General features: G+C 33.2%; 3 protein-coding genes and 1 pseudogene across 23 annotated transcripts; 2 read left to right on the top strand and 2 right to left on the bottom strand.

Annotated features, from left to right (window-relative positions):
- Nucleotides 1–32,564: 32,564 nt before the first annotated feature.
- Nucleotides 32,565–42,173, top strand: LOC129288182 (disease resistance protein RUN1-like). 20 transcript variants are annotated; one of them, XM_054924617.1, is made up of 12 exons: nt 32,565–33,974; nt 34,628–36,130; nt 36,719–37,823; nt 38,004–38,279; nt 38,397–39,110; nt 39,804–40,193; nt 40,315–40,399; nt 40,682–40,886; nt 40,977–41,050; nt 41,165–41,217; nt 41,313–41,542; nt 41,802–42,173. In XM_054924617.1, the coding sequence occupies exons 2-7, from the start codon at nt 35,130–35,132 to the stop codon at nt 40,342–40,344; spliced, it is 3,516 nt and encodes a 1,171-aa protein (XP_054780592.1). In that variant the 5' UTR covers nt 32,565–33,974; nt 34,628–35,129; the 3' UTR covers nt 40,345–40,399; nt 40,682–40,886; nt 40,977–41,050; nt 41,165–41,217; nt 41,313–41,542; nt 41,802–42,173. The 20 variants fall into 20 exon arrangements, with proteins under 20 accessions (XP_054780592.1, XP_054780594.1, XP_054780596.1 ...); XM_054924619.1 differs by lacking the exon at nt 41,802–42,173 and having other exon boundaries at nt 40,682–40,777; nt 40,847–40,886; nt 41,313–41,764; XM_054924621.1 differs by lacking the exon at nt 41,802–42,173 and having other exon boundaries at nt 40,682–40,777; nt 40,847–40,886; nt 41,158–41,217; nt 41,313–41,764.
- On the top strand, nt 33,577–34,832 carry LOC129289029 (disease resistance protein RUN1-like). The gene is made up of 2 exons (XM_054925857.1): nt 33,577–33,974; nt 34,628–34,832. The coding sequence occupies exons 1-2, from the start codon at nt 33,577–33,579 to the stop codon at nt 34,830–34,832; spliced, it is 603 nt and encodes a 200-aa protein (XP_054781832.1).
- Nucleotides 42,174–65,259: 23,086 nt separating the features above from the next.
- LOC129288838 (disease resistance protein RUN1-like) lies at nt 65,260–67,973 on the bottom strand. Of its 2 annotated transcripts, XM_054925628.1 has the most exons (4): nt 67,842–67,973; nt 66,819–67,535; nt 65,728–66,171; nt 65,268–65,632 (listed from the first exon to the last, which is right to left on the bottom strand). In XM_054925628.1, the coding sequence occupies exons 1-3, from the start codon at nt 67,923–67,925 to the stop codon at nt 65,770–65,772; spliced, it is 1,203 nt and encodes a 400-aa protein (XP_054781603.1). In that variant the 5' UTR covers nt 67,926–67,973; the 3' UTR covers nt 65,268–65,632; nt 65,728–65,769. The 2 variants fall into 2 exon arrangements, with proteins under 2 accessions (XP_054781604.1, XP_054781603.1); XM_054925629.1 differs by lacking the exon at nt 65,728–66,171 and having other exon boundaries at nt 65,260–65,632.
- A 17-nt stretch (nt 67,974–67,990) lies between these two features.
- On the bottom strand, nt 67,991–69,494 carry LOC129288839 (disease resistance protein RUN1-like; annotated as a pseudogene).
- Nucleotides 69,495–72,089: the final 2,595 nt, after the last annotated feature.

The following is a 72,089-nucleotide window of genomic DNA, read 5'->3' as shown; positions in this document are numbered from 1 at the left end:
GAACATGAATTTTATAATTTAAATATTGATAAAGTTATTATTAAATTTTTTATCTATTTAACAAACAATATATATATATATATATTACAGTAATGCATTTAATTTTTATATCATTATTTAACGTATTTATGTACTGACTATATATAAAAATTTAAGTTATATTATAATATTAATAATGCAATTTAAATTTAAATAAATTACTATTGCTAATATGATTACAATTTCGTGTGCAAGATGTTTTTTGGTATACATAATATGAGGTATAGATAATTGAAAAACAGACCCTTAAACTAATATTAACATTTAAAAAGATAAATGTTTCTTTAATTTTTAAAATTTATAGACATTTTTGAAAAATGATATACTATATTTGCTTAAGGATGTCTATAATATATCTAAAAATACTTTTAGAAAAAGAGTGCATTTTAACCGGAAAAAAAATGTTGAGATTTCTTGGCGTTGTGGGTGGCGCATGTAATATCGTATATACTATACAGTAAGATAAGAATTTTTATTTTACAAAAAAAAAATTTTAATTATTATTATTATTATTATTTCTATTTCTATTTCTATTTTTGGTAGGACCATATAAAGCCAAGCTTTATTTTGTATTCTCTATATCTTAACTTATAACATAATTTTATATAAAATAATATATATCAATAAAACTTATTAAATATATTTTATAAATTTTTTTAAAAAATTATTTATTTATTAATTTATTAATAAAAAATATTAAAGGGAGAGTATATAAAAAAGGTATTGAAAAATAATTATTAATAAAATTTTTATTTTTATTAAAATATTTTATATTTTAAGATGTGAAAATTTTTTTAAAATGTCTTATATAGCGAGTATTTTATACATTACGTATCATATCATGGATCACCCATCCTCTTGATATTTGAGCCTTCTAACTTAAATGTGGTGATAGTGGTCAGTGAACCATGCTATCCATGAAGGTCATTAATGCAAGTGAATCCTATGCTCATCTTTTCATGGAGGAACTCAACTCAACGGATTATTTTCTGAATCATTCTTCAGCTAATTAACATCATTAAAAAAGATGACAGATTTAATTGTCCCTAATACTCTACTTTTGATCATGGTTTTAGAAAAACGAATACATGCACATGGATATTGTTTTACTTATCAGATTCATGGCATGGACCTTAATTAAGATTGTAGGATCTTTTTTTCTTATTTTCACACCTCTTCATGTGAGTGTAAAGATATTTTGATATCTAATAACTAAAATTATTATGAGTGGTAGAGACTTTTATTACTTAAATAAGTAGTTGAAAGTTCAAACCTCAACTCTTGTATTTGTAATAATTTAGTTGTTGGAAGATATTTATCCATTGTTTTCAATATTTATCTCAAGGAAGATATTTTTTACTCTCAGTACAGGCACAAAGCCTACTATTCTTTATACCTTTTTTATAAAAAAAAGATATTTTGATTTTTGGCATGCCCATCTTTTCTTTTGCATGGTGATTACCATGGCCTTGTCATGAGAAAAAAATACAGTTTTCTTAAGTTGTCTGAAGTGCTCAATAATTAATTAAAAACAAGTAGAATAAGTAGCATGAAAAGTCTACTATCATCGTAAGCACTTTTCAAACCTTAAAATTGACTTTCTACACTAACTATAAAATCAGTGTTAGAAATGTTTACTTTTTATGCCAATTATTTTACTAAATATAAAATTGGTGTAGAAAATGAACTAAATAAATATAAAAAAATTAATTTAATCTTTTTTAAAAAATTCAAACGCATTTTGCCCACCAATTCTTTACACAATTGATGTGGAAAGTCGCTCAGTATTTCAAAAAAAAAAAATATCTAAGCACTTTTCACATAGGGGGTAAAGGCATCCTATTTAAAATGGTTTTTTCACACTGGTTTCTTTTGTCATCCACGTGTTAATAGTCAATTAAATTTTCTAATATTTATCAAAATGCCACCCCATCTTCTTTTCATATGGATTTCTTTTTAACCGGTGTAAATTATAGAGGTAAAAACATGTATTTATTAAGAGTGTAGAAGCATGAAAGTGAGAGGCCAATTAAAGTGATGACAGCTTGCACCCAGCGAGTGAAAAGTGAAACTTGAAAAGGTAAAAGAGTTCGCATTTCAACAAATTGCGTATGCCACAAGAATGGAGGGCTTGAAATTGAAAGCCAAATAAATGAATCGTGTTTAGAGGAAAGCTACATTTTGCTATATATTTATTTGTATGGCATGGAATTTAATATAAATCTGAGGGATTATGTGTACTAGTGTTTGAGTTTTTTTTTTCTCTTTGCTAAAATTTGAGTTTGGATCTCAAGTTTTATCTCTTCACTTATGCTAATTTTGAATTTTCTATACTTCTTTTCATATTCTTACTATTAAATCAAGTGTAGATGGTTAATATTTAGTAATTGAAAGAATTGTTATTAAAATAAAAAATTATATATATATATATATAGAGAGAGAGAGAGAGAGAGAGTATTCATATTTATTTGAAACAACCAAAATTGAAAAGAGATGAAAAATGTTAGAGAAAACTAAAAAAAAATAACCAAGTTGCATGTATAGTTTCACTCTCAACTCAATACTCTTTTTTTTTTTATTCATCCAAAGTTTAGATGAGTTAGGCTTTGGTAGCTTACAAGGATATGCCTCCAAATTTGAAGAAAACTTACACAGATCGTTTACCAAAAATCTTTATATTGACAATGAGATTTGAACTCAACCTTTAGATTATAAACTAAATCTTAACTAGCTAACATTCTTTTTAGTTCAACATTGAGAATGTTGACAAGAAATTTTGTATTTATGAAATAAAAAAATTAAAAAGAATAATGTCATGAAACAAAGTATACCCCTCCCCTTCATTTACTCTCCTATCCCCCCCTCTATCATCTCTCTCTCGTCTCTACCCTCTTTAGCCCACTCTCTTCTCTCTCTACTATCTCCCCCCTCTCTCCACTAGAGTGGTTTCTTTCCTTTACTATTTTTTGGAAAAATATCACCCAAGAACCACAGTATAATATTTATATCCCACAAGGGCCAAATAATTTTATAATATCACTGCAACCTTCTGGTCCTTCTGACATCTGACTTTCACATGCGAAAAGATCAAAATGTCCCTCAGTTAAAAAAAACAAAGAAACCCCTATCATCGTCGGTGCCGACCATCGGACCACCACTAACGGTGAGGTCGTTGGAGCCCTTGCTGCTGGCGAGGTAGTCGATGGCTAATCATCAGAGTTCCGGTGCCGATGACATTTCATTTTAGAACTGAAATTTTTAGATGACCAAGGGTAGGTTTGATCCTATGACCCTTGACCACTTAAAAAGCTTAGTGGCCACTAAGCCACCAAGCCCTTCAATATATATATGACAAAAAAAAAATTATAAATAGTAAACCAAACACAAAATCACTTTCATATAATAACTTAATGTGTGTTGTTAATTTTTGAATGGAACTTGTTATTTTATGAATGTCACTTGTCAATTTGACATGGATAATTACAAATTGAGGGTTTCAAAACTTTAATCATTTTAGTTGTTAAACGTCTCAATGTCTTGTTGTCAATTACGAGTAGGTTGTTGTCAAAATCAAATGGATACTTGTCAACGGATGACTAAACCCTTCCTATCATTTTTTCTAACTTGTTAAAACCATAATAGATTCTTGTTAATTTCAAATGAATTGTTGTTATTTTATGAATGTTGCTTGTTAATCTGAAGTAGACAATTACAAATTGGGGGCTTTAAAATTTCACTCATTTTACTTCTTAAATATCTCAATGTCTTATTGTCAATCACGAATAGGTTCTTTTCAAAATTGAATGGATACTTATCAATGAATGACTAAACCCTTCCTATCATTTTTTCTAACTTATTAAAACTATAATATATTCATGTTAATTTTAAATGAATTGTTGTTATTTTACGAATGTCATTTGTTAACCTGACATGGACGACCACAAATTGAGGGTTTTAAAACTTCATTAATTTTACATGGTGTACTATTTTGACAAGCAAACATATAAAAGATGACAAGATAGACAAAACTAAGTACAAACAGTGAAAAATAACATGTGCAATATATTATCAAGATGACGGTGGTAAATGACGAATGAGAGTATTATTTTTATAAGTATGTACATGAAAATGACAAATAACTATACCATTTTAACAAACATGAATGTGAAAAATAACAAGCATAATGTTCTAATAAGAATGATCTTAGAGAATGGCAAGTGAGATATTATTTTGATAAGTATGTATATGAAAAATAGCAAGTAACAATAGTAGCGTAGCAAGCACCAGTGTGAAAATAATGAGCATAATAGTAGATATTTTTCCTTTTTTTTTTCCCTCCGCTACATCTTCACTACAAATTTGAATTGTTCAAATTAAATTTGTATTTTTAAAAATTATCAAATCTAAATTTTTAAATTCAATTTAATAGATCTGTACTAATCTCTTTTTTACTCTCCTTTGCAGAGAAAAAAATCTAACTCCCTCTCCACTCCCCCCCTCCTTTTTTTCTCTAGCCTTTCTCTCCCTTGAGAAGTTGATAAAGGTGTTTGTGGAAAACAATGAATTCCCACAAAAGGGAAACCCATTGGTTACATTTTTAAGGGTGTTTCTTTTCTTTTTTTTTATTTAGATACTTATTTAGTATATTTGGATTAGATCTTTGAATATGATTAAGTATAATTGATGGTATAAATCTCTCAAAAATATTCTTTGCATTTTCACATACTTAAATATATGAAATATTATATTTAAGTGGTCATAATCTTTTTTATTAGTACCTTTGGTTTTTAAGGATATTTCTTTAAAATGTGGATGATATGAGATGGAAGACAACTGAAAACGAACCCATCATGCATCATGCATGTATGAGAGTAAAGAGCTAATTCCTATCACATGAATTTTAAGAAAGGAAAAATTGCATTCAAGGACCTCTAAATACCTTTAATTATAAAAAAGGACCAAAACATCCTATAAAAAAGGACCAAAACATTTTGAAAATATTCTCCTAAAATCCTTGAAGTGATGAAATCTGACAAAAAAGAGAAAATGAAAAAAAAGATAAAAATAACCCTTCTAAATTGCATCTGGTAGAAATGTTGTTCTAACAAGCATGCATATAAAAATAACAAGTTACAATAACAATTTAACAAGAACGAATTTGAGAAATATCAAGTGTAATGTTTTAATAAGTATGGTAGTAAAAAATAATAATAAGTAAGTGTATTATTTTGACGAGCAGACTAAAAATGACAAAATAAATAGAATTAAGTACAAACAGTGAAAAATAACACGTGTAATATATTTTCAAGATGGTGGTGGTAAATGATGAATGAGAGTATTATTTTTATAAGTATGTACATGAAAATGTCAAATAACTATACCATTTTAACAAACATAAATATGAAAAATAATAAGCATAATGTTCTAACAAGAATGATCTTAGAGAATGGCAAGTGAGATATTATTTTGATAAGTATGTATATGAAAAATAGCAAGTAACAATAGTAGCTTAGCAAGCGCTGGTATGAAAATAATGATTACAATAGTAGAAAATTACAAACAAGGTTATTATCATCTTTTCCTATCCAATCTTTTTGTCAAATGAGTGATTTCATAATGTTTTGGTCCTTTTAGGTAATTAAACATCATCAAAGGTCCTTGAATATAATTTTTCCTTCAATAAATTGAGCCAAAATTAATCCCAAACTCTTCTTTTTACTGTCCAAATGGGGCCTAAAACTTCATAGATTCTAGATTTTTGAATTTCTACAACGAGATTTAATGTAGTCTCTCCACATCTTTTCACTATCAACATTTTTCAAAAATTTAAGAAAACAAAAAGTTTGACATATTAATAATGACCCTAACTAGTGTAAGAAAGAGTGGAAAACATGTAAAAAAAAAATCACAAACATTCGAAATCCAAAAATTAATGCACTTTCTTTCATCTTATTTATAAATTATTTTTAATATTTTTCATTAAAATTAAGGAAAAATGTAAAAACTTGTTGACTCTCTCTTCTACTTTAATAACTTTTCAACTTCAATCATATATTCGAAAGAATGTGTGACAAGTATGAGAATATATAATAATATAGACCAACTTTTTATAAGAGATAAAAGATAAAACTTGTGATGAAAAATTAATCACACATCTTATAGGAAAAAAAATCAATCTCCCCTCGTATTGCAAATGTGATTGGGAGAAGTAGCTTCCACTAAACCTTTTCTCCCACGATTTTCTTGTTGAGTGGGCAGGTGTTTAATTAGGTTTTCCAAACATGAAGGTTGACTTATTTTTTCCCTTCAGAAAACTTAAATTTTAGAACATTGTTTTGCACAGCACATTTACCATATGGCAGAAAATTGAAAGAAAGAATGACAGATAGATCTAAAAAGGATTAATTAATTTAAATTAGGTCCACAAATGTCAAAATTTAAGAATTTATAAATTTATCTTTTAATTTTATAATTTTATTATAATGAATTTACAATTTATTTTTTAAATTTTAATATAATTAAATAATAAATAAATTTGTATCTTTTATTAAAATTTAAAATATAAGTCGTAAATTCATCATAATAAATTTATAAAATTATCTTAAAATTTAATACTTAAAATTTAAATTAAATTAATTAATATTTTTAGAACCTATTTGTTATTCTCTAAAATGAAAAATCAAACTTTCCGCCGACGGAAAAGAAAGTAATAATTTCAAATCATGCATGGAATTTTGTGTACAATTATTTTGACATTTAAGACTTGATTTCTATCTTTGAGTGTAAAAGCAGCAAAGCCACAGTGCCAGCGAATTCAAAGTCGTAGCTTGGGCTTATTGAATTATTGCCTATTCAAACTTTTTATATACCATTATCTCTAATTTTTTTTAATTAAACTTTATTGGAGATTCACACTTGTAATTTTGAGGTCCATCATTGAGTTGTTACTCCTTTTAATAGTCAAAATCACATGTCTTTAACAAATATAATATATTTATTGAAAACAACAAATATTTAAAATATTAAATGCATCATGCAAAACCAAAACCATGAGCTGGAATGCAAAACCGCAAAGTTCAATATCTGTCCAATTTTGAAGTAAGTTGTAAATTTTTTGAGTAAATTACTTATATTTCTCATTATTTTTTTTGAAATAATATAATATATATGGGTCTTATATGTGCTATGAAATGTGAATAAAGAGTTGCATTATTTATGATTAATATATTGGTGATAATGTAACTTGCTAAATTTTTTATATTCTATGTAAAGTCAATGTTAATAATATCGGTTCCATATAATAAGAGTTCAAATTGGTCTAGATGAAATGTAGTAATACCCCCAAATTTCTCTGGCTATTGAGCATAAATTTTGTCATTTGAAGCTAATTTATTAGGTGGCAAAGATAAGATGCAGGTAGAGATTAATGCAATAAAAAATTATTTAATTTTTATTAAAATTTTGCAAACATCTATTCCGTTTTAAAAAATGCACAATTTCTTCTAACGAAGAATAAATTGTATAAATATCTATTTTGTTTGATCTAAATTACATAAAATAATTCCCTTATATTTTCAAAATACACACATACTTTTTTCTCAAAATAAAAGAAAAGTGATCTTCTAGAACTTAGCACATGAAATATTTAATCCATTATTTATAATTTTAGTGAAGATTTGTATAAATGTTGATAGTAGAAAAGGAGATTTATGTAATTTTAGAAAAAATAATGAGAAGTATATATATCTATTTTTTGGTGACCTATATTTTTTAACGTTAATCTAATTATGTTTTGGAAATAAGAAAAAGGAAGTCAATATAATATCCAAAAATATATATGAAATTCTGTGGAATTGATTATAAAAATCAAATTTGAATATTTCAAATTTAGAAAATATTCGTATTTTTATACAAATGAACCAAATTAAATTGATAATAACTTTTTTAAAATGAATTAACTAGAATTGCCTCGTTCAAGCTGAAATGGCCAAGGGATATTTTTTATTTTTTATTTTACAAAATAAATTATAACTGAAAAAACTATAGTAATATATAACTCTCCATATATATATATATATATATATATTAAGGTGGACCACATTTTCAGAGTCCCGGATGAGATAGTGTTCCCACAGCTTGTGGACTTTTTTATATTTTATATTGTATATTGATGATGATGATTGTATGTTTGAAGCTGGGCTAGTTCTCTTATCTAAATAGTTAACAATTTAGAAGATAAAGGAATTTCAAAAAGAATTTGGTACTGAGAACTTTCACTATTGAAAGAGTTAAACTTTTGAAGAAAAGGAAGGCACCCAAAAGAATCCCATGTGGATCAGAAAAATGGGCACTTTTGACTCTTCCAAAAGCAAAATAGCCTCTGAAATAAGTCATGCATGCATGCATTCACACTATATTGAACATAACAATTTCAAAAGTTCATTTCCTCAGTTTCATTATTTATGAGGTCATCATTAATGCATTGCAGCGATGAGCCTTAAAGTGAGCTTCTTATTGTAATGAGATTTTTGGAAATGAATTTTCTGAAATTGAGAATATATATTATTTTATGAAGTTTTTTTTAATGAGATTTATGGAAATGAATTTTCTGCAATTGAGGATATATATTATTTTATGAAGTTTTTTTTAAGGAAGAAAGAAAAGATATTATATTTTATAAACAACCAGTAACAAAATAAGCCAAAATAACAAAAAAGAAGTTTCACATAAATTTAGGAATCACAATTACAGAATAAATTAATCTAATAATTTGAATAGTTTAATTTAAAAGTTGTTAATTTATAATTTTTATATAATAAGATTTTAAAATGGCAAGAGAAAAAGTATCCATATTTTAAATAGATTTGGATTTACTGAATTAAAAATATTGAAAATAAAAAATAAAAAATTTGAATATCAATTGACTAAATTTAATTTAGACAATTGAGGACTTAAAGAGTTACAGCATATCCACCTTCACATAAAATTTTGATTGATATATGATGCATTAAAAATGAATTCTTCAATGAATTGGTAGAAATTATTGACAACAAATCAATAAAAGTTGGTTTAATCGATAATAACTTAGCCCATGACCAACAAAATTATGGGAACAAATCCCACTGTCAATGTAAAAACATTGTTGATGGGTGAAAACAGCATGCCCTAGCTTTTTAGGGCTCACCTTATCTAAACTTTTATTTATAAAAAAATTACTGATAACAAGATCCAACACCTTTATCATAGTTCAACTTATTGTAACAATATCAATAAAACAACATCAATATATTTCATAATTTAATATAAAATTTAAATGAATAATATAATTTGTGAAAAAAATTAAACTAAAAATAAATAACTAACAATCGATTACCATATGATATTCATTGATATTAAATTTATTGGATAAGAACCATTGGTATTTATATCTGAAAAACCTCTACCATAGTCAAATTAAATCCATTAAGCGTATAAATTTTTTTTTTGATCGTGAATCCATTAAGTGAATAATTGAATAGCTTATAATATATGTAAAATTATCTCTTAATCAATACTTTATAAAATTAAGGTTAAATTATAAAAAAGTTTTCTAAACTTTTGAGTCTTTGAGTCGCGTGCATAAATGAATTCTTTGACTTCTTATAATTTGACAAAGTTTCTCATAAACTGGGTGCGCGCGCGCTTGTGTGTATTGATTTTTTTTTTCAGTATATATGATATATGACTTGATTAGGTTAACAATCTTTCGGATGAGATCACCATCAACGTGTTAATTCGTGATCTGTTACAGAGTGACGTGTGTTAAATTAGAGTTGATTGCTTGCAAGTATTGCCAACCAAACTAATGATGAAATATGATTATTAATATTAATAGTAAAATTGATTGAGATTAGTGAGAGATGGCAATAATGGAGGCATAACCTAAGCAAAGGCAGCCGATTACTGAGCATGACGAGTAACATGTTAAGAGACTAATAATATTTAAATCTAACCTAATCAGATCTATCAAAAAAAAAAAAAGAAAGTAAGCCAATGTAATCACACAGTTCCAAATCAACCCCACAAGTATTATTGTCTTTGATTAGGGTAATTTTGTTGGTTATTTTATGTAATTTTTTTTTGTCATTGTTTGTAATTTTATTAGTCTTTTTTTAAAATAAATTTTGATGTTATTTTCTGTAATTTTATGGTCAACTACTAATTAACAACGAAAGTTAAGTTTTATTAATGATAGAGACGATATTACATCATGTTTAAAGGTTGAAGAAGAGCATTGTATAAAAAATAAATTTATTTTCACAAAAGCTCCTACATTTATAGTTTATGGGCTAATTTGTCAGTTAACTCTATCTTAATACACACACCTTCACTAGTACAAAATATAAAACTTATAGGGTACTTTTCACATCGGTTGAAAGGCAAACAGTGTAAAAAATTAAGGCAGTGATATTTTTGTAATTATGTTAAAGTATTTGACACTTTTTACACTGGGTGGAGGTCCACCCAGTGTAAAAAATCAACTTTTTATATCAGGTGGACTCACCCGATGTAAAAAGTCCACTTTTTATATTGGGCGGAAGTCCACCCAGTGTAAAAAACTCACTTGGGGTCAACCATCCATCACAAGCAAATTCAAAATGATCAAGTGAGAGTGGTGGTTGCAGATCTAAAAGTACCAGATGCTTTGGTTCCATTCTCTACTGATGAGGTGAAGACTGTGGTTAAAGCTGTTGGCAATTTTATCCTATGGCCCAAGAGACTTGTGAATCCGGTTCAAGCTGTGGTACAAAATTTCATGAATATAGCAACTTCCTAATGTATTTTTTTTATTAGCTATTTCTTGCATTTTTATTATATAGAAGCTTTCCTCACCAAATCTCCTGAAACTTCTACAACCCTCGTTGACTCCGCATCAACGAATGATTTTAATGGCATATGATTCATCATTCAAATTCAAGAGTTTAGAAATGAATTTAGAGGTTGTGGGTAAGAAAGACATGATAGTGACAATTAAACGAAAAGATTTGGTTCGACTTCTGTCGAATAATCAGCTTACCACACCACATATTGAACTATTTATGATGTAAGTATGTTTTTTTAATATAATTGCATTGTTGTAAGTAAATTTAATCATCAAGTTTAGTAAACTAATATAATTGCATTGTTGTAGGTACCTTCATCATTTGTGCATCACATCGGGCAAAGGTGATAAGTTTGGATTCATTTGCCCTCATCACATGACAGAGAAAGGTAATACTCCAGAGTTAACAGTTAAGTATCTCCAACAGAAAATATGTGAAATCAAAAAGGACGTTTTTATGGCTCCATATGTGCACTCGTAAGGATCAATTTATAATTAATAGTTTTTTAATATGGATTTATTTTAACTTGTATCATATTTAGCAGGGACCATTGACAGTTATTTGTTCTTTCAATGAAGAGCAACACTATCATCTTTTTATGCTCCCTCCATTACAAACTTGGGAAAGAAATGAAGAAGATGATAAACTTGTAAAAATATTTTTACTAAACTATTTAAATTAATTTTTTTTGACTATATTATTTACTAACTTGGTGATCTTGATCATAGGGCAATGAGAACATATCAAAATGTAGTCTTACAAAAGTATGGACATGAACTCAAGGATTCCACATGGATTGAGCCAAAGGTGATGCTATACTTTATTAATATGTTCAATTATTAAAATTTCTTACTAATTTCTTATGATTTGTTCTTACATAGAGTCATAGACAACCGATGAGGACAAACTTGTGTGGTCTATATGTCATGAGACAGATGCTCAATATCATCACATTGGGCATGACCGAATTTACAAAAGAGGTAAATATATTTTTAAAAGTTTTATTTTATTATGTTATTTGAGATTGATTAATACGCCTATTTTGTGAATTAAATTTTAGATGTTCGACAATTCGAATGCATTTCCTGAAGCTGAAATTGAAGACATCCGCATACGTTGGACAATCTATTTTGTGAATAACTTGTGAGGTTTTTTGTTAGTTTTAGACAAGTTTTAATTTTAATAGTTGATACAATTTAGACAATTGTTAGTTTTTTTAATAGTTAAATAGTTTTGTATAGTTGATAAATACTTGATAAACAATTATAAATGAATTGAACTGTATAATTTGGCAATTTTTATGCACAGGAATGGCAATTTTGATAATTTAAACAATTGTTAGTTTTTTTAATAGTTAAATAGTTTTATATAGTTGATAAATACTTAATAAACAATTGTAAATGAATTGAGCCATCTGATTTGGCTATTTTTATGCACAGAAATGGGTAAAATTGATAAAATAAATACAGTATAAAAAATTAAATACTTTTTACACTGGTTATTACCATAACCGTTGTAGAATATAATATTTTTTACATCGGTTATAGCAATAACTAGTGTTAAAAGTTCAGTTTTAATATCGGTTGGTAGTCCAATAGATGTTAAAAGTTAAAGTATTTTTTTTTATTTTCTTGTATATAATTTTCAACATCAACTTTATAACCAATGTAAAAATTTTAGTTTTTACATCGAGTTTATAACTGATGTAGAAAGATGAACTTTCTACACCCTTTGGAACAATATCGCCTCTTTAACCGCTATAAAAAATTATTTTTAACCGCTGTAAAAAATTATTTTTATACTAATGCTTCCCATCCTCAATTATAAGACAAATTTAACTAACTTTGTGCTTATTAATAAATGATAGTTATATTCTTAAAGCCCTTCATAATTAATAATCATAATAAATTGTTGTCTAGAAATATAAATGATAATAAATATACAAGGGGGTAAAATTAGAAAACATTAATTAATCTAAAATTGTTTTAATTTTAGCAAACTTTAAATCAAGGAGTGTTAAGGATCAAATTAAAATATCATTTAAAGTTTGCTTTATATTAAGGACCGTAGATATGGTCAATAATAAATATACCCCTTGATTTGCATTTTTATCGCAAGTAATTAATACATGTAGAATTTAAGTATGTTAGGAACTTATCCAAATTAAGGCAAGCCTAAAAAGTTTTGAAAAGTGTTTATAAATTGCCCCATGAGTGTTTATAACCTATAACAACTAATTATTATGATATCCAAATAAATTCCCAAAAAAAAAATCTATTTATAGAAAGCATTCTTTATTAGGCACTCGAAATACCCATGACAACATATTTGCTAAATATTGCTATATATGATTATCAAGTTCGTGACACCTGAAAGCCACTTGTAGCTGCAACTTGGCAATGATAAAAGGAGAATTTCATCCCTCTCTCTTTCTCTCTCTCTCTCTATATATATATATATATATATTTCTAATATGAAAGGAAGAATGATGGAGAGGTCTTCAATTAATTTAAATAAAGTCTCAATTGTTAAATTTTAGAAATTTGTAAGTTAAACTTTATCAAGGGACAACCAGGATTTTCTTTTTTAATCACATTCAACGGTTAAACTATGATAAACAAAACTGCATAATTTTAATAAGTGAACTAATCTACACCATCCCTTATATTCCCAATTTTCAAATTTAAGAATTTCTTTATTTGTCTCGCGGATTCCGCATGTTGCATGCACAATTGTCTTTATCTATATATAAAACCATGATGTTTAATATTTATCAATACCATTGATATAGCAACTTTACCTGATAATTTCACCAAACTGATTGAGTATCAGAAGTTTAAATGAATAGTTTTGTCAGCTAAAATTAGATTTCAAATTATGTATATGGATTTAATAAGATCATAAATATTAATTTGCATATGGATTTGAGTAATAGATTATAATATTTATTATTATCATTATTATTAATTTCTTATTTCTCATGTATAATGTTTTAATGTATAAAAAATGCTTTTTGATGGAATATAAAACTGAAATACTACATTAATTTAATTATAATACATTCAATCAATAGTCAAATTATCAATAAATCTCATACTCATACTTCTTTGAGCAAATAACTACTAATTTTTTTTATTAAAATATGATAATCAAATCTGATCAAAATATATAAATGATAAACAAATACTGCTAAATGAAAAAAGTTATTTTAAAATCTTTAAAGACTGATTTAACATTTTTTGCAAAAGTATTTTTTTGATCCTCAGCAAAATAATAAAAATCGTACTTGCTAAAGCATAAACTGAAATTAATATCGAAAGTAAAGTTATTAATATAAAAAGCATAATTGTTAGTGAGTTTTATAATAGTAAGTATGTTTTTTATATTAACAACTTCAACTTTGAGATTAATAATTTCAGTTTAAATAGTAACAACAGAACTTATCAGAAATTCAGTTTAGTCATGTAATAATAACTACACTTTCTATTATTTTGTAGAGGGTTAGAAACATAATTTTGCAAAAAATATTACTCACCCTGTTAAAAACTGTAAGCATTTTTTGAAGAGTTAAATATTAAAAAATTAAAAATATTTTTAATTTTTTAAAATACAATCATTGTGTTTTTTAAAAGTGCTTCTATTAAATAAATCACTTTATATTTATTTTAGGTTGAAATATCTTATAAAATAGGGATAAATATCGAAGGATATGATTAATTTGAAAACAAGTAACTATTTTATTGGGGAATGAAATTTAATTAAAAATATTTTATATTTTAAAACTTAAGAGTACGACAGATAAGTATTTAAAAACTTCACAATCATTGTCTCATTTTGTGATAATATTTGTTATTTGTTTATTTTTTAAAAGATTTATTTGTCTTTTTCTTTTTTCTTTTTCCTTCCAACTAAAAAGTTATGAGCGAGCCACGAAAACAGAGAAAGATGGATCTATTATTTATTTAAAAAACTCCAATAATTGTACCCCAAAAAAAAATAACAATAACTCCAATAATGGAGAGATAAAGGGCTTAAAGTTTATGTATATTTAATTTGACTATTCCGTACAATATCACCGTCAAGGATTTTTTTTTTGTTTTTTTATGTTTTGGATTTCTCTATATTGAGATCAGTGCAATGTTGGATTCAATCGGAGACAATTATTTCAAAAGCATTTTTTTAGATTCATGTAAATTCAAATCCAAGATTTCATGCACAAGTGATAATAACTCCTTTCCCGACCTCTTACAAGGACAAATGTCTATTTGCAAGATTTTTTTTTTTTTGCAATCATATTACAAAGTGATATGTACTGTTAAAAAATATAAAATATTTTTAATCACATCTTATTTTTTAATAAAATAGTTAATCGTCTCCCAACTAACACATCTTTTTATATTTACCTATATTTAATATAGTGTTTTACTTTAAAATAAATATAAAATAATTTATTTATTTATTATGGATACTTTAAAAAAATATATCAATTATATATTAAAATATTAAAAATGTTTTATATTTTTTAATAAAAAAATAATAATTTTTGATGCTTCCAACGGTCACCAAATTGAAATTAAGAAATGGTCCACAACTTGACCCCAATATATATTTAAATTCTCATTCCTGGATTTCATGAAGTTTGATTGCATCCAACAGCCACAAGTTGCTTCAACTTGCCAACAACCAATTTTACTAAAGGCCATTGATATTTATTTAGTATAGTCCACATCAAAATATCACTTTGACCCACAAAAGTCATTCTCATTCTACACACACACAAACACACACAGTTTTTTTTTTTTCCTCTTTTTTTTTTAAAAAAATTCTCCACTACTATGGGAGTGAAATAAGTATCAGGTTCTGTGACCTGTGAGGAATGGTATCATAAGTGAATGTGCTTACAGATTTGTGGATTTTATGCTGTCACTGTACATTCCTTTAATGGAAAATACACCCAAAAAAACAAAAATCAATGAGACCGAAATCATTTTGGTCAGCCTTAATATTCTTTGTTTGATGCTCACCATCTTTCAACTTGCCTTTATTGCCTCGTGAAATTCCTCATATTTTTGCATATTTGCAATATGGTACTCCTATAAACTTTATCAATTTTATCACTGTCTTTAAGGTAGAATGCTTACATGGTAATGTTACATTTGGGGATTGAGTGTCAAAGGTTCTAAAAAAAAAAAAATCAACTATAAACCATATTTTATGTGATCATCATAATTTTTAACTTTAAAAAATTTTGTTTCTATCATACCATAGCCTATTTGGTATCCAATAATTTGAGTTATGCTTGAGCATTTTTAGGTTTAATTAAAAGTAGATCTTGATATATTTTTTTTCCCAGCCACAAATATTTTTTTAACTAAAATTATTTTCAAGAACTAAAATCAAAAGTTATCTATTTCTAAGGATTTCAAATTTACCACTCTCAACGTAAATTTACTATTTTAAATAACGGGTATCTATTACTAAAATAGTAAAAATTTAAAAGTTGAATATTATCACTATTTACCACTCCCGCAATAAAAATTTACTATTGAAGCTATGAGTATTCCCATTAAGGTTACTTAAGAATAAAACTATTATGACTTTGATCTTCAGATTAATTTTTTCAATATTTTATTATATGTTGATAAAAAAATTTTAAACCTCTTCCAAACATGAGAGGTATCAAAATTATTATATTATATTTATTTATTTAAGGGTGACAATTTGGGAGGATACACGGCTTTCTAGTAAGAATTTTTGTCATTTTCTTTTTCATTTTGTCCTATTTTATAATATTGTCAAAAGGGGAAAAAAATTCTTTAGCATACTCAATTTTATGGTGAGACTAAGATCATTGATTTATAGATCAACAGATGAAAGAAAATAAAATCTGATGTGACCCCAAAAGCGAGTCTCGGAGATTTAGCAAGACTATTTGGCAATATGTAAGCAATATGCAAGTGGAGATTAGTAGATTACCCACTAACATTAAAGGCGAGCAATAATCAAAGAGAATTCTTGCTACTTATTGCTTTTAATTATTCAACAAAAATGGTCCAACTGTCTTTTTTATTTTTTGAGCTAAAACAAGTCAATTTTGTTAATCACAAAAAAAAAAAACAATTACATACACTAATAGCTGAAGCAAAAAAAAAAAACACTCAAAAAAACCTGAAAAATTTTCTCTGCTTCCAAAAGCTTCTAGTATTATACTCCCCAATGCCCAAAAATTTAAATAATTATTTTTGTCATTAAAAAAAGAAAAAAAAGGTAAGATTAGAGAAATGATTTATTCACTAGTAAGTGTTTTTCCTTCAACTGTTTCGACAGAAGTGGTGGTTATCTGACTTCTTCATGACAAAATGTCATGTGGGTTTGTAAAAAAAAAAAAAAAAAGTAACGTGGGTTGGAATATATGTATATATATATTAGGCCTCGGTCCAAATTCACAAAAAATGAATCCAATACTGCATTCCAAGCCCACAATTGGAACGTTTTGTTTTTATAATGGACGCTTCTAAGGACCAAGATGCTTGGTGCAATTTATATCTGATTTTAATTTTAATAAAGGAAAATACTTAAAGGATTCGGTATTATATATTTAAAGTGTATGTTTCCAATCAAATTAAATTACATAATTTTTTTTATATATTATTCATTCAATAAAAAAATCTTGTTATTCATATCATTAATAATTTAAAATTTATTTATTCTAATTTAATTTAACAGAAACATATTAAATGTATAGCACTAATAAATATACGAGTCTTTCCCTTCAATAAACACACGTCAAATGTTATTTTTTTTTAAAGGCTACTTGAATTTAAGTGAGAGTTCTGAAAAGGTTGGAAATGTTATATTATCGCTATACCACACATCAATATATTGGGTACTCTTAACCTAACCTATCTTTATTCTTTAAGGTGACACTAGATTTCTTCCTATCTGAATCCATGCAAAACAAACTTAACACCAATCTAGAAATAGAAAATTAAATCCAAAATGCATACATATGCTTGCTACCATAGTTAACCAAAACATCAAAGTAAACATTTTTCCAATAAAATTAATAAGCCTATAAAATCTCATATACAGGAACAACCTATACTAACTTATAAACTCATTGACCGTGAGTGTTTTTTTTTTGGCTAACTAACTTATAAAAAATTTATTTTTTAATAATAAAAATTACACTTGATAAGTTGTGATTTCTTGTTCAACTCTTATGATTCACAAAATAAAAAGTTATTATTCCTTAAACAAAAGTTATGATTGGGGCTTGTTTTTCGATAACAAAAATTACACTTGTGCTCAATTCTTGCAATTCATAGAACAAAAATTGTGATTGAGGATTGTTAATTTCAATAAGAGTAAAATAGTGTTTTCATTTCAAAATTTATTAACATAGAAGTCTTTAGTCTACTCATCAGGCCTCTGTGACTAGTGACGATACACATCTCCCATACCACCTACCTCAAGAACATTGGTATAACCTTAAGCAATTTCGTTCATGATGAGGTTTGAAATCCTTAATTGATTTTCGTCGTTGCTGCAAAGAAGCGAACATTTTAACTTGCTTGGTCTAAACAATATTTTCTCACATGGTATTCATGCGATTACTGATCAACCTCTATAAAATTTCATTTTTTGTCCACATTAGCAAAAAAATGATCAATTTCTGCTTAGGTGTCAACTAAATAATCAACATTTGAGGAATTTGACGTATTAATCACTTTCGCACTAACTTTGGCAGCATTATGGGTATTTTTATCTTTTTTTCACTTTAAGCTATTGAATGCTTTTGGCTGACGACCTTGTGGACATTTTGGCATTTTTTTAGTCCACATCAACAAAGACTGACACGTGGCAAACACAGTCAGCATTTAACATCGAAAACTAATGGCATTTGAGCAAGTTAATATTTTGGTCACTTTTGCATCAACTTTGGTAGCATTATGGGTATTTTTATCCTTTTTCTCACTTTAGATTGTTGGATGTTCTTGGCCGACTATTTGATGAGTATTTTTGCACCTTAACCTAAAAAACTATGCAAAACATGACAAATAATAAAATTCACCATTCACTACACTCAATCATTCTGGTCCTATCATCTAGTATAAAAGTAACATAAGCAATCTTTCTAGCTTTGTTGCAATTCAAGAAACTCACATTATTAACATCCATGCCATCAACAATCATATTAGAGTTATCACCGCTTGACTAAAATGCATCATTTATTTGCTTGACTATCAGAGGAAGCAATGACTGAGCATCATGATTCTGCAAAAGCCAAGTATCAAGTTGGTTAAAGTTTGACCAATAACAAAGATAAATCAACCCAACACGCAGCAAAAATATGTGATTGTTGATTGCTTAGAGAAAATTTAAAAAAATAAAAATAAATAGATAAGGTAGGATCAACCGTGGCAATTCAGTGGCTGGCAAACCAAAGCCCTAATTGCACTTGCCCAAAGCTATGTGTGTAATAACCGAAGCTTTAAAATCACTTCCATATTATAACATAATGATATATTGTTAATTCCAGATGATACTAATTATTTTAGGGTTAAAGTACATATTTATCCTTGAAATTTCCACACAAGCGTATCTAGTATCCTCAAGTTTTTTTTGCACAATTTCACCCCCAACATTTTTCAAAATGATACAATGCACCTTGGTCTAATAGTTTGATCGCGTTGTCTGTTAATTAATGACATTTAACCGTTATGTGCACTGCTAGCAGCCATATGGCATATTTTAAAAATAAAAAAATCTAGAAAAATCCACGCACTTTTTCTTCTTCATGCTTATTCAATAATCTTCTTTGACCAAAATCGATCTTTTTCCTAAAAAAAAAATCCTAAAACCTAACAAAATTGTGAACCCAATTTGAAATCTTCTCTACCAACTAACAAATCTAGCTATAAAATCATGAAGCTAGCCATAAAATCTTCATTCCATCCCCCATCTCCAGATTAGAATGAGCTTGTGAATTTGGAAATAATGGAGAAACACATATCAAAAACCCAAGGAAAGGGTTGCTTAATGCTTATTATAAATTCCTTACCACGATGAAGACATAGATCTAGCCAAGCAAGTTCAAAAACTCCATAAAAAAAGCACGTTAAAAGATAAAAGCAATTGAACTTGGCGAGAGAGTGAAGAGGAGAGACAGTAAAATTAATAAATCCCAAAACAAAAAGGCTGAAACTAGAAATATGGGTCTAGAATGATGAACAAATCAATGAACAAAATCATGGCAATCATACACACAATGATTGGACGCTTGAGCAAATCATTGAACAAATTGAAGCCCAGATCACAGACCTAAACCCAAATCAATAGACTATTGTGCTCAAGCAAATTGTCGAGCAAATCACTAATATCATACCTATAATGTCCGCCTTAACATTACTAGAACAATACTCTGAAGAAGTTACCACAACTCAAGGGTTTAAAGATAATTAGTTTAAAATATTATATCCCAAGAAAACCCTTTTTTAAAATATTGTTTGAGCTCAAACCATGGTTAAAAATCAATTAAGAGCAAATACAGAAGCATAGAAATCAAATCATTTCAAAATAGGTTGAAACAAGCCATTTTACCCTTATCTGGGTTCGTTCGCCATGGCGGATGGCACAGAGGGATGAGTCCCTCAAAGGCCCCATGTGTCGCAGTGCAACAACCATACACTGTGGTGAGCACCTGCTGTCATGACAGCAAGTTGCTGTCATCACAGCCCTCCGAACTTCTGAAGCGTGCCATTTCACCATCCGACATTCGATTTGAGCAGTTCAAGTGTCCACATGAAGCTCTTTGAGCTCTCTATCTAATGGCACTGATTTCACACTCAAGTAATCATCCATTTAAAAGGTGGACACCCGAACTCAAAATGATTTGTTTTTACTTCAAAACACACACAAAGATGTCCAACTCACAATACCAAATACCATTAGCTCCAAAGACACTTTGATCACCTCTAATAGATGACACACAACATGGCAATTCAATTATAACACACAATTATGCATTCACATTCAAAATAACCATTAAAACCCCAATTCATAACAACATACAGGGGTTGATAAATTCTAACACACATGTCACTTGATCATTTTGGCACATAAATCTTTTCAAATTCTTCACTTGTAATAGTAACTTGGCCAAGCACACACATTTAATCCACAACATCATTCTTGGACCAAGATATACACACTTATCACAAATTCATATAAGTGATATCCAAAATAATGTCGTGTTCCTAAGTTGGCAATATATAATGGCAATATTCGTTACAAATCCAAAAGAAAAAGGGGAAGAGCTATACTACAACGCTCTTTACTTTTCAATTGCCCCTTTCTTCCCCTTGCTACTACCAGAGCCCTCACCTGTAAAATATAACCATGGGGTGAGATAAACATCTTAGTAATAGAATAATTCACTACTATTAATTAACATGCACAACCATAAGAGAGTAAAACTATGAAACTTCAAAATATATATTTAACATATCACCATATATTCTTTTCATCAGTAAAAATTTTTTATCACTAGCATGATCATTCTACTATCTGAGTCTCTATATCACCCCAACCGAAACCATAGGCTTTTAGACCAAGTGCATATTCACAATTATCTAAGCTCACCTTTAGTGGTAGGATCAGCCAGCCAAAGATTTTGTAACATCCTGAGTTTTAATTCCCTAATTAATTAAACCTAATTAGGGTAATTAAGTAAATTGAAGTGGTGTGTGGCCAGAGAGGTCTAATAATCATGTTTGATGCTATTTCAGCCTTAGTTATGGGTCCGGTATTGAGGCGAACCACCCGTGCATTGAAAGGAGAAGAAAAGGAAGAGTTGAAGATACTGTGCCACACGCCGTGGCGCGAAGATCGTTTGCCACGGCGCATAGCCATCTCTGACAAAGGGAAGACCTTTTTGTGCCATATGCCGCAGCATGTTGTGCATCTGCCATGATGCATGACCATTTTTTGCACTTTGTCAGACGCGAAATGAGACAGAAAGAGAAAGAAGAGAAAAAGAGAGAAAGAAGAGGCGCGCTAAAGCTCTGTTAGGGTTTGCTTGGGGACTACTTTGAGAGTATTTTAAAGGTTACAAACACTTAAGGTAAGTATCATACTCATTAATTTCCCCTTTTCTTCCACATTTATGAGTTTATGATTAGGGTTTGATAGTGGAAGTGAGATTTCAATCCATATAAGTTATGGGTCTAGATTTATTAACTCAAATGGAGTTAATGGGGGTAGATTAAAGTATTTAAACCTAGGTATATTGAGTTTTGGTGTCTTGGGTTGTTGAGCACCATAAATACCGAAAAATCTCATTTATTATGGGCGGTTGGAAGTTTGTGATGCCATTAATGGGGATTTAATGGCTGATTAATGCTATTGGGGGTTAAAGGTAACTATTAAACCTAATGTTTAGGCTCCCCCTCTTGTTAAGTGAAGGATTGGGCAATTTAAAAGTAGAGATTGAGGGTTCAAATGTTTGATTTTGTTATGCTGATGGAATTCAACTTGGTTGATTGTAGTTTTGGCTCTTGGTCACCTATTGGAGTGGAAGTTCAAACTTGAAAGCTAATTGATTGAGGGGTAAACCTTTGACCTCTCAAAGGTTTGAGGTAACCAGGGAAAAACTCTACTTTGGATAGTTGTATGTTAATTAATGATTGATTAGTTGTTGAATGTGAGATTATGAATTTTACATGTATGGAATTGATTGTTAAAGTAAAAAACTATATGTTAGTTTCATTGAATGCATGAAAAAGCATTTCTTGGCTTAAAAATGCTTATACTTTTAAATGATGAATGTGATGATGTGTAGGGGTATTTGTGTGTCAATGATGAAATGTATTTAAGAAATGATAAGAATACACACTTGGGTAGTACAAGGTCATGTGATTGTTGTAATAGTGAGTAAATGAAGGCGAAAAAGTAAACTCAAGTGAGTAATGATTATGGCATGATTAGTAGAGGGAGTTTGCCTAGGGATTTGGGAGTAAAGAAAAATCCATATGGTAATCAGGCTACCCTCTGGTGCACGAGGGCTATAGCCTTGTCTCATAGTTTGTTAAGGGACTGACCCATAGTTTGTCGAGGGACTAGAACCTAGTTATCTCTACCGGTTCAATAAGGAGAATAGCTTAGGATATGAGACACCCCAGGGATTCGAAAATGGGGGAAGCTGTAGTCCAAGAGTGAGTCTTGTGATCTTTGGCTAGGTCACACCTCACGATTGATGAGTTTGGGTAGTTTAGTCACACGAACGGAGCCCTAATCAGTGTTATAGCCTACGGTTTCAGTTTGAGAAAATAAGGAGGATATAAGGTTGATTGATCATTGCCTAAGTAAATATATGATGTGTCATACGTGCTTAGTGATGGCAAGTCGTAAGAGTATGGGTCTTGTCACATATCTGAGAATATGGAGAGAATGCACCTAGTTATATAAGTAAAGAAGCTATAGAGTAAGGGTGCACATGGGCAGGGCTGGACAAGAATCTGCCCAATGCCCTGCCCAGCCCGTAAAATGCCCTATTAGTTTGGGTTGGGTAGGGCTGGTTGGGCAGCTTTACCCAGCCCATCAAATAACCGCCCTACCCATCAAATCACAACTCTTCTATCATTTTGAAATAAAACTTGCACAAATCAACAATAGTCCTATGCATCAACTCAAAATAGCATCCATAAAGTCCAAAACCATAAATCCACAATAACAATAACAGCACAATATCTAATTATCCATAATTCAACACCCTGCTTGAAATATAAAACTACTACAAGTCTTGCCACAATATCAAATTATCCATAATTCAATCCAAAATAACAACTATGATCATTGAAAACAATAAATTTCACAAAAGCTTGAAGCATCATATGAGAAACAGCAATTTGAAAGAGTAGACTTCAATTCACAAAAAACTTCTTCTCAACTCCCAACCTGCATAAATGGAAGAGGAAAAATATGTCATAACCAAACAAAAAAATTGTTATTTAAGAATTTTTGTAGTGTTAATTGAAAATTTGCTAAAGTTCACAAATCTCAAAGTAATCAATAAAAGATAATATATCTTAAGAAAGGATCATGATCTATCATTGAGATTTTAATAATCTAGGATATGTAATTATTATGAACATTCTTATGGGTTCCTAATTGTTATTTTTAAATTACTGTATCAATCATGTAGATTAAAATCCTTATTCAAGGCAAACTCATAGTGAATCTTGAATGGAGTAAAAGAAAACTTACATGCAAGCCAATATTTGCTCTGGAATGCATCATATCTGCTCTCCTCTAGATAAAAGCGGCCAAAAGAAATGGAATCTGTAGTAGCCGAAGCATAACTCTGGTAAATAGCAAAGCAGAATAAAGGGGGCCAGCAGGGGGCATACATGCATAAGGGACCTATCACTAGTGTCCACTTCATCTAACTTAACTAAATTTACACACTTGTTATTTAATTTTTTAGAGAGTTAATAAAGGGTCAAGATATACTTGTAAAGAAACACTTCAATCAGCACTAGCAGCTGCATTCTCCCCTCCAAGTGTTGCATCTGAAAACAAAAAAAAAATTACATTAATATAAAAACTAAAGTAAAGGGTATGTGTGTGTGCATGTGTAAACTTTAGAAAAAAAAATGTTACTTGTAAACTAAATAATATTTTCTGTCTCATTAAAGTTATCAAATTCATGAAGCTTATCAACTAACTCAGAGAGAGAATGCCCACTTTGCAACCAATTTTGCCCACAAATTAGTGCTTCTGTCATTTTAGGAGATAGAGAGTTCCTATATTGATTAACTACATGTCCACCAGTACTAAATGCAGACTCAGAAGCTACTGTAGAAACTGGCATAGCCAATACATCTCGTGCCATGTGGGAGAGAATTTTATATTTTTCAGAATTTGCTTTCCACCATAAAAGTATGTCAAACTTAGAATTAGATGATGAAATTTCAACTCTAGAATCAGTTGCAAGGTATCTATCTAGCTCACTTTGTAGATCCATTGAAGTTCTTTACTTTAAAGACTCTAACCACATTGCCCCTGGATCCTTAATGTCATCATCATCATCATCATCATCAAGAGAGGGCAATGAACTTATAGATGCATTATTTGTATGGGTAGGCCTTGATTCAGTAGAAACCCCAACAGAATACTCGTCAAACAATCGATACAAACAAGTTTTTACCTTATCCATCATCAATGCACATTCTTTAGGGTTACTGAAAAGGAGTTCAAACATGTGATTTACATAAACTAATTTGTACTGAGGATCTAAAATGACAGCCATAATCAACAATGGATTCATATTATCTACCTGACCTTAATACTTATCAAACTTCAAATGCATCTTAGAGCTCATATCTCCTAAAAAAGTATTACCATTGTTTCCAATATGCTTCTGCAACATCTGCTGAACATGAGCAATTTGGTGGAAACAATCATTTGATGTTACAACAAGGGAGCTTGAAAATTTCAAAGTTATGTCATAAAAGACCTTCAAGAATTTGATGAAGACTTTAGCATTTTTCCAATCATCAAGAATAGGGCTAGAGAAAACACCTCCCTCTTACCTAGAGCTAAAGAATGCAATATAGTCATCATCTTCATCACACATCCACTCGAACACCTTTTAAAATTTCATTGCAGCTTCCAACATCAAATATGTTGAATTACATCAAGTGCTAATATCAAGGTAGACAAGGCTCTTAGTTTCTATTTTTTCAGATTCAACCTAATTTTTAAACTTTAGAAACCATGAAGGAGAAGACTGAACATATCTCACAGCACTTCGAATGGCTTCAAAACTATCTTTCATGTGTTTAATGCCTTTATTGACCCCCAAATTAAGAACATGTGCACAACATCTTAATTGTAGATAGTCTCCTCCACAAATTAAGCCCTTCCAACTTCTCAACCTCCTTTTAAGATATCCCAAAGCCGTGTCATTAGATGAAGCATTATCCATAGCTATGCTAAACACCTTATCAATACCCCAATCCAATAAGCATTGCTCAATGGTCTTCCCTATAGTCTCACCTTTATGATTTTCAATCATAACAAAACTTAGGATCCTCTTGTGAAGCTTCCATTCATTGTCAATAAAATGTGCCGTCAAACACAAATAATTAAAATTTTGGTTTGACGTCTAGCAATCTGTCATGAGACGAACACGCTTAGAACATTACTTTAAGATCTTCTTTAGTACTTTTACTTCAACAAGATATAGCTGCCACACATCCCTCGCAATTGTTGTTCTTGAAAGGATTGGAAAGCGAGGTTCAAACTCATTCAAAAACTTCTTAAATGCAGGCTTCTCAATAATTTTGAATGACTATTCATCACAAATAATAAATTCAGCAAGAGCTCTTCTACACCTCTTCTCATCATATAAGTGAGTGACTAAAGATTTTCCTTGCCCACTTATCCCACCAAATAACAGATTTATCATTGCTTGTTTCTTATCTTTAGTAGCCTTATGAGGGTTCTTTGGACACTTTGGGATGTGCCTCAATAAAGAATGTGTCCCATGGCATGATGGATCAAAAACATAAGTCGTGTGGTAATATTTGCATGCTGCTCTATGCTCCCTATTAGTTTCTTCTATAGGCAAACTAACAAAGTAATCCCACACCTCTGATGTATGTTTGGGTTCCTTTTCTTTCCTTTTTCGACCCCTTCTCTCAGTATCTGTCACTTGTGTGATATGTTCTGTGGGTGTTTGGGTGGGAGGAGCATGGGGGGAAAGAGAAGGAGGTGCAAAGGGAGGGACAGATTGACGGGGAGGGGCTGCTGTTTGTGTAGGAAGAGTATGAGTTGGGGTTTGTGTAGGTCCGATAGGGTTGGTGAATAGGAAGGTCCAGTAGGGGTTGGTGTTTGAGATGTCCCAGAAGGTGATGCAACTGAAGCTTGATCCTCCATGCTAGCATAACAAAATTACAGAACCACAAATTTCATAAAAAGAAAAAAATCAAGCTTGTTATCTAATGACCAATGATATAACAATCACAAAGAAATACATATAACAGAGATGTAGAATAGTCATTTTGGGATAAAATTCATTTATCAAATCATATAGCAATCAGATAAATAACCCCTTCATTTTGCAATAGCCAATCGGATAAAGTGTGTGCAATGTATTATATATGTAACATTAATACATTATAACATATTCTATAACAATAAATTCAGAACTCAGAATTGTCCTCACAATCTCGTATCAGAATTTTCATCAACAGAGCATTTTTTCCAGACAGAAACAAATCAAATCAAATAGACTAATATGGAAATGTACTAAAAGAATGAAGAAGAACAAATTGAAAAACCTAGGCAGACGCGAACTGGACAATACTTAAGAATGGAGACAGAGATGAGTGAACAGCAGAACAGTAAACAGTAAACACGAACAGCACGAACAGAGTTGAAGAACACATAATCAACTAACACGCACAGCTGGAGTCAATGAACGCCAAACGGATGAAGAGTGTCAGCGGAGATTGATAGCGAATGGGCGAAGAGAATGACTGTGAGAAATACTTAAATAAGGAGATGGGAGAGAGGAGAATGACGGTGACCATGAAGATTGTGTGAGAGGAGAATGATGGCAAGCAATGGCTAACGGTGATCAGTGGAACTGCTACTGGAGACTGGAGAGCAAAGTGAAGACGAGAAAGTGAGAGGCGCTTGACACGATGATGACGAGAGATAAGAGTAGAGAATGGAGATTGGAGATTGAGATGTGTGGCAGAGGCAGTGTTGGTCTATACTTGTGGCTTGTGGGATGCTGAGTTGCTCTCGTTGATGCTGAGACTGAGACGCTGATGGTGACGGGACTCTAGAAAGTGGAGACTGCTAGGGTTAGAGAGTAAGAGGTGTGGTCGTGTGGGGCTGCCGGCTGGGCTCTCTTTAGTCTTTCAGTCCTCCTTAACCCTTGGCTCCTTGCTTGCTGGGCAGATTTGCAGATCTGTACCTTCAAAGTTCAAAAAAAAAATATAAACATATGTTTCAGGCTGGGCTAAACGGGCAGGGCAGTATACCTTGCCCATTGCCCAACCTTGCCCAAAAATGCCTAAATTATATTGGGCTATTTTTTTCAGGCTGGGCAGGGCAAAATTTCACCTAGTTTGGGTGGGCGTGTCGGGCAACCGGGTTCCATAAACACCCTTACTATAGAGTGAAAAATCATAAAATGTGATATATGGGGACATGCTTTATAAATTTGATCTCCTTGCGCATGTATTGTTTTATAATTGATATATAATTGTATAGGATAGGGTTAACCTTGGTTATTGAGTGGCTAGACTCACCCATCTTATTTAATACTTTTCATGCTCTAGCTCTGGTGTTGAGAGGGAGAAAACTAAAGAGGTAGGGAATTAGCATATTCCTACTGTATGCCTTTAGTGTAGCTTTAATTGTGTAATAGTATATAGCTTGCCAATTCTAGGATGCATATTACCTCACTTGCACTATTTTGGTTGTTGAAAATGTTAGAATTGCATTTTGGGCCCTTAGCCTTTGTGTAAGTTGACATATATATGTTTATAGGGCTAAAATACTAGTGCAAGTGTAGAAATGAAGTTTTGAGCATGTTTTGAATGATTCAAGTTAAATGTAATGCTAATTTACCTCCCCCTTTGTTTTTATTAAATTGGGGTTGAGGAGTGAATTATAGTTACAATGATGTTTTGGTGCTTGTGACGTATTGTACTGGTAGTCTTAGGTCTATTAGACATGGTCTAGATTTAGGAAAAGTTTTTGGCACTTGTTGAGGGTTTTGGACACCCATTTTATGTTAAAGTGTTGAAAAGTGGTTAAAATATGTTTGGGCATCCAATTTTCTCGTGTGACTTGTTTTGGAAGTAAAACCCATGCCATTAGTTAGTATAGGAAAAGAGCTTTTCATAGACACCTAGATCATGTTATTCAGATGTCGGATGGAGAATCAGGGCGAGTTGGAAGTTTCCCTGATTCTATTATCAGATGACAGTGAAACTAGTGAAATTTCGTGCAACAAGCCACGACGTATGGTGCCTGAGCCGCGGCGTGTGGCACAGAAAGCAACAATCCACGGTGCAGAGTGTGTCTGCCATGGCGCATTGCTCTGTATTTCAGTGCATAATTTGTTTTCAATCATTTTCGACTCCTTTCACTCCTCTGAGGCATCCCATACTTCCAAAACTTATTTTTACTCTGATATGAAAGGTTTTGATTGATTTTTTTTAACTCGTTTCTATTTGAAAAATTTGGGATCCTTTCCTTTTGGATTAAATCTTGGTAATCACTCTTCAGGGTTAATCCCTCAATTACCATGAGCTTTATTTGTTAAGTGTGTTTAATGGAGTGAGAACGCATCATATTTCCTATCCCACTTCCAGACTACGGTTTCCCCCTATCATGCACGAATCGGGGTGTCGTTACTCCAATACCGCATCATTGATACTGAGGAGCGTTACTCTCCAACACAGTATCCCGCGTGGATACTAAGGAGAAAAATTCCAACACCGTGCCTCACTAGGCATTAAAGAGATACATACCATATGGACTTCCATTACTCCTTCTTACGGGCGAACTCTCACGCCTAACATGATCATGCCCACATTCAATATATATATATATATATTACATAAACATTTTAAATTTCTCAACTCATTTATATATAGCTTTCATCATTTGTAAAAAATAGATTTTCATGCACAAAACCACATTTCACAATATGCAAGGTTATCAAATCTCAAGTTTAAATCCACATATTTACTCATAAACAGTTAAGCAATATAATTAATCAGTGTAAATTATTCCGTTACCTCAACCCTTTGTTACACACAAAAGGGTTACCGTAGTTCAACATTAGCTCCACACGTTCTATACGCATGATATAGCTCGAGCAATGCTCAATCTACACAATCAAGTGACAATCATCAACTATTACTTCAGATAACTTTGAATTCTCTAGGTTCTAAGTGTCTAAAATACCCAAATTCCTTTTCTAACAATATTAATGATTCCTAAACACTCTAACCATCCTATTAAACATCCCAACACACTAAATTCACTAACTAATGTCCCATATTGTCTCAAAACCCTTAAATTATATTTAGGGTTCGTCCAAACCCTTAACAAAAATTCTTAATCACCACAAAACTTATAAACTTAGGGTTAGAAGCTTAATTTAACTTTCCAAGACCTTAAATAAACTAATGGGTTCGGTCTAAACCCAAGGGAATTGAAATCAAAGCCTCCATTCCCCCACTAATCTAGATTTTCGCATAAAAGAGGGAGAGGGAGAAGAAAGGAAGGCTTACCCAATGTATATGAAGCTTGAAAGACTTCCAAAATCACGCTAGAAGCAAGCCCTAACAGTCACAAGTCTTTCTTCATCACTGCTCTCGAGTTCCTACTTTTTCTCTTCTATTTTTTGAGTATAATTCGCGATCTGATAAGTGTAGATTTGGCACGTGAACTGCGGCGCGTTGACACGCCCACCGTGGCGCATAGCACAAAAAATCTCACAAAATTTTAAAATTTCTTTTGTGCCATAGCCTGCTTGAACATTGACCTAGTCCTCTTCTAAGGCTGTTTGAGGATTCAAAAACCATTTTAGTCTCCCATAAACCTTGCTAAATCAACAATTTATCTAAATTAACTAAATTATCCTTGAAAACACTGATAATTACTAATGGAGAAACTTAAAATGTTACAATACCTAGGTCATAGACCTAGATCGAGATCAACAAACCATTATGCTTGAGCCAAAGGGGTGAACCTTCAAACCAGATTGTAGATCGATGAATTTATCATGCTCGAGCCAAGGGGGACAACCCTCAACCTAGATTGTAGATCGATGAAACCATTAGGCTTGAGCCAACTCAAGCCTTTGATAGCTTCTCTACCATCATATAATATCCCCACCCTAAAACATTCCTCTTCCTTCAACCAAGCTATTGAAAAATAGAAGTGAGTGATGGAGCTCTTTAATGGCCTTGGGGAACAACTAATCTAAAGTGAAGATGGTGATGAAGCTCAGGAGGGAGAGAGAAGAGAGAGACAAAGGAAGATGGATGGTAAAGAGGATGAAGATTTTGATGAGGTGAATGGGGTAAAAGAGAGAGTAGATGATTAAGCGAAATTAAATTATGGACCCATTTGACAAGTGGTATGCCACCTCAATACTTTGACAGTTAAACTAATTGTCAATATCTAGATTCATTAATAGAGGGTGACATTGTATCATTTTAAAAACCGAGGGGGTGAAATTGCCCCAAAACAAACTTGAGGATATTAGATGTACCTATATGGAAACTTCGAGGATAGATTTATACTTTAGCACACTATTTTATTAATATTACTTATTAATATGACATGTTTAATTATAAATTGAAAGCTTTAAAACTTCATACATTTTACTTATTAAAGTTCGAATGTATTGTCATTAATCAAGAATGAGTTATTGTCAAAACTCAAATAGATACTTGTTAATGAATGACTAACACTTATATAATTAAGTTCATCCTATCAATTTTTTAACTTGTTAAAACTTGAATTGATTGTTGTTAAAATTCAAATAGATACTTATTGATGAAAGACCAACATTTGTACAATTATACCTATCATATAAGTTTTTCTAACTTATTAAAACCTAAATGGATTATTATTAATTTTGAATATGTTATTATTAAAACATGAATGGATCTTGCTGATGAAGGGCTAACACTTATACAATTAAGTTTATCCCATTTATTTTTTTAACTTGTTAAAATTTAAATAAATTGTTATTAATTTCGATCGTGTTATTATGAAAACTCTATTAAAAAGGACACTTCCCTAGCGAGCTTGAAATTGTATATTTCTTTAATCCTCTTTATAAATCATTTCTACTAACTCTATCCATATTAATGCAAAAAAAAAAGAAAAAATAAAAGTGTGTAGAATTTCATATATGTTTCTATATAACAAATTTAACAAACTTATTGATGAAAGACTAACATTTGTACAATTATACCTATCATATAAGTTTTTTTAACTTATTAAAACCTGAATGGATTATTATTAATTTTGAATCTGTTATTATTAAAACATGAATGGATCTTGCTGATGAAGGGCTAACACTTATACAATTAAGTTTATCCCATTTATTTTTTTAACTTGTTAAAATTTAAATAAATTGTTATTAATTTTGATTGTGTTATTATGAAAACTCTATTAAAAAGGACACTTCCCTAGCGAGCTTGAAATTGTATATTTCTTTGATCCTCTTTATAAATCATTTCTACTAACTTTATCAATATTAATGCAAAAAAAATAAAAAAAATAAAAGTGTGTAGAATTTCATATATATTTTTATATAATAAATTTAAAAAATAATTTCATATTACTTTCTTTTTTTTATAAAGAGTAATTTTAAAAATATATTTTAATTATTATTTAAAAAATTATACTGTAATTTATAAATATAACTGGAGAAAGTATAAAGGTAAAAGATTGAAAAGTATATTTTAGCCATTAAAAAAAAAAAAAAAGACGAATCCCGTCGTCCATGAGCGTGCAATCCAAGCCGTTGATCTATTTTCTGCAAAACCTCTAGTCGCCTTCTTCCTCCGGCTTCAGAGTCTGAGAGTCAGAGACCTCTTCATGACAGCTTTTGCTGTTGCTTTTTGGCTTGCAATCTTGGCGTACAATAACAACGATTATCAATTTGAATATTATAATATGTTTCCAAATAGTGAAAGGGGGAGGCCTTTCTGCTTTGATCGGATGCTTCAGCTGAAACCCATAGGTCTGAAGGTTGAATCTGATTCCTTTTTGTTTCTTGGGCATTGGATTTTATTCGACGGACTTAGAGATCGTGGATTATTTCTTGGTGGGTGTGTGCATGCCTTCCACAATAATGTTCTTGGTATCGGCTGTGTATCTCATTTCTGGTAAGGAATTATTACTATTTTCCTTCTCCGCCTCGGGTTATTTCTGTCTGATTGATGTGAAAAGAGAACAAAATGAGAAGATCTACACCAAGTTCTTCATGGATACCAACTCTCGCCCCTTGCTGATTGCTACCAAATTCAATACCAAAACATCTATGGTATAAGGGAGAGAATATAGGAATGCCTAACAGGGAATCTATTGGGAATGAATAGTTCAGGTGAAGGAAGAAGACGAGCTGAGGTGTTTGGGGAAACTGATGAACGGATAGGATTGCATGCTTGCGGACGACCTAGATGAGTTTAATGTGCAGGCCACTCTTCATATAAGAAATACAACGAATTCGAACGTTAGGCGGCTTGCGTAAAGGTTGACTGTGACTTTTTTGTCTTGCTTCCAAGTCCAGGCGCTAGCGGTAGAAGCTAGTCGCCAGAATGGAACTTCCGGGCCGACCACTTGATTATTAAACTAGGTGCAGTCTTCAGTTTGTTGGAGCTAGTACCTTCAATAATTGCAATCGCGTAGACTTTCATGGAATTGAGAAACAATAAAAAAAAAAAAGATCTTGTCTGCTTTCATGAAAACAGTGGGGGACTACTCAAATTAATATCTAAATGAGTGAATCATTTCAACTGTGCCTCAGAAGCAACTCACTTCAATAGCAGCACAACCAAATTCTTCATTCACGCCTTCATCTAAAATCAATCCCAAGTCCGTGTCCTAACGAGAACAAATGATGTACGACGTGTTCTTGATTCTCCGAACTAGATACCAATCAATAACCTCTCTTCAATTCTCTCTAAGAGTTTCAGCGGTCAAAACATTCATCGACGAGAATGAAGAGATCACCCCTACCCTGTTAGAAGCCATCGATCGGTCAAAGATTGTGATCGTTGTTTTCACTAGATACTTCTGTGATTCCCCAGATTTTCTGTGCAAACTGCAAAAAATAAAGGAGTGTCATATGAATAAAGGCAAAACGGTGTTGGGTGTATACTGTGGTTTGAGTCCGTTGGAAGCGCGTGCACAGAGTGGCAGATTTGCATACGGTTTTCCAACCCACAAAGCACTGGCTAGCACGGGAGGTTTTCATTGGGGGGCACCGTTGTTTGGCTGGAAGGTCTCAACTTCCGGGTAAGCACCTAATGCCTTGCATTTTTCATTGCCTCATGGTAAAAGAAGAGAGAGTATTTTTCATTGAAGTATTTTTGGAAAGATTATTGTTTTTATTGCTCCAAATAATGGATTCATTTCCCCCTCCCATGATATGGTTTAAACTGTTGTGACAAATTGAGGCCAATAAAAAAAACTGACACATTAAATTCGACATTAGAAAAGTGTTGCTGCTGCAGGAATTATATCATATTTTAATTTAATTTCATATCTTTACAATTTTTTTTTCTTTAATCATCATCATCCATGGACAACAACAATCAATTCAATATTTTTTGGGGCTAATTAAAAACAGACGAATTTTTAAAGATCAAATAGAAATTATCTTCCAGGCACTAAATCAATAATCAATAATTTATTTAAAGTTTATACTTTTGTTATATTGGATCATATTAAAAAGAATATAATCGATGAATAATTCAAGAATCTTGACTGAACTGACACTTTTTCTTCTCCCAACACCCCCACTCTCAAGGCTTACAACTGTTTTACTTCCTCTAGGACCAAAGAAAACAATTATCAATAGGATTATAATTTGCACATGTATTTGCTGTAATGTTCATATAATTTAAGCTACTTTTCTTTCCTGATAGTAAAATTATTTTGTTGAGCAGTGACATCAACATGATAAGAAAAATCACTCAATACGTTAAGAAGGAATTAGACAAGACTTACTTAGATATCCCACAATGTCTCCCGGGGATACAACTTCGTATTAATGAAGTGCTTCATTTGGCCAAATACTATTCAAAAGATATCATTCCTTTAGAAGAGAAGATGATCATAGTAGGCGTATGGGGAATTGGAGGAATTGATTAAACAACTCTTGCTAGAGCTATTTATGATACAATTGGTGGAAGTTTTGAGAGTCGGAGTTTCCTTGAAAGCACACAAAATGTATCAGGGAAAGCTAACGGTCTTGTTTGTTTGCAAGAACAACTTCTTTCAGACGTTTCTCTTACGAAACATGACAGGATAGTTGACACTGAAAGGGGAGTTAGTCAAATAAAGACAGTACTACATGATAAAAGGACACTTATAGTACTTGATGACATAAGCCAAACAGACCAATTCACAGCATTATGTGGGAGGGGTGAATGTTTCGGTTATGGGAGTATGGTACTCATTGCAACAAGACATAAGCATATACTTCATGACCTTAATGTCAAATATGTCTATGAAATGAAAAGAATTGACAACAGTGAATCTCTTGAGCTTTTCAGCTGGAATGCTTTTAAGCATTCTAGTCCAAGAGATGGTTTTGTTAATCTTGCAAAAAGTATAGTTACATATTGTGAAGGATTGCCACTGGTTCTTGAAGTGCTTGGCTCTCTTTTGTCCTGTAAGACAAAGCCAGAGTGGAAAAGTGTATTGTTGAAATTGAAAGGCATTCCCACAGGTCAAATACAAGAGAAGCTCAAAATAAGCTGTGAGTATTTGGATGCTTCAGTGAAAGATTTATTCTTTAACATCGCTTGCTTTTATGTGGGTGAGGAAAAACAGGATGTCATGCAAAAATTAGACAGCTTCAAAATTCCTATAGAAACTGGAATAAGTGTGCTCATTGAGCGAAGCCTTGTAAAAATTGACATAAACAACAAATTTGATATGCATGATTTGCTGCAAGAGATTGGAAAAGAAATCAATCCTAAGAAGCCAAAATCCAAATATGCCTATGATGTGTTCTTGAGTTTTAGGGGTGAAGATACACGCAAATCTTTTACAACTCATCTTCATGTTGCATTAAAAAATGCAGGCATTGAAGCTTTCATGGATAATGGGATTAGAAGGGGAGAAAACATCCCATCCACATTAACACAGGCAATTGAAAATTCCAGGATGTCAATCATTGTATTTTCAATTGATTATACTGGCTCTAGATGGTGCTTGCAAGAATTAGAGAAAATCATTCAGTGTCACAGAACTACTGGTCATGAGGTCTTGCCTATATTCTATGGTGTCCAACCATCAGATGTACGTAAGCAAATCGGCTCTTTTGGAAAAGCATTGGAAGGCCTTGTAAGGAGAACTTCAGCCAGCGAAGACAAGAAATTCAATTGGATGAGAGCACTTCATGAAGCTGCCAATTTATCTGGTTGGTACTCAGGTCATTATAGGTAAATACAATATTCCTATACTCTTGCACTCCTCAAAAGCTTTTTTTTTTTGGTTTTGTTATACTTGCCTAGATAATGAAAAAAGTGATATCGTTTTATTTTGATTTATTTTGATAAAGGGAACATGGTATTAAAAAAAAAAAAATTAGACTTATTTACTCAGTGGGTATTCAAACTTAGAATTCAAGTTGGTATATCTTGTTGAAAAGTTCAAATTTCTATACAATTTGGCTCTCTACAAGAAACCCTTGTCAGTTCATCTTGTAACACTGGACATGCATAATTATGTTGACTGTGAACCATTTGTTTTAGCAGTTCAATGTGCCATCTAATTTTTAAAATGTAATATAGAGTCTGCCATAAGCTAATTTCTTTTCCAAAAGTAACATATAAAGTGAAATGAACTAACACAATTATTTCAAGATAAACATTATTTAATTTTCTTCCATTGTTTAACTTATCAATATGGTTGGAGAACATTTAAAATTAAATTATGACTGAGACAGAGATCATAAATCAATCATTTATATATATTGCTCCATTCTAAGTTTATCTTCTATTTACTTAATTTCTTATTCTTGTGGCTAGAACTGATGCTGAGTTGATTGATCATGTTATTGAAACTGTCACCCTGAAGTTGAATGACCACATGTATTTATTCGTTGCTCATCATCCTGTGGGAATAAACTCTCGCATGCAAGAAATCACCCACTTGTTAAGTGGTAAATCAGATGATGTTATGATAGTAGGGATTTTTGGCATGGGGGGGATTGGTAAAACAACCATTTCCAAAGCTATTTATAATGAAATTGGTGAAAGCTTTGAGGCAAAAAGTTTCCTCACAAACATTAGAAAAGCTTGGGATGAAGAAAATGGCCAGGTTCTTTTGCAAGAACAACTTCTTTCAGACATTTTACAAACAAAAAAGATCACACTACATAGTGTTGAATTGGGAAAAGCTATAATAAAGGGAAGGCTTCGTCATAAAAGGGCACTTATTGTACTAGATGATGTAAATGATGTGGTCCAACTTGATGTTTTGTGTGGAAGCAGTGAATGGTTTGGTCCAGGCAGCAGAATAATCATCACTACTAGAGATGAGCATTTACTTAAGATCATTCAAGCTGATCATGTATATAGTATGAAAGAAATGGATGACAATGAATCTCTTGAGCTTTTTAGTTGGCATGCATTTAAGCAAGTAAACCCGATAGAAGATTTCCTCGAACTCTCAACAAAGGTTATTGCTTACTCCGAAGGACTACCACTAGCTCTTGAAATCCTTGGCTCTTATTTGTTTGATAGGCCAGTACAAGCTTGGGAAAGTGTTTTAGACAGACTTAAAGGGCTTCCAAATGATCAAATACACAAGAAGCTAAAAATAAGCTATGATGGTTTGAGTAATGATGCGGAGAAAGAAATATTCTTGGATATATGTTGTTTTTTTATTGGAAGGGATAGAAATTATACCACACAAATATTAGATGGCTGTGGACTACATGCAGAAATTGGAATCACTCGACTCATAGAGTTGAGCCTTGTAAAAGTTGACAAAAATAACAAGCTTGACATGCATGGTTTGTTACGTGACATGGGAAGAGAGATCATTCGTGAAATGTCACCAGACGAGCCTGAGAAGCGTACCAGATTGTGGTTTCATAAAGACGTGGTTGAAGTGTTAACACATCATATGGTAAGAACTTTCTAAACAATTTATTTTTGTGTGTTAAAACACTAAAGTTTGTTTGGTCAATACACATTATACATTCGTTATGGTTGCCAATTATTGATTTCAAACCATTATCATATTGCTCAAATGCAATAATCCTATGGCAATATTCTCTTTCATTCTTTTCCTGTTCTTGTTTCATAGGGGACAAGGTGTATTAGGGGACTGGCTCTGAATTTGTCAAAAACCAAAACACTATCCTTTGATACAATTGCATTTAAGATGATGACGAGACTTAGATTGCTTCAACTTGGCCACGTAAAACTTGAGGGGAACTATGAATATCTATCAAAAGAGTTGCGGTGGCTTTGCTGGCATGGATTTCCTTTAAGTTGCATGCCAGATAATTTTCATCTAGAAAATTTAATTGCTATGGACTTGAAATACAGTCATCTCACCCACGTATGGGAGAAGTGCCAGGTATTTTTGAATTATTTTCTGGAATTTGAAGTTATTGATAATAATTGTTTTTGTTGCAATTTATTTAATATTTCCTGTTATATTTAAATTTTATCTAAGAATGTTTCTTTCTTCCAGTTGTTGGAGGGGTTGAAAATTCTCAATTTAAGTCATTCTTATTCCTTGAGGCAAACACCTGACTTTTCAAATTTGCCAAATCTTAAAAGGCTGATACTCAAAGATTGTCCACGTTTGTCTTCCATTCATCAATCCATTGGAGATCTAAAGTACCTTATTTTGTTGAATTTGAAGAATTGTAAAGATCTCACCAATTTGCCAAGTAGTTTATGTAATGTAAAATCATTGAAAACTCTCAATCTCTTTGGTTGTTCAAAGATTGACAAATTAGAAGGAGGTTTTGAGAAAATGGAATCTTTGACAACTCTATTGGCAAATGAAACTGCTATAACAGAAGTGCCTCGTTCTTTAGTAAGATCAAGAAGCATCAAATATATCTCATTATGTGGCTATGAAGGATTACCGGATGGTTTATTTTCACCTCTCATTTGGTCTTGGACATCCCCAACAAGTAGTCGAAGATTTCTTCATCAAGCATTTGCAAGCATGCCATTTTTATTGCATAATCTTTTTCATAACTTATCTAAACAAAGTAGTGGAAATTCGGAGACAGGACAAAGTGCATTCAAAATCTCATGCCCAAAAAGTGCAGCATTAATCGGTTTTTATGACCAAGTTCACAATGCAAGGGCTGAAAATTTCACGAGTTCCCTTACCATCCAAGTGGGAGGATTCAACAAAGTCGTTGATACACTTTTGAAGAGTATCTCAGAGGTTTTCTTCTTATCTCTATTCTTACTATGCATTGCTGCTGCTGCTACTGCGTGATCAATATTTATAATTAAGAGAACACAGTTCTCATGTAAATTTCAAGACAAATACTGTAGTGCATATTAAGGAATTAAGTATTGCACTTAAAATTTATTAATTTTCTTTTCATGTTAGCAACATTTTCTAAAATATCCAGGTGATGATGCTTAAAGTACTAATCATTACTCATTGTTATCTATAATACTTTAATAGCCAGTTAACAATAATGGTTATTTAGAGTGCTAGTACTTACAGATTTTTACTCTTAATAGTATATGCTACCATTATTGTAATAAATGACTAAATTATACTGTCAAATACACTGTATTCCTACAGTTATAAAGTGAAATAACAGATGTTTTCAAAATTTTAGATGTGAAATAATAAGCATTGTATTTTGAATGATACACATATTCTTCTGATTTTTCAATCCTCACTATACATTCCATCTAGTTTCTCTTTCATTATCACTACAAGTCGTGGATGCGTGGTGCATTTGCTGCATGCTTGCCAAGTGTTGGAAAAAATGTGTTTAAACATTGATATTTATAATTAGCATGTGCATGGTGTAGAGGTGCAGAGACAACAGAAGTGACTATTACATTTCTTTTGTTCTCGAGTAAATGGAGTGCTTTTTTTCTTGTGATCATGGAATAGGGGCGGACTAATGGAGGGCTTGACTATTCTCTTCCTGGAGACAATTATCCTCATTGGCTGGTTTTTGAAAATGAAGGACCCTCAGTTTCATTTACAGTTCCTCAAGTTTTTGGTCGTTGCTTAAATGGAATACTCCTGTACATTATTTATTCATCTCTTCAAGATTGCACGTCATCTTTAAATCCTATTGGTGTCATGATAAAGAATTTTACAAAGGCTACCATGGAGTTCTACAAGCGAGATGCTGCAATTTCTACTGGTGAAAAATGGCAGAATATAATATCTAATTTGGAGCCTGGAAATGAGGTGGATTTTATCGTAGATTTTTTACACAAATATATTGTGAAGAAGACTGCAATCTATCTCGTATATGGTGGAGAAACAAATAAGGTATCTGGGCAGAACATCACTGAATAATGTATAAGACGGTTTGTAATTTTTGTTAATAAGGGTTATCATAATATAGAATTTACTTTTACTTAATCAAGGTATATTGTGATGTTTCTTTCAGTGGAGAATAGTGTCACAAGGCTTCACTTAATAAGTGATGACAGATTGAAAGCAAGAAAAATGACACATCCTCGATTTCTGTTGAGGTATTGTCATCCACTTCCAGCTCTTGTATCATAGCACTCCTTCTCACTTGTTCTCTTAGTAAATGAAATAATCAATCTGTGTTATACAGTTTATGATAATTATATTGGTGCCTGCTTGTCTAGAAATAGTTATTGAGGTCATTGGACCTTTGTTTTAAGTGACCACACCCTTGACCATTGATCCAAATCCATGACCCATGAACTCAAATCCTTGTCCACTCACTTAAACTGGCTTGTCTAATTTTTTACTCATATTCACTGTGCAATTGATTCACTTTTCAGAATGCTACATGGAAGAGAGAGATGGCCATTATTGAACTTGAATCTCTACTTTGAATAGGACTTTTGCACTTTTGGTCTTGGCAAGTGAAGAACAAGGTGCTATACTTGCAAACTTCCATTTGAACCAGAAAAAAATATTGATTTGGTGATGTTTGACAATTTTAGGGTTGAAAAATCTTTATAGTTGGAGCGGGTGTATGCAAGAGTAAGTAAAATTTACTATTTTTCATGTTGTTTTTTCTGCATTTCTGTGACTTTGAATCTAATGAGCATTTTGGTTTTTGACCCAATATAGGTGAATAGTACTAGAGAAGTGCAGTCTTGGTTTCTAAGAGGGGTGATTTTGTAGAAAGAAGGAACAAGACTTCGGTAAGCTTCTATTCTTACTATTTTCTTAGTCTTGAATGAATTCTTATATCATGAGTAGACAGTATTATCAGAGTTTGATTTATTATGTGATGAAACTGGGAATCGAGATTCTAGATTGTGACGTTGGAACATTTGTGGTGACAGAGACCAGCTATTTGTGATAGTAGGTAAGTTGTAGTAAAATGATACTTCTCGATAGTGATTATTGTGTTAATTAAGCTCAAATGTAATCATGTATGTTTGGCATGTGTACTTGCATCAGTGTCAGGGAGCAACAAATAACTCAAGATCTCTTCTTCAAGAATTTACAAGGAAGCCTTGTTGTCGGAAATTCTTTTCCATAATTTATCAAACAAGGCAGCGGAAAATTTTTAAACCAGACCAAGTGCATTCCACATCTCACGTGCAAAAACTTCAGCATTAATTGGTTTTCATGACCATGTTTGCACTGCAGGGGCTGAAAATTTCATGAGTTCCCTTACCGTTCAAGTGGTAGGATTCATCAACCTCATTGATACCGCTTTTGATGTGTATCTCATAGCACCATAGGCCTTCTAATCTCTCAGTCTTGAACATTTCTGCTCCCATGTCATAATTCATATTTAATTATTTATATTCCATGAACACTTCTCTCATATATATTGCAAGTAGAATTACATTCTACTATGCATATTAAGAAATTAAGTGCTGTAGTGCAAATTTGTCACTCTTTAATGTTCTAGTAATAGTTTCTGAAATTTTCATGTAACAGTGCCTCGTGTGCTGGTAACTACCTGTTGTTATCATTAATGGCTGGTCACCAATGATGGCTACTCAGGGTGCTAGTAACATCTGGGAGAAGGGTCTTCCCATTTTTTTTTTTTCTTATCATCATTTTCCCTCCACTTCTTAATCATGATCATTGATATCACTGCATTAAATTATTTGTTTTAGTAATGGATTTGATTAACAGTTATGATTAGGAAAGTGAAGGGAAAAGGAGGATAAAAACAATGGAGAGACCCCTCTTTTGTAACGGCTACTAGTAACTGAATGTTGATACTATTAGTAACGAAGTACCTAGATTAACGGGATGTTGCAAGCTTATTTGAAGATCTGAAACAAGCATCATTAGATGGAGTCACTGAATCTCACTAGTACACTGATTTCCTTAATGTGCATATGATAATTCAGTAATTCACCATATATCGCTATTAAGTGACTTAATAGACGTTTTGGAATTTTAGTTGTGAAATAGCTAACATATATTATATTTTGAATGACTCTAACATCTTGCCTAGTTTATTGTTCCTTCGTCTTACTACAAATTTTGTGTGTATGCGTTCTCTTAAGAAGATGCGTGCTAAATGCTGCAAAAGAGTAATTAGAAAGTATCACTTATCATTTGTTGTGCTTAGGGAAAAGGGACAGAGAGGGCTATTGTTAGTCAATCTAGCTTCTCTCCTCTTCATACTCTAGACTGTAAGATCAGAATTGTACAATATTGATTTATTTTAAAAATTCTAACATCTAAATAATACTTTTATAAAATGTTAAATTCAAATCATCCAAAGTAATTTCAGAGTAAAGATTGAACAGAAGTGAGGAAGTGAAGAGGGCCGGTGAAGGGATAGAGGACAAAAACAAAAAAATTTCTCAAGCATACTATTTTTTTGGTAGAAAGGGAGCCCACTAGAGGCTAATTTAGAACTTGTTTGGTTTCTGTTCTCTTTTTTTTTTATTTTTAAAAACTGTTTTATAATACAGTTTTTAAAAATTATTTTTAAAACAAAATAAAATAAAAATTCATTTGGTTATATTAATTAAAAAGAAGTTTTAGAAGTAAAAAATAAACTGATAGTGATAGTTATAGACAGTTAATGGTGATAATTAATGATAGAAATTGGTCAAGATAATTATAATTTTTAATAATTAAATGTAATTTGTTTTAAAAATAAAAAATAAAACAAAAATAGCTTGAAGTTGTTTCTATTTTTTTGTTTTTAAAAACAAAAAATGGAAATAGTTTTAGAAATAACTAAATAAAAAACACTTATTCAAACAAATTTTTAAATTTTTCTAATTTCAAAAACAAAAAACAAATAGGCGCTTGTATTGCTACCAGCATAAATAGACTGCATATCAGATACAAGAGAGTTAACCCAATTCTCAAGGGTTAATAAAAAAAAAATACACAAGGGAAACACATCTATAAGATTGGTAAATCACGGAAGAAGTAATATGTTTGACAAGTTTTTTTATAAATTAATAAATTCCACTCACAAATTCTTTTGTAATGGTTTAAAATTATAATATGAGTAGCAAATTTCTAGACTAATTTATTAAAAAATATTTAGTGCTTATATTTCCAAATTTCTTTATCTTTATTTGAGTTTAATTTAATCTCTTAGTGCTTTATTAATGTCCTTCTCCCTTTTTATTACAATGTTACTATTTTATTCTGGTTGTATTTTTCTTAAGACTTTTGTAATGTAAATATATATAATCCCTCATTTTAAAGAAAATTATATACAAGTAATATATAGGTATTTTGTATTGTATTCTCATATTCTAAGATCAAGTTGAATATCATGTCTCCAATTAGTGAAAGGAGGAGGCCTTTCTGCTTTGATCAGAGGCTTCAGCCGAAACACCTACGTCTGAAGGTTGAATCCGATTTTGCTTTGTTTTCAGGCATTGGATTTCATTCAACGGACTTAGTATCATGGATTGTTTCTGGATGGGTTTGTGGCTTTGTGCATTCCTTTCGCAATAATCTTCTTGATATCAACTGTGTATCTCATTTCTGGTAAGGAATTATGACTATTTTTTAGGTTAAAGTGTAACTTTTCACCCAGTTCTTTCCTTTGAAGGGTCGCTGACAATGATTTCAAAATTGAACCAAATCGGATGGTCCAATTGTTTGGATAGCCAACCAATCCTTGTTTCGGCTTGGTTTGAATTACAAAATCATTTTAGCTTTTGAACCGGATTGAGCCGCTCTAAATTTAATTTGTGCATTTTGTTCCTATTTTTAACCCTATATTCAAATAATACTTTCGTTTTCATTTTTTTAACACCATTTTTAATACTCATTCTGTTTAAGACATTTTTTTGAGTAGTTGAATATTAAAAAATGTAAGGCATTTTTAGTCTTTCAAGTTGTAATCATTACCTCTTTTTTTTAAAGTGCCCCTATTGATGAATGATTTTATATTTATTGTAGGGTATTTAATAGAGGTAAATATGGAAAGATAGGGTCAGTTTGAAAGTAGGTAACTATTTTATTAGGGAATGAGATTCAATTAAAAATGCCTTACATTTTTTAACGAAGGGAGTAAATCATTTTCATTCTTGTTTTTTTTTACATCTTAATTTGCATAAATATTCAAGTAAAAAAAATCTAAATTACTATAGGGATATTTGTTGTGAGCATTGATATTGAATCATTGGATGTTATATTGTGTCATGAGGCTTATTAACTCATAATTAACTTAGAATATTTAGCTTTATTTTCAAGTTATGTAGCAATTTTATATTTATTTATTATATATATATATTATTATATATATAATATATTTTTAATTTAATTATTATGTCATCCATTCAACCATGGGTCCAACCGATTGGACCATGCGAACCGTGAATCGTTACCATATTCGGTTCAACATCCGATCTTGTTTTGAAAATATTGATCATTAGTTATCCTGTACTAATAAGTAAAACATTTTTTTCATAAACTATATTTTAGAGGAGCAAAAATTTTCCCTTCATTTATCTAGAAAATAGTTTAAAGAAAAAAAAATACCCCACTTATTAGTACAGGTGCCCAATGCTCATTGAAGGAAAGAAATTTTAGGTTGCCCAATATTTATAAAAAAAGAGTTCAAGAATATATTAACACCAAAAGGCATATCAAATCAGCAAAAAAAAAAAAAAAACCCAATAAAGTTAATTGATCACTAAAGGAAAGAAAATTTTGCTTCTTTAAAAAATGATTTAAGAATAAAAATATCCTATTTATTAGTATAGATGCTTAACGTTCTTTAAAGAAAAGTACAAAGAGAAACATACACTTTAATGTTTGTTTTCCCCACTTCTGGTTATTTTTGCTTGATGCGAAAATAGAACAAAATGAGAGGATGTACGCCTAATTTTTTATGAATGCCAACTCTCACCCCTCGCCAATTGCTTCCAAGTTCAATACCAAAGAACTATAATTTTGTGCACCTCGATATATACATTATTTTCTAGAAAAAACCAAAAAATATATCCATATCACTATTTTATAAAAGAAAACTAGCATATCACTTTAGACTAACAAAATGGGCAATATTTCAAATAATTTTTATTTCCACGCAATAATGTAAATGCTGGAGTTGTCAAATGTCAATATAAGCCATGCCTCTTGAGTTATTTTTTGGCTCTCTATTTTCTAGAGCCGAACTTGAAAAAATGAAAAATTTTGGTATATAAAAACTTTTATATCCGACTTTTTTTTTTTTTGGAATAAGGAGGCCATAGAAAACTAAGCAAGAGATAGCATTCAGGTCATGTAAAAGCTTTAAAGATCATAAAGTGAAGAGGTGAACCAACAAGAATTATAAAATCTAAATTTTCATTCAAAGCCTGACAAGCAAGCGAATCCACACAATTATTTACTTCTCTAAATGTATGATTGAGAGTTATCATACAATCTCTCATGGTAAAGTTCTTGATCTTGTTGATAGATTTTGAGAGGGGATGGTTTTGGGTGAAGTGGTATTGGATAAGTGAGAGGGCTTCAAGGGAGTCTAAGTAAATATTAACTTTGGTGAATTTACTATCCCAACAAAGAATAAGGCCTTTAAGGATGGCCAAAAGTTATACCACTATGCTTGGGTAGTAACCAAGATATTTAAAGAAAGCTCTAATACAATTATTTTGATCACCATGAATGAGTCCTTTACAAGTGACAGCATCATTGAAGCCAATAGAGCCATCCACATCTAGTCTAACCCAATCAAGATTTGGAGAGACATCATTTTACTTGGGATCTATTGTAATTGCAAGACAAGCAAATAAGTCTTGATTGAATAAATTCATGTCATTGATTATGTCCTAGGTACAAGAAAAGATGATGTCTCTAATATGATAATCTTCTTCAGAATAGATTGCTTTGCATCTTTCCTTCTTGATATTTCAACATAAGTGAGAGAAAAGATTCTGTCAAGGAATTCTTCTCGTGTGTTCGGTCCTCATGCATCAATTGTTTGCATTTCAAATAATCTAATCTTACAAGGGAAGAGAAAAGAAGGCATTAAGTTTATAACTATTTGGGCTAAATATAAAACGTCACTCAAATAGGTCACAAGGCTAGTTAAGCTGAATAATTGAAGCGTCAGACCCAATAAAAACAAAAAGGGCCAGCCTCGAAGCTCAATAAAGGCCACAACAAGTAAACATGCTGAAATCCCATCAGCTGCAAATATTAGACCGTTGGCACGAAGACACGATCCTAAGTAATATTGAAATCTACGCCCAAGTAGTTCAATGAAACGGGCTGGTTATCAAAATAGAGAGACCATGCTATGAGTTTTGTGAGATTCCTTATTTTTTGGCAGAACATACTAAGTTTCAAGGAAAAGGCTTCCGCTATTTTGACACTATAAATAGAAAGAAAAAATATAGAAGAAATTAGTCAACACTCCATCAAGACTTGCACATTTTACATTCATTAGCCCTTTTTCAGTTTTTAGTTTTTAGTCTGTAATCTTTTTACACTTCAATAAAATCATACATTTGTTCTATCAAAGCCTTATATCTTTTTACATTCGAGCGAACTGTGGTAAGAGAACTCAAAACCCTTTTTGTTATCTATTGAGACTCAGCATCTTTGGCACGTCTGGTATTTATTATTCAACCATGAACAATTTTTGGCACGCCCGGTGGGACCTGTGTAACAAAGATGGCAAGGATGAGAAAAGATAAAAGAACTAATGGAATAGGTGCTGGTTCTCATAAACCAGAAGAAATCTCTGTGCACGCAGGATCAGAACACTTATCGCCTGATGTTAAAGCAGCTGAACATTATAAGCACATAGTATTGGTGACAACAGGTAGCAGCAGCTCGAGCCCTAGATCAAAGTCAAGAAGTGGACAACCCAACCCATTGATCATATCCAAAGGACTTGTGGTAGAAGTGCTACGGGGAATTCAAGACCGGCTGGATAAGCAACTGGAAGAAAACCAAAGGTTATTGGCATTATCCTTAGAAACATCAGAACATAAGGAGAAAGAACGACAGCAGATCATGATGCAGGCTCTACATGAAGGCATGAAGAACATAGTCGCATCATTGAGAGGCACTCCTTTGGAAATAGGCTCAATTGTAAGGTTGCTTGAAGGGCAACAAGCAGGAATCAATATAGGTACTGGCCAGTGACCATCGGGGCCGCGCACTTGTAAGAGATATCCCTAACTCCTAAATATTTGCTCACACTCATCCTTTAGCTAATCCTTTGTATTATCTACAGGAACTTGGCACGAGTGGCTTAGGGGGCATGGCGGTGATCCTAAAACGTCAGATCGAACTAACTGGTAAACATGGAGGCCTTGAGGGATGCTGTCCAAGATATATATGGACCAGGGCTGAGGCCAATTAGCTGCCCCACATTCTTAAAACTTTATCCAGAGTATATAGACAGGGATAACCCATACCCTCGGGGATATAGGATCTTTGACTTCATATTGTTCTCAGGAGACGGAATGCAGTCAATACTGGAGCATATTGGGAGGTTCACAATCCAATGTGGCGAGATTGCTAATTATGAAAACTTTGCTAACTTGAAGCTGAGATTGTTCTCAAATACTCTCATGGGCTCGACGTTCACATGGTATACGTTACTACCCCATAACTCAATCATCAGCTAGATGGAAATGGAACAGAAGTTCCACATCTAATTCTATAAAGCAAAGCCAGAGGTTAACATAGCAGAACTCTGCAAGCTTACACAACGGGCTGGAGAGATGGCAGACCAATACTTAGTGAGGTTCAAATGTCTAAAGAGCAGGTGCCACATACCGCTTCCAGAAACTGAATTCATCAAGCTAGCATAGGCAGGACTAGATATAGAACTTTGAAAGAAATTTCAGGGGATGGAATTTTGAGATTTCTATGAGCTTGTGGCCAAGGTATGGGGTTATGAGAAACTACTCAAGGAAGAGGACTATCGCCGACGGACTACAGCAGGGACCTATTTTGAAGACCTAGACAAGGAAGTAGCAGAACTAAAGAATGCTGGTAACTACACATGCCTAGCTCTGGTAAGGAAGGCTGAAGAACTTTCTAAAAGGCCGAACGCAGTTTAGTATATCTTTGATATTACTAAAATAGAGAAAATTTTTGATTTTCTCCTCAAAGAAAACTTCACCTCCCTGCCCATAGATCATAAAATCCCTTCAAAGGAAGAACAAAGAGGGAAGGAGTACGATAAGTACCATTACTTGTAGAGTCACAGCACCAAAGCATGTTTGGGATTTAAGAACATCGTCCAAGACTGGATCAATAAGGGAGTTCTGAAATTCCCTAAGGAAGAATCTATAGTTGTAGACTAGGATCTGTTCCCACCATTTGCTATAGTCAATATGGCGGAGATAAACTCTGGCAAACAACGGCCCGGGAAAAGTGATGGTAGGCAGAAGGATGGGAGACCCTGGAACGTCTGGAACAAGGATAAAGTGACTCAAGGAAATGCTAAGACAGTATGGGATCGCCCAAGGAAACCTACGAGTCAGTCCAGTAAGAATAAGTCTTCTAAATGGGACGTAGGCCCAGAAAGGCAGAACATGAAAAGCTCGGATGGCTCCAAGGTAGTTTGGGACCACTTTAGGAAAACCCAAATGAAGATAGTCAGCAGAAAGTGAAGAAAAATGGAAAACAACCCTCAGGATGGGTTATTGGCCCGGGGGCATTGATAATGACAAAGCCAGATGGATTTAAGGTGGTCTGGGATTGCCGAGGGAAACTGTCTGGTAGATTCAACTTCTTCACAAAATACTCAACGCCCCCTGGAGCAGGTGAACCATTCAGGGGGACGCCAACGAGCTGGGATATAGGCCCTGATGGCCTACTGTTATCGCCATTAACAATATCAGAAAGTAACACAGAGCTTCCTTTAAAACCAAAAGTCGCTAAGGGCTCGAGCAAGTTTGTTACTCTGCTTGGCAACGTGCCGCTTTGAAATAGAGAGTCGTGAGGCACAAGAAGTTCCCAGCTAACTTAATGAGAACCCAAAATCAATGTCTTCAATGAAAGTGGTCTACATAGAGATACCTCAAACAGTAAAAAATCAAGGTATAGGATAGCCTCGACATTCAACAAGAGGCTAGCAAGTTCAGAAGGAAGTCCACTGAGGATCAGAATGAAGGAAGCGAGGCCGAAAATCAAAAAATGGGACCATTCACATTGGAGAAATATCGCTCAACCTCTGCTGCATGGTCTCGTTAATACTACTTTCTCAATTCTAGTCCACCATTGGTGGTACCCAGGGCCAGCAGAAACAGAACTTCTTGGGCCGATATAGACGGGCTCGTATCAATATTGCCCAATGGAGCTAAGAGAAGAAGAAGGGTATGAACCTATAAGCACGCAGGCATAGAAAGAAGAGATTGCAAAGCCCGTCTACTAAATCACTTTGCAAGCAATAGAAGAAAAACCAAAGTGGGCCATCCTGGAGAAACCTAGCATGAAGATGACTCAGCACCTGAAGCCTTTATACATCACGGCACATTTCAATGGGAGGCCAATGACTAGGGTCCTTGTGGACAATGGCTTGGCAATAAACATTCTGCCAACGCGCATGATGATCAAGATGGGATAAGAGGAGCATGATCTGATATCGACTGAGGTATCAGTTGTAGGGTTCACTGGGACCGCATTTAAGGTCTTCAGCGTACTACTATTACAGGTTGATGTCGAGACCAAGTCATCACTAACGGCCTTTTTTGTGATCAGCATCATATTACAATACTAGCCCTTCTTAGGTCGGGATTGGATCCATGCCAATGAGTGAGTACCTTCTTCACTGCACCACATGCTGCTTATGTGGAAAGGAGAGGAGGTAGAAGTGGTCTGGGCTAAAGACAAGCCATTCACAGCAACCACTAACTTCATGGATGTGAGGTATTACGACGATGATGTAGGCCCGTTTACGTTTTGAAAGTCTCAATGAATCCTTTCATATAGAACAACAATAAATACTATAGTGCCTCTAACATCAAAGAGGCACGAGCCCATCATAGAACTGGTTGATGAGTGAAACAAACAGAAGAAAGGCCATAGTAGATGTGGCCATTCAAAAGCTATGGTTGCACAATATATAAGAGAAACTAGAAGACTATGAACCTGAGATCTGTGAGACCAAAGTCGTATATGAAGGTGAAACCCAAAAGGTAGCATAACTGTATGAGCTAGACCCTCTACCTTTGAAATTTAAAGACATAGCCCCAAAGGTCCAGGATCTACTAAAAGAAGTAAACCTCGAATCTCTAGAAGAGCCGAGAATCACATTCATTAGCTTATTACTAGATAAAAAATAAAAGAATGCCGTCAAGCTAATATTGCTAGAATTCAATGACTTCTTTGCATGGGACTACAATGAAACACCAGTGCTGGCTAAACAGCTAGTTGAACACAAGCTTCCTATAAAGCCAAACTATAGACCGCACCAACAACCCGCCAAGAGAATGTCAGTGAAAGTGGAGTTACGAGTAGAAAAAGAGATCAAACGCCTCCTACGGGCTGGATTCATATGGCCCTATAGGTATGCTCAGTGGCTCTCTTTGCATAGATTTCTAAAACATAAACACAGCCACATCTAAAGGCGTGTATGCAAGGTCTATTGCAGATAGGTTAATAGATACTGGGGTTAAAAATGCTTTATTGTCATTTATGGATTGCTTCTCTGGATACAATATAAAATTTACGTAAACGAAGACATTCATAAGACCACTTTTAGGTGCTCGGGTTCCATTGGAACATTCGAATGGGTAGTTATTCCCTTGGGTATGAAAAATGTCAAGGCCACCTATTAGCGAGCTATGAATGCCATCTTCCATGATATGGTAGGGGAGCATCTAAAAGTATACATAGATGACATAATGATAAAATCTAAGAAGGCATATGATCATATTGAGCATTTGAAGATGAGTTTCCTCTAAATGAGGAAGGTCAGCCTTAAGTTAAACCTATGTAAGTGTGCTTTCAGTATAACTATAGGTAACTTCCTTAGATTTCTAGTCCACAGAAGGAGGATTGAAGTAGACCGGAATGAAGCATGGGTTATCTTAGAGGTAAAGGCGTCGAGCAACAAGAAAGAACTTTAAAGGTTCCTAAGGCAAGTTAATTATCTCAAGCATTTCATACTGAACCTTATAGGGAAGATGAAAGAGTTTTCTGAACTCTTGAAACTTAAAAGTGCTGAGGAATTCACTTGGACTGAACATCATCAGGTGGCCTTTGACAAGATTAAAGAACACTTGACAAAACCTCCAGTCTTAGCAACCCCAAGGGAGAATGCCCCATTTTTATTATATTTAGCTTCTATCGCCACGTTTATAGGTTGTATGTTAGCCCAAAATGTTGATAGAGGATGTGAGCAAGTAGTCTATTATTTAAGTAGGTGTTTAACTCCCACAGAGGCCAGATACTCAGCTGTGCAAATAGCGTGCTTGGCACTATATTATGCTTGTACTAAGTTAAGGCATTATATAATAAACGCAGTTGTGTATGTGGTTTCCCATTCTGATTTAATTAAATACATGGTTAATCAGCCAATTATGATGGGCTGTATAGGGAAATGGAGCTTGGCCTTGGCAGAATTTTCTTTAATATTTTTATCTCAAAAATCAGTGAAGAGTCAAGCATTAGTAGACTTCTTGACTGATCATCCCTCAGCCAGGCTCCCTTAAGATGAGCAAGAACTACTTGTGTTCTCGATAGATCTAGGGCCTTGGTGCTTAAATTCGATGTATCTAGTACTGAACAGGCATCTGGGGCTGGTATAGTGATAACCTCTCGTACGGGGATAAAAATGATATTATCTCTTCAATTAAATTTCGAGTGTACTAACAACTAAGTGGAATACGAAGCATTGTTCATAGGGCTCGAGATTCTTCAAGAAATGAAAGCCTATGATTTGGTCATAGAAGGGGATTCTCAGTCAGTCATCAAGCAATTAACTGGTGAGTACAAGTATACGAGCCCGGCTTTAGTGATGTATTATATTAGGGCTTCCCAGATTCTAGAAGAGTTTGAAACAGTAATGTTGGCTCACATTCCTCGAGCTCAAAACTGGGAAGCCAATGAACTAGCTTAAATAGCATCAGGGCTAAGGCTGTCACTCGAACTCACCAGAAAGGTAATTATGTTGGAACAGAAAGAACATCCCTTAGTTGCTCAGCGTCGTTTGATAGTACAATGCAATGTAGTGTCGCAAGGGTTAGCTAGGGATTGGTGAGATGATTTTAAAAGTTATCTACAAGATCCCAGTTAATGATACCCTTACAGAATAAGGATACGTGCTCAACACTTCATTTTAATTGGAGATGAGTTATACAGAAAGGGCCTTGATGGGTTATTACTTAGGTGTTTGGCCTTTGCTGATTATATAGAGGTTTTAAGAGAGGTACATGAGGGAGTCTGTGGGGCTCATCATTCGGGGTTAAAGATGCAATGGTTAATGCATAGGTATGGATATTATTAGCCATCGATGACAAGTGACTGCATCAAATATGCTAGGAGGTGTAAGAAATGTCAGACTCATGGGCCAACACAATAAGTGCCAATATCAGACATGTATCTAATCATCAAACCATAGCCTTTTTGAGGATGGGCTATAGATGTAATAGGGAAAATCTATCCAACCTCATCTAAGGGCCACTCATTCATCTTAGTGGCCACAAATTATTTCACTAAGTGAGTTGAGGCTGTCCTTATGAAGAAAGTAAAATAGGGTGATGTTATTAACTTCGTACATGAACAAATCATGTTTCGGTTTGGGATTCCTCAAATGATTACAACAGACCAGGGGACAATGTTCACCAAAAGTGAATTCAAGGCCTTCGCTAAGGAAAGTAGGATTAAGTTATTGGCATCCTTGCCATATTACCCTCAGGCAAATGTACAGGCCGAAGCTTCTAATAAGATCATCCTCAGAATTCTAAAGAAGACAATTAAAGAGAATCCTCGAGAATGGCATGTACGATTGCCCAAGACACTATAGGTATACCAGACATCTAAGAGAGAAGCTACGAGCACGAGCCCGTGTAACGTTTTCACTCCACTAAACACACTTAACAAATAAAGCTCATAGTAATCTAGGGATTAGCTTCAAAAAGTGATTACCAAGGTTTAATCCAAAAGGAAAGGATCCCAAGTTTTCTAAATAGAAACAAGTTAAAAATTAATCAAAACCTTTCATATCAGAGTAAAAATAAGTTTCGAAAGCATAAGATATCTCAGAGGAGTGAAAGAAGTCGAAAACATTTGAAAACAAATTATGTATTGAAATACAGAGCAATACATTACGGCAGAGGCATTTTGCACTATGGAATGTTGCTTTCTATGCCATGCACTACGGCTCGAGCGCCATGCGCCGTGGCGTGTTGCACAAAATTCTACTGGCTCTGCTGTCATTTGACAGTAAAATTAGGGGAACTTTCGACTCGCCCCGATTCTCTGTTCGACATCCGAATGACGTGATCTTAGTGTCTACAGAAAGCTCTCTACATGAAATAGCTAATGGCATGGGCTTCACTTCTAAAGCAAATCACACTAGGAAGTTGGATACACAAACACACTTTAACTACTTTTTAACACTTATACACAAAATGGGTGTCCAAAACCCTCAGCAAGTGTCAAAAGCTTTTCCTAACACCTAGACCATATCCAATAGACCTAAGACTACTAGTATAACACGTCACAAACACTGAAACATTAATATAACAAAAATTCACTCCTTAACCCCAATTTACCAAAAACAAAGGGGGAGGTAATTTGCCATTACATTTAACTCGAATAATTCAAAACATGCTCAAATCTTCATTTCTACACTTGCACTAGTATTTTGACCCTATAAACATATATATATCAACATGCACAAAGGCTAAGGGCCCAAAATACAATTCTAACATTTTTAACAACCAAAATAGTGCAGGTGAAGTAATATGCATCCTAGAATTGGTAAGCCATATACTATTACACAATTAAAGGTAAACTAGAGGCATATAGTAGGAATATGCTAATTTCCCGCCTCTTTAGTCTTCTCCCTCTCAACACTAGAGCTAGAGCCTAAAAAGTATTAAATAAGAGGGGTGAGTCTAGCCACTTAGTAACTAAGGTTAACCTTACCCTATGCAGTTATATATCAATTATAAAACAAATACATGCACAGGGAGATCAAACATGTAAAACAAGTCCACATATATCACAATTTATCATTTATCACTCTATAGCTTCTTTACTCATATAACTAAGTGTATTATGATCATATTCTCATATATGTGACATGACCCCTACTCTTGTGACCTGCCACCACTTAGCACTTGTGACACATCATATATTTACTTAGGCAATCATCATCCAACCTTATATCCTCCTTATTTCCTTAGACTAAAACCGTGGGCTATAACACTGATTAGGGCTCCATCCGTGTGACTAGACTACTTAAACTCACCAATTGTGAGATGTAACCTGGCTAAAGATCACAGGACTCACTCTCAGACCACGACTTCCCCCATTCTTGAATCCCTGGGGTGTCTCATACCCTAAGCTATTCTCCTTATATAATCGATGAAGATAGCTAGGTTTTAGTCCCTTAACAAACTATGGGACAATCGCTTGATAAACAGTGGGACAAGGCTATAGCCCTCATGAACCAGAGGGTAGCCTAATTACCATATGGATTTTCTCTATTCCCAAATCCTGAGGCGAACTCCCGCTACTAATCATGCTATAATCATTTCTCACTTGAGTTTACTTTTTTGCTTTCATTTACTCACTATTATCACAACCACGTTAGGCTCACGACCTTGCGCTATCCAAGTGTGTAGTCTCACCTTTTCTCAAAAATCCATTTTTCATTAACAAACAACTACCTTTATACCTCATCACATACATCTTTCAACAACAAAAATAATATTCATAGTTAAAACTCTCTTGACTTTACATATTGCACTTTCAAGTCAAAAATAGCATTTCCATACACTCAATGAAAAATATATATAGTTTTACATAAAAATTAATCTCATGCATGTAACATTCACCATTCACACTCAACAATCAATTAACATACAACTACCTAAAGTAAAATTTTCTTTCAGTTACCTCAAACCTTTGAGAGGTCAAAGGTTTACCCCTCGATTAATTAGCTTTCAAGTTTGAATTTCTACTCCAATAGGTGACCAAGAGCTAAAACTACAATCAACCAAGTTGAATTCCATCAACGTAACAAACTCAAACATTTAAACCCTCAATCTCTACTTTTAAATTGGCCAACCTTCACTTTACAAGGGATGAAACCTAACCATTAGGTTTAATCATTATCTTTAACCCCTAATAACATTAGTGAGCCATTAAATCCCTATTAATGGCATCACAAACTTCCAACCACCTATAATAAATGAGATTTTTAGGTATTTATAGTGCCCAACAACTCAAAACATCAAAACTCATTATACTGAGGATTAGATACTCTAATCTATCCCTATTAACTCTATTTGAGTCAACAAATTCAGACCCATAACTGATATGGACTGAAATCCCACTTTCACTATCAAACCCTAACCATAAACTCATAAATGTGGAAGGAAATGGGAGATTAATGAGTATGATACTTACCTTGGGTGTTTGTGGCATTCAAAATACTCTCAAAGTGGTCCCCAAGTAAATCCTAGCAAAGCTTTAGCATGCCTCTCCTTTCTCTCCTTTCTTTTCTTTCTTTTTCTATCTCATTTCGCGTTTGATAAAGTACAGACGACGCATGGCACAGAGAGGTCCTCCCTCGCTCAGAGATGGCTGTGCACTGCGGCGGACAATCTACCCACCGCGATGTATGGCACAGCAACTTCAACTCTTCCTTTTCTTCTCCTTTCGATGCCTGGGTGGTCCGCCTCGATACCGAACCCACAACTAAGGCTAAAATAGCATCAAACATGATTATTAGACCTCTTTGGCTACACATCACTTTAATTTACTTAATTACTCTAATTAGGTTTAATTAATTAGGGAATTAAAACTCAGAATGTTACGGCTCGTATGTGTTAACATATGGGCACGAGGCTGTTTTGGTTATGGAAATAGCAGTCCCTTTGTTACACGTTGCAAGTAGTTTAGGAAGACCGTCTGATGACTACAACAATGCTATAATGAATGAGTTAATTCAGTTAGATGAAATTTGCTTACAAGCACTCGATCATATGATCGCCCAGAAGAAGGAAGTTTCAAGAATATATAATAAGCGGATAAGAAGGAAACACTTTCAAGTACGCGAGATCGTGTGGAAACTTGTGTTACTACCTGATTTTAAAGACCAAATACTTAGTAAGTTTTCACCTAATTGGGAAGGACCATTTAAGGTGGATGAAGTACTTAAAGGGAATACATACATGTTAGCTAGCGTCGACGAGATTCCACACAGACGGGCCATAAATGGGAAGTATTTGAAGAAATATCGACCGTCATTATAATAAGAAAGCGATAAAGGACTTAAGGCCTAGAATGGCCTTTAGGCATACGAAAGTCACACAATTGAAAAAAATCATTTGTTCTTTATTATTATGTTTGAATCATGTTACAAAGGATATGGAGTATAAGAATGAAGAATAAAGAATAAATAATAAAAGAAACAAAAAATGTGTATATATACAGATACACTATTTACAAAGACTGCACATGGTCTCCCATGTCGCTAAAGCCGATTCCAGATCCAGAGAAAGGGTTTGATGGTGAGCAAGGGCTGTCTTGAACTCAAGCATAGACTGAAGCTTAGCATTTGAAATGGCCTGTGCCTCATCCAAAACCTTAGTGGTGACCTCTAGCTTAGGTTCAGCGGGACCATCTTCAGCTTCAGCTCTCATAAACTCTTCTTCAACTGCTACGAGCTGGCGCCTCAAGTCCGCCAATTTAGCTCATAGCACTCAGAGGTGATCCACACAAGGGGAAATCTCCTGGACTCGATTAGTAGCAGCAATCATCCAGGCCTTAGTAGCCAAATACTTGTCCTTCACTAACCAATTATTCTTCAAATACTCTGACAGGAGGGGGAGTTCTTTATGGCACTAGCTGATAATGCCATAACACGTCGGGACTTGAGCTCGTAGGAGTGCCAACTCAAACATAGAGATCACCTTCTCCATAGCTTTGAGAGCTCGAATCATCTCCTTGAAATTTTGTCCAAGGATGAGGAATGGATCGTGGCTGGGTTGGAACTGTACAACCCTCCCAGCATCCAATACAATGTCCATTTTAAGGATGCAAATACAGGATAGGAGGCGTTAGTAGGCACTGCCTTCAGTATAGCCAGCTAAAGAAAACAAAATAACGTCAACAATAAAAGACCAAGAAGAAACTGAAAGGACTAGAAAGAAAAAAGCAAAACAAGACTATACCTAAATTGGGTACACGAGTACTTTATCTTTGCTCATGGAAGGGGGAGGAGTATGTGCAGACTATGCAACCGAGCTCAGAGCCTTCTCCACATGGCCCGTAAAAGTGGAAGAGTTAGTTTAACCCCATACTGAGTCACCTTATGTAGGGACCAAAGCGACTAAAGTGTTACTCACAGATATCGTTTGGAATCCTTCTAGCGATCTCTCAGAGCTCCTAACCTCTTGAATATTTGACGAGTAGGAGGGAAGGATCAAACTGATTAAGGAGACCATTTTGGGGCCCTCGGTAGCAACAAGACCTTAGATCCTAAACTCCAACTTCACTCGGGGCTGTGGTGAAAGCCTTTCCCTAATTAAGGGCAGCCCCAATGTCTTCTAAACCACCTAGGGCTGCAGTAGATAGGGCAGCCCCCAGACCTTCATCACATTCTATTACCTCATAGGTCACCTCCTGAGTAACTTTAATCGGGTCCATAGGTGTTGGCTCAGGAGTGACAGTGACATGAAAAGTGACCATTTGGAGATCTGGGAGCTGGGTCTCTTTCTCCCCTTATTAAATAGAACTCACTCTATCATTGTCAGAATCTGCTAATAAGATCATTGTCTGTTAGTGCTTATACATGTGCTTTCCTTTCTGAGGCATGGGGTTAGTCAAAAGAGGGTAGAAAAAGGTTGGTCGAGTGGAAGGGGCGTCGTCTTCTTCCTCTTCTTAGCTTCAAGTAATGGAGATGGAGCCCAGTTCCTCTTATCAGGAACATCTCCTTTGTTAGGATGACTGGAGGAGCTTTCTTAGCCTTGAGCTTTCTGGAGACTGGGGGAATAGAAACTTGGGAGGAAGCATTGTCTTACTCCATCCCCTGGACCACGATCCTTAATGAGGGGGCCGTCTGGGTCTCAAAAGTGGCGGGGGCGTCAATGTTTCCCCTCAAGAATGTCATCAACACTTGAAATTATGTCTAATCACGGCCTATAAAAAATAAAACAGGTTTAGTCTGGGGTACAAAATAAGAAGGATAAAACTAAGACAAATGCGGGAGATAATACTTATTGTTGTGGCTCTTTATTATGCGCCTAAAGCATTAGGGCCACCATTTGTTGAAGTGGAGGTAGGCATCTCTATCTATAAGTTCTACCTTACATTGCTTATGAGTAGTGAGTGGAACGGCTATTTGGTCGATAGTGTCCCTATCTAATAGCTCCACGCTAATTTGGGGGGACAGGCCCTGAGGGATACATTGGCTCCGTCCAAACTGGCCTGCTACCAATTAAAGATGATAAGACTCTAAGTATACCCTTAGAAACTTGCAGGAGGAGCCAGTGTACGGCAGCCACATCTTCTGGGGAGTGGTAGCCAAAAGGAAGATTTCATCCCTTAGGGGATTCGCAGGCTTATTCTTCTTCTACACCATATAATTGTACTAAGTGGGAAGGCAATGGTTTGGGATGTTAAAAGCTTTTAAGGTCCTCTCCAAAGATCAGTTTTGTTGATAGAAGAACTTAAAAAAGTTCTTTAACTCGGTCAGTGGATGACCACACAAAAGACAAGTGAAGGGGTGGTTGACGCGGGAATCATCTGGGAATGGCTCTTACCAAAGATTTGGGAAGTAGGTCATTGTCTATAACTTCTGAAACTAGACGGGCCCATAGAAGTTGTTGAAGGGCTTCTTAGTCAGTGACTCCCTCATGCCGTTGTAGAGACAGTATAGAAACATAGTCCTCAAGGTTATTTGGTTACCATAAAGCAGGGATTGGGTGATCCTTAAGTATAGCTACACAGGCTTTACTCCCCTCGAGGCTAGGATTCATTGGCTCAATGGGATCCATATAAAGACCAGGTGCTCCATGGTAGTGATAGGCTCAGAGGCTAGCTTTTCAGAAAACAGCTCCATAATTTTCGCGTAAGAGCCCATACTCCTGATCTTGCTCTCTAAATCAGTAGGGAGGGCGGTATAGGAGTCTTGCTTTTTGGGGATCGCATAAAAGTTCTCCTCTCCGGTGATAGGCAACCCCAGGAACATGAAGACATCCTATAGCGTAAGGGACATCGGGTTGAGCTTAAAGATGAAGGTATTGCAACCTAGAACCCAAAAGCTGAGGAAGGTCGTTAGAAGCTCCACGGCGATGTCGACATCAGCCAAAGATAACTGGATAAGGTCATATAGACCCATCTCTTTCCACTGAGGTACATGTTCTGACTTTGAATGCCTCACCCAATTGACCCAAGCAAGAAGAGAGCGGGACCAATTCCTGAGCTTTTAGCAGGATGACTCAAGGAAGGGTGGGGTCATTCAGACCAATACCAAGTTGTGAATAGAGGTCAGTGGCCATAGGTTTGGTTAAATGGGAGCAGTGACTTCGACAAGTTGGGAGAGATCATCAGGTACCCAACATCGCTCTTATTAGAGATCTGAAAACTCCAAGGTGAAGTATTGGAAAAAATGAAGCACAGTTAGCATACTTTTCAATAAAGTAAAAGCGCTAAACACAAGAAGCGAGAAATTTACCAAAAATCCACTAATTCATGGAATGATGAATCCTCCTGAAAAAAAGATGGATGACTATTAGAATGGGAAACCAATCTAAAGGAAAAAAAAAGGTTTTTCAGACCACTAAAAAATACCGTCACAAGCACGCTAAGCAAGTTAACTGGGTTTTGGATAGTCGCCAGAGAATCTAGCAGACTACCAGCCAAAGTAGAAGAAGGAGCGGCAGCAGAAGAAAGAGCAGGAGCAGAAGAAGCCATTTGAAAGTTGGGTTAAGAGAAATGCAGCAGATTGAAAACTTGATGTTTAAGAAATGGCAAAAAGGGAAAGAGAAGTGACCAGAACAAAGAAACGAGTTTATATCAGCAGACGGCACTCAGAAGCGAAGTGACATTTCTATTTTTTCAAACATGCCACGTGGCTTACGTTACTAGCCATTAGCATGCAGGGGGTATTGTTTAGGCTAAATATGAAATGTCGCTCAAATAGGTCACAAGGTTAGTTGGGCTGAATAATTGAATCATCAGGCCCAATATAAATAAAAGGGGCTGACCCTAAAGCTCAATAAAGGCCACAACAAGTAAACAAGCTAAAATCTCATCGGCTGCAAATATTAGACCGTTGGCACGAAGACACAATCCTAAATAATGCTGAAATCTACGCCCAAGTAGTTCGAGGAAACGGGCTAGTTATCAAAATGAAGAGACCATGCCATGAGTTTCGTGAGATTCCTGATTCTTCGCAGAACGTGCTAAGTTTCAAGAAAAAGGCTTCCATTATTCTGACACTATAAATAGAAATAAAAAATATAGAAGAAACTAGTCAACACTCCATCAAGACTTGCACATTTTACATTCGTTAACCTTTTTTTTCAGTTTTTAGTTTTTAGTTTGTAATCTTTTTACACTTCAATAAAACCATACACTTATTCTACCAAAGCCTTATATCTTTTTACATCCAAGTGAACTATGATAAAGGAACTCAGGACCCTTTTCATTATCTATTGAGACTTATCGTTTCTGGCACGCCCGGTATTTATTGTTCAACCACGAACAATAATGTTTAACTAATTTTATCCATACCCCTTTAAATTTTATACAATCATGCAAGATGTGGATTGAAGTATCAAGAGTATTATAGCCAAAGGGGCAAACTCTACAGTAGGGACTAGCTTCATCTTATCTAACATAATTTTTTTTGGAGTTGGTCCTATTTCCAAAAAAATATTTTAATTTTTTTATAGGTGGGTCATTTTCAAATGGTAGACCAAATTTTACAATTAAGATCACCTTTTTGGCTTTCAATCTCTTTATCGGTAGATTTGATTGATATGTTATTATCGGAAGAGGGCCTCCAATATATCTGACTATTATAAGCATGATCAATAAGTTTGGACTTGGGTTAAGTCATAAAACATGTATATTTTATAGTTAAAAGGCCAAAACGAATGGCTTAAAGGACTGAATGTCTTTTTTTTTTTTGAACAAAAAGAAGGACTGAGTGTCTAAGTGAGTAACATAAGGCTTTTTTTTTTCCAAAACAAGTGAGTAACATAAGGCAAGGGCAAGCAACTTTTAGTATTTATAAAGTATTTTTTCAACTTCCTAAAAGCTAAAAGTTATATGGGTAATTTTTTTTGTTTTGGATGAAATCACATTTCAAAAATGCTTTGAAAAAGTGGGTGAAAATGAATTTGATTAATGTAACTTCAAGGAGCTTTTAAAATAAGGTAAAGGCGCAAATTTGGTCATATAGGTGCAAATTTGGTCATATACTATTTTTTGAGGAGCATTTAATAGCCTAAACTATCAAATGGAGCAAAATAAATCACGAACTTTCAAAAATGGAGCATCCAGTATCCCACTGTTAACTTCAACTGAAAGACATAATGTTGGTCCCACAATGACACGTGGCGCAACACGGGCACGATATGTCAGCATGGTAAATGTATAAATTTAACCACAAACTATTTTCTGAGGAGCACTAGGTAGCCTCTACTATAAAAAAATGAACCATCCAACACCTTCTCCTTAATTTTGACCAAACTCCATTTATTTTCATACCTTTGACAAAGTATTAATCTTTTCAATCTTCTTGCCTTCATTCTCAATCTCAGCTCAAAAAGAAAAGGTACAAAGAGTTCTTATTTGAAGATATTTACAAAGACGACGCTAACAAAGTAGAAAAATAATTAATGGCTAAATTAAGTTAGAATCAAGCTTCTCTCATGTATAATAAAATCAAGCTTCTATTTTATTTTTATCATTTTTGTGAATGTCTTTAAATAAAAACTCATTGAATCTCTTCTTTTGGAGCTAATATTGAGAACAAAGGCAAAAAAATTAGATAGATTAATGCCTTATGGGCCTCATAAGTATAAAAACAAACAGTGTTTGGTCAAAATTGAGGGAAAGGTGTTGGATGGTCCATTTTTTTATAGTAAAGACTACCTAGTACTTCTCAAAAAATAGTTTGTAGCTAAATTTATAACTTTATCATACTAACATGTCATGCCACGTGTCATTGTGGGTCCCACATAACATCTATTAGTCAAAGTTAACAATGGGCTACTGATGCTCCATTTTTGAAAGTTCATGATTTATTTTGTACCATCTAATAATTTAAGCTATAAGATGTTCTTCAAAAAATAGTATATGTTTAAATTTGTTATTTTACCCTTTTGAAATATGCATTTAGGGTTAGAGTATTAATGAACCAGTTAAAATAGGTACTTATTTTTGATATTATTATGCTACCCTTAATTCTTTTTCAATTAATTTTTAGTTTGAATGTATATTGACTATTTATATAATTTTTATCTAACATATCAAACTTTTCATATTTTTTATCTTTATTATTTAACATATTAAATTTTATGTTATTTAAAATTTTCATTATATATATATATATAATTTTCAAACATTTCTAATATGAATAGTTTGTATAACAGAAATTACAAATCATAAAAGTCAACATTTATTTTAATAATTGCATATTTAAAAGTATTTTTCATTATGTTACATAATTTAAATAATTTTAATGTTATCAAATTAACTTGGAAAAGTTACATTTAGGTTCCACAAAAGAAAATTTATTACTAAAAAGTCTTATAAGATTCATAAAATACTCCTAAATTTTAAATCCCGTGCATTTATAACTTGCAAAAGAAAATAATAACTTATAATATTAAGTTGTAAATGTTCATTACTTAATTATAAATTTCCCTTTTCAAGTTGTAAATATACAAAATTTAGGATTTGAAAATATTTTATAAATTTTATAAGACCTCTTAATTATAAATTCTCTATTTAGGTGTAATTTTTTCAATTAACATAAAAAAAATATATCCAAACATGTTAGGACAACTATTTTTTTACTAATTTTTATTAAATGAACATTTGACAAATTATTTTTAACTCACAAAAAGCAAACAATGCACAGGTCACCTTTGGGTATTAGAATGAAATGAAATGTAATGAATTAAAAAAGTTAATATAAAAATAAACTAAATCATCTTTCCTTCATGATAAATATAAAAAAACTCATTAATATATACTGTAAATGTAGGAAGTATCACATTTTTTAAAAATTTCATAAATCATGATTTACAATCTCATAAATTAAATTATTCTTTTTTTTAATGAACATGCACACTCATCTTTTTTTAATTATTTTTTATTTTTTTAATTTAATTTAATTTATTTTATTCTGACAAGCAACCGTGACTTACCTTCTCAAGCTCAAAGTCACGCTTCACAGCCTTCAGCGCGAGCGACAGACTCGTCACCTTCACTTCACTCTTTGACGGACGACAGCTCGTCACCTCCTGCTCCCTCACCCCTCGTCTCTTCAATCTCCGTTGTGCGATTCTCTTTCTCTGGTTCCTTCATTTAACTTTCGCCTTCAGTTATGCTTCACTTATCTCTCACTTGCTCTGAAATCTCTCATTTATCCTTATCTGGGTGTCTAAAGGTGCTCTGGCCAAATAATAGCATATCGTTTGAGTTTTTTTTCCCCCCTAAATCATTTTAATTTTTTTTCGAACATTAGATAAGGCAAATACTTGATTAGTTGGCGGACATTAGTGATGACAATTTATCGAGGAAAATAAAAAAGGGATCGAAGACGAGCTGTCTGAACAACAATTGAGCTCACTTTAGAAACGTTTTAGTTAAAGAATTAAAATTGTTCGATAATTTTTTCATGATTCTTTCCTGATAGTTCTAGAGCCAAAATGTGCCACTTTTTTGATGAAACTAGCATCAAATTAAAAGTCCTGCATAAAAATTTGACAAGAGCTTGTGCTTGTCCCATGAAAGTGGCACTTAGACATTACACATGATTGAAGAAAGATGACGATGAGTCAAGGCAAATACTTGATCTCTATCTCCTCCGATCCAACACCATAATCAAGAATCTCATTTCCTAAGTTCAATACGTCTTAAATCAAATATTCATTTTACTGTTTACTCATGATATAAGAATTCATCTAAGATTAACAAGAATAGAGGCTTACTTCACTTTCCTTCTTCAAGCCTCTTAGAGAAACCAAGATCACACTTTCCAGTACCATTCCCTGTATTGGGTCGAAAACCACAATGCTCACTGAACAAACAGTCACACAAATGCAGAAAAATCAATATGGAAGATAGTAAATTTGCTTATTCTTGTCTGCACACCTACAGAGTTCAAACTCTGAAGCCACCTCAAACCTTCAAATTTTAAAACATCTCCAAATCAATATTTTTTCAATGGAAGTTTAGTAGTATTATAACATTTTCTTCACTTTACCAAAAGCACAGAAATGCTCATCAACATAAAGCTTAAAGTTCAATAATTAATTCAACTTCCCTCCACAGCCACTTTTCACTTCCTCTCTTCTGCTCAATCTGTACTTTATAGATGAAATTACTTTGGATGATTCAAATTTAACAGTTTATAAAAGTATCATTTAGATGTTAGAATTTTAAAAATAATCAATACCGTGCAATTTTGATATTACAGTCTAGAATTTGAAGAGGAGAGAGGCTAGATTGACTAATAATAGCCCTCTCTTCTCTTGCTTTGTCTTTCATTTGCTTCTGAAGAGTGAATGAAACGATAAATTAATGGAGAAGTGAAAGATGATGTCAGTTAGTTTAAGTCAGGGTTTGGATTAAATGGTGATGGATTTAGATCCATAGTTCAAGGGTTTGAGTCACTTAAACAAAGGTCCAATGGGCTTTAACACCCATCCCTAGACAAGCAGGTACCATAGTAATTATCATAAACTGTATAACAGGAATTGATTATTTTATCATTGAACAGAATGAGTGAGAGGATTATATTTATAATACAAGAGATGAAGTGGTCTATAGAAAAGTGACAGTAACTGAAGATGTATCTTTCTTGCTCCTTTTCTTTCACTGGCTTTCTTGACACTTGTCATTCTTCACTTATTTTTTGTCCAAGGGAAGCCCTTTGAGACAATATCCTACACGGAAACAAACATCAAAACATACTTAGAATAAATGCAAGCAAATACTATATATATCATGAAAGTCCCTATTAAAAAAAATTATTACAAACCTCCCTTCTGGTCTCAGCTGATTTGAGATTATTCAGTGTTGCTTAGCTTAATGTCGGCTCTTCAACATATACTAGATATATTGCAGTCTTCTTCACAGTATATTTATGGGCAAAGTTAACTATAACTCCCACCTCATTTTCGGGTTCCAAATTAGATAATATTTTCTTCCATTCATCATCAGCATAAATTGTTGCAGCATCTTGCTCATAGGATGCTTTAGCATATTTTGTGAAATTATGTATCATGACACTAACTGGATATGCAGATGCCATGTTTTCTTGGTCAGATGAATAGATAACATAGAGAACCATCCCTTTCAAGCAACGGCCATCAACACAAGGCACTTTAAATGATACTAATGATTCTTCATTTTCAAAAACTAGCCAATGAGGATAATTGTTTCTAGGAAGAAGAGAATACTCAAACCCTCCATCATTGCATCCCTATTCCGCAAAAAAAAAAAAACAAAAAAAAGAAAAGAAAGAAAGAAAAGAAAAGAAAAGAAAAGAGGCACCCTCTTAATTGGAAAGAGAGGAAACATAATACTCACTATGTTGACATACTCCTCTAAAACATTATATGATATGTTCAAGCTAATAAAAATATCAAGGTTCATGACTCTTTTGTAGCACTTAGTTAGGAATATTTCTTGAGAATAAACTAATGGAGTATTAAACCACTGTTATTTTTAATTAAAAATACATCGTTGAGGTTTCTAAGGATTATATATAAAAAATTAATTAAAGAGTTGATGGCAATTTAATTAGTCGTAAACTCTTAATATGATGAAAGTTTCCTATTTGTTTATTAAATTTAGATATTTTATCCTGTGATGAATGGTCAAGATATAGTGGGCAATGCATTTAGCATGCATTGTTACACATCCACACAAACAGAACATAACATTGTTAAAAGCATAATGTGCATTTCCACACATGATATTGGTAAAAACACATTGTATAGTATATATCGTACATTTCAGTCTCAAAACATTTAATTATTTAATAGCTGTTTGAACTTATATTGAAAGGTGTTCTTTCAATATTGAGTTAAATTGTTGGTGGTATAGTGGAGAGGTCAAGAGAATAACCTGAGAAATGCTCTTCAAAATTGTATTGATAGCTTCATTGAACCCACCAACCTGAATTGTTAGAGAACTCATGAATCTTTCTGACCTTTTTGCGGTAACTTGCTCATCATGAAAACCGATCAATGCAGGAGCTTTTTTAGGCAAAGCTTGAGATGTGCTTGGTCTTGATTCCAATATTTTTTGACTTTTGGCTAACCAAGTATGTGACAGACCCTTGATTAAAAATGGCATGATCCCAAATGTTCGAAACAAGGACCTTGAGTGATTTCTTGGTGTCATCCAAGACAAAACAAGTGATGGAAATACATCACATGATGATCCTTCATAGCCACAGATAGACACATGTTTAATGCTTTTCAATCTCACCAATGCAAATGGCACTTGTGTTATAGCTGTTTGATTTGCCACTAATGTTGTTAAAGATTCCATTTGCTGGATATCTTCTTCCAGCTTTCCAATCTTTGAACAACCAAAAAGATTGAGAGTCTTCAAAGATTTCAATTTATATACACTTCTTGGGAGATGGTTAAGACTTTTGCAGTCCTTTAAATTCAACAAAATGATATATTTAAGATCTCCAATGGAAGGATGAATCACGGACAAACGTGAACAATCTTTGAGTATTAGCTTTTCTAAGTAAGGTAACCTTGAAAAGTTAGGTGTTTCTATCAAGTAATGTGAATGACTCATGTTGAGAATTTTCAACCATTCTAGTAACTGCGCAAAGAGAATATTTTAAAATAAATTAAACAATAAATTAAAAGAGAAAAATACATGAAAAATACAAGGTATTAAAAATTGAACTAATCATTGAACTAATCAAGGTATTGACTCAAGGATTAATGGTCAAAATCATGGTTGAACTATAGTCAAACTAGTCATAAACAAAGTATTTTATTGAATTAGGCAAGGTGTTGGTTAAATAGTTTACTGGTTCAATTGGTTAGGTTAAGCCGGTTTTCAATACTATATAAAATTAATGTCACCAGTGTTGAATTTCAGAAGGTAATTTGATATAGGTACCTGGCTTTTGTCCCACAGTTTTGCGAGACTACTCCACTTTAAGTCAATGGCAACTATCTTTTCTAGGCATATGCTCATTGGCATGTTTTCTAAGGAGAATCCCGAGCAACACAACCATCTCAATTGTTTTGGTAGATAATCATAGTCCCCAAAAAGTTACACATGATCAAGTTGGAGAAAATGAAGCCTCTTCATCTCCTTAAATACTTTGGTGTTGAAGGATAGTGAATTGTTTCTTGACATGCTTAAGGCCAACCCCTTGATAGCTATAGTTCCCTGTTAAAGACAAAAATGATATTTCACTACTTGAAATGTAAAATAATGCAAATATATGATAAAGATTTAGTCACAATTGACAATTAAAAAATAGGGATAGTGCATTTGAGTTGCAAAAGAACTTTGTGAAATATTGCAATTAAATCATTAAAAAGACATTTAGTTTGCAAAAGAAAGTCATTGAGAAAACATTCTTACAATATTATTTCTCAACACATCCAGCACATCTTCATGAAACCATAATCTAGTACGTTTCTCAGGTTCATCTGGTAACTTCTCACGAATGATTTCTCTTCCCATGTCAAACAGTAAGTCATGTGTCTCAAGTTTATTCTTGCTGCCAATTTTTACAAGGCTTAACTCTATTAATCGACTAATTCCACTTGTTGCATAAAGTCCACAACCATCTAGTATTTGTGTAGCATAGCTTCTATCCTTCCCAACAAAAAAACAACATATGTCAAGGAATATATCTTTTTCTGTATGGTCACTTAAGCCATCATAACTTATTTTTAACTTTTCATATATTCGATCATTTGGAATTCGTTGCAATTTTTGCAAAACACTTTCCCAAATAAGTATTTCCTTATCAAACAAATGCGAGCCAAGGATTTCAAGCGCTAGTGGCAACCCTCCGGAGTAAGACACTACCCTTCTTGAAAGTTCTAGGAAATCGTGTTTAGGCATCGATTGCTTAAATGCATGCCAACTGAAAAGTTCAAGAGATTCATTTCCATCCATTTCTTTTGTACTATATACATGAATCACTCTAAGGATCTTAAGTAAATGCTCATCTCTAGTTGTGATGATTATTCTACTTCCTTGACCAAACCATTCATGGCTTCCACACAAAGCTTTGAGTTGGTCTTCATTGTTCACATCATCAAGTACAAGAAGTACCCTTTTTGAGAAATTTTTTCCTTGATTATTGTTTTTCCCATTTCTATATTTGGTAGTGTTATTCTTCTTGATTTTAAGATTCCTGAAAGAAGTTGTTCCTGCAAATAAACTTGACCATTATTTTGCTTCCAAGCTTCCCTAACATTTGCAAGGAAACTCTTTCCTACAAAGCTTTGACCAACTTCATTGTAAATGGCTTTAGCAATGGTTGTCTTGCCAATTCCCCCCATTCCCCAAATACCTGCTATGACAACTTCATTTGATTTACAACTTAGCAATTGGATGATTTCTTGTATGCGAGGCTTCAATCCCACTAGGTGTTGAGCGACAAAGAGGCTTTTGTTGTCATCTATCTTCATTGTAATGGTTTCAATAACATGGTCAATCAACTCACTTTCAGTGCTGTTAACAAGATATTAGATAACAATACAAGTTCTATGAAGAATCCTTAAAATGAATGTTACAAGTTATATATGAAAGCAATGAAATGATAGCCACAATCTGAAGTACAGATAATAAGTTTATAATTTCTCAATTGTTTAGAGTGTTAAAATGTCCCTGTTTCGTAAGATTAAAAATGTTACAAGTTCCTGAAACACCAGCTACAGATTAGAAGGATGTAATTTCTAGATTTTAAGTCATTTAAAGGTAGGCAAGATTGTGCAACTTAATTATGATTGTTTATAATGTATAGTATGTTACAACCAAGTACCTTGTGACATATTAACAGCGAAGAACCTTACTCAACTTTTGCTTTTTTTATTAGTAAGGGCATTTATGTCATTTAGCCCTCAACAATATTGACAATGAAAAACCTTCTTTTGAAATATGTCCTATGGCCTTATGTGCGAATAAATTTGTGGTGAGGTCTTTTTTAGTGATTTTCAAAAAAAAAAAGAAAAAGAAAAATAAGCTCTACACAACTGTTTGTTGGAAGTCTAAAAACCCAAGCCCAATACATTGAGTTTAACTTAAGTTCATTATTTACCCTTTTCTGTTATTTTATTTATAGTTTTTAGCTTTTAACCTAGATTTACCCTACTTGGCTAAGTACATACGTTGGTTGAGTATGTATTTGTGGAAAAAGAAAAAAGAGCAAGCAGCCTCTATTCCTCATAGTATCATATCTGAGCTCATGCAATCCAGCAAGATAAAATGAGTATAAAAACCATTATAAGCAAGCAACACTGAGTTGCTCAACCTAGACTCACATCCCAAGGTGTCGTACCATTTGAACACCATAGACGAAGACCATCATCTCCAGTTTGGACGTTTCAAAGTGCCAACCTTAGAGACGCACACTTCAAATGAAGCCCCAAACCAATCGAGCCAGACAATAGCCTCTGGCTCTAATATGATGCAGTACCAAAACCTCAGACCTATCGAGTCGAATTTCAAGCCACAAGCTTGATGGCGAGAATTACCTCCAATGGTTGCAGTCTTTTTTATGTTCATTAGAGGCAAAGGGAAGGAAGAATACACTGATGGAAATGGAAGGTCTTCTACTCCTAATCCCAATAAACCCAAGTGTGCAATATGGAGAATAGAGAATGACCAAGTCATGTCTAATTGGTTGATAAACTCAGTAACCATCGATACTAAGAGGAATTTCATGCTCTCCACTTCCGCTCAAGATATTTAGGTGGCTGCATTAGAGTTATACTCTACTGCGTCCAGCATTGTTGTTTTATTTGAGATTAAGCAAGGAAGCTCTACTATATCACTCTCATTCAGTTGTGGCAGCAAATAGATTCATATGAAGTTCATGTGTGGTCCTGTTATGAAGATGCAAGGTACTACAAACAAACGGGAAAATCGCAATAAAGGATCAAGGAAGCAAGTTTTTTGCCCCCCTTTCAAAAAAAAATCAAAGGATTTTGATTTTATATTGCAGTATTAGAGGGCTTAAATGTAAATAAATTTACGTGTGAAATGACAAGAATGCCCTTTTTTTGTTGGAAAAAAAGGTCGACTCATGGTTGCTAGTACCAACTAATGGACTGTCGCTGAAGATCTTGCCACTAGTGAGGTCCTATGAAATGACAAGAATGCTCTTGTTAGATGAACATCGCTTATTATTTTGCTAAGTTTACTTGGTGATTGCAATCTAGAATATAAACCAGATGGTGTGCCAGTAGACACTGAAAGTTATAAAAAACTTGTGGGTAAGCTAATTTATTTGTCCCAAACAGGTTCAGACATAAGCTTTCCTGTGGTTGTGGCAAGCCATTTCATGAATAAGTCCCATGAGCAACATATGGAGGTAGTATACAAAATATTGAAGTATTCAAAAGGTATAGAAATTTATACCAATGAAAACCATGGAAGACCGTTGATAAATGGAGGTCCACCACTAGGTACATCTCTGTATTTTGGGCTCTACTTTCGTGTCAATGACATTAAAGGAACCAGCTTTATGACTTTTAGATCAAAGATTACAGTGTGCACGTCCGTTTGTATGGCATTGCCCTCCTTTCACGCCAATGCAATTGGCAAGGAAAATAACGGTAACAATTAGTCAATTACCATGATCACCGACGCTGATGGAGCCGAATCTAGAATTAGAGATGTTCGATAATTTAATTTAAAAATTAATAATTGTTTAAAAATAATAATTTTATTAAGATTAAAATTGTAGTAATATAAGTAGATTGATCATTATTTTTAAAAAAAATATATATTGAACACGTTAATATGATCTTTCGTGTATATATTTTCTTCAAATCTTATCTCAATCATTAAACTATTATATATCCCCTTTAGTTCTATTTATAAGTTACTTCTAGCATGTTTTACAAAATCAAGAAAAACATTAAATTTCATTAACTTTGTCTTAAAATTTAATAAGTTTTCACATTTACTTCTAATAAATATTCTTAAATCTTATTATTAATATTTTTATTCAAAAAATTTATTAAGGATAAAAAAGTAAAGATGAGCATTGAAAATTAGTAAGTGCCTTATAAATATGATCAAATTTCTTCTTCTTTCTCTATCTGATAAATAGGATTAGAGGAGTATCTAATAAGCTTTTGAACTCAAAATATTTTTATTACAATAAGGACTGAAAGT

Source organism: Prosopis cineraria, unplaced genomic scaffold, assembly GCF_029017545.1.
Source record: "Prosopis cineraria cultivar Desert tree isolate PC_DT_omini unplaced genomic scaffold, ASM2901754v1 PC12, whole genome shotgun sequence".
Taxonomy (NCBI): domain Eukaryota; kingdom Viridiplantae; phylum Streptophyta; class Magnoliopsida; order Fabales; family Fabaceae; genus Prosopis; species Prosopis cineraria.
This window is presented reverse-complemented; position numbering and strand designations above follow the sequence as displayed.

Excerpts from the sequence above, each read along its gene's own strand:
- LOC129289029 (XM_054925857.1), top strand. The coding sequence starts at position 33,577 with ATGTACGACGTGTTCTTGATTCTCCGAACTAGATACCAATCAATAACC. Across the intron at positions 33,975-34,627 it reads TGGAAGGTCTCAACTTCCGG|TGACATCAACATGATAAGAA; the intron begins GTAAGCACCTAA and ends TTTGTTGAGCAG.
- LOC129288182 (XM_054924629.1), top strand. The coding sequence starts at position 35,130 with ATGGTACTCATTGCAACAAGACATAAGCATATACTTCATGACCTTAAT. Across the intron at positions 36,131-36,718 it reads TGGTACTCAGGTCATTATAG|AACTGATGCTGAGTTGATTG; the intron begins GTAAATACAATA and ends TCTTGTGGCTAG. Across the intron at positions 39,111-39,803 it reads TTTTGAAGAGTATCTCAGAG|GGGCGGACTAATGGAGGGCT; the intron begins GTTTTCTTCTTA and ends ATCATGGAATAG.
- LOC129288838 (XM_054925628.1), bottom strand. The coding sequence starts at position 67,925 with ATGCCAATGAGCATATGCCTAGAAAAGATAGTTGCCATTGACTTAAAG. Across the intron at positions 67,536-67,841 it reads AACTGTGGGACAAAAGCCAG|TTACTAGAATGGTTGAAAAT; the intron begins GTACCTATATCA and ends CTCTTTGCGCAG. Across the intron at positions 66,172-66,818 it reads TTTTGAAGAGCATTTCTCAG|GGATGCAATGATGGAGGGTT; the intron begins GTTATTCTCTTG and ends TTTGCGGAATAG.